Source organism: Trachurus japonicus, chromosome 9 (assembly GCF_045865225.1).
Source record: "Trachurus japonicus isolate A0001 chromosome 9, Traja_1.0".
NCBI classification, from domain to species: Eukaryota; Metazoa; Chordata; class Actinopteri; order Carangiformes; family Carangidae; genus Trachurus; species Trachurus japonicus.
The window spans coordinates 15320744-15391382 of NC_140915.1; the positions used below are offsets into that span (position 1 = coordinate 15320744).

Consider the following 70639-nt stretch of genomic DNA (forward strand, 5'->3'; position numbering starts at 1 on the left):
ATGTGCTGTTCTTTAGAGGCAACTTCTAATGCTGTACGGACTGTGAGTGAGGTGAGACCGATTTGTTATCTTGGCTGATACAAGTAAAGCTGATGCGACCTCTCTCCACAGAACATGTTTAAGATAAGCCATCCACACAAGCTTTAAATGTTAACCATAACCTGAGACTTTAAAGGGACAACGAGGAGTTTTGGAAAAGCGAAGCGTTTTCACACTACATTTATGAGCCTCAGCGCACCGTGAAATTCTTTGACCGGCGCAAGACAGACTCATGTTTTCATCCATCAAGAATTAAAGTCAGAGGTTCGAAGACGATCACATACCGTCGTAGTTCCGACCATAAACGGCGATTAGGCGGCGTTATTCTCATGACTCGCCACGAAACCGAAAGTAAGGAAAGGCTGGTCGGCTCGCCCAGCATTTCCGCCACCACTTATAATAACAAAATAACGATAGAGACAAAACGATATATTTATCGAAAATGGGCCCATTAACAAGTGTGGGTAGCGTAGATTCATCCATATTAACGTGAGACTTTTTTAGAAACTCCTCGTTGTCCCTTTAACTAAATGTATTCCCTGCAACAGTAGAATATGACAGCCCAGCTGAACAAGCTGCTGTGTTTGTGTATGAGTGAATTATAACCAAATTGCAATGTCTTCTAGTATTAGAAGACAGTTCAACATTTTGGCAAAATCCAATCCTATTGCCATAATCCCTATAGTCATAGGCGTAGTTTCATCATTACCTTAAATTATGGGTGCATGTTGTTTTGAGATCAGCGGGGCAGAGACGTGAGCTACTCAGCGAACACAATGGAGGTGGACGTTACAGGTCCCGTGTCCCTCATTAAACTCATCAAATACACAATCCAACAAGTCCACAATGCTCCCGTGGACAAGTTGTGACCTGCACCTTCACCACACTATGAGATAATCATGTATAATTATGTAACATTTCGACACACAAAGCAAATATTCAGGACTACTTTTGAAATCACTCCGCCTAGCAGCCGTGTCTGGAATGTAGTTCGGGCTACGCATTTGCCTCGAAAACAACTCCGTCTTGTAATATTACATGATTAATTCATATCGTGGTGAATGTGCAGGTCACAACTTCTCCACAAGAGCATTTTGGAGTTGTTGGATTGTGTATTTGATGAGCTTAATGAGGGACAGAGGACCTGTACCATTCACCTCCATTGTGTTCGCTGAGCAGCTCACGTCTCTGCCCCGCCGATCTCAAAACAACTTGCACCGATTATTAAAGGTAATGAACCTACTGCTATGACTATAGGGATTAGGGCAATAGGCGATTTTTCCCAAAATGTTGAACTATCCCTTTAATGAATGTGAAATTTAACATAGCAGTTATTTAGTATCAACGTTTACAATTAAAAAAAATACTTGCTAATAATAGCTGAAAGATCATATCCTAAAACCTGACACCCACCTGGAACATGTTGTCGTCACCATTATTACCGCTGGCCTTGGAGGAGCCTCCTGGCTTGGAGCTCTCTCCGCTCTTTGGCTTCTTGGCTGGTTTCTCTGGTGGTGCACTTGGCTTCTTTCTCTTTGCCTTAAAAAAAAAAAAAAAAAAACACAGACAGACATTTTTCAAATTCTAGCCTCTCACCATGTCCTCACCAAGGATGGTAAATTACACTAGACTTAACCATTCCAATTAAAACACAAACCTTGGTCTCCACTTCACTGTCGGAGTCACTTCCAGATGTGGAAGACAGTACCTCCTTTGATTTTGGCATTCTGCTGAGACAGGATTAAAGAATCACATCAGCCACCACCCCACAATATTAAATATCTTTAATGAATGATTTGTCTGTCTGCACGATAAGGAGGCTTCCTGTATGGGAAGGAGGAATAATTACAGTGACCAATAACACTGTCAAAGTGCATATGGACGTAGAAACATTGCATTAAGATTAAAGATAGACTTCTGAAAATATAATTTGGACAAAATAGAAAAGGCAGGAAGATTTTTAAAAATACATCTAATGTGTGCTTTATATCAATACAATTTGACATTATAGCCTATGCAGAATTGTAGCCGCTGGCCAATTTCAGAAGTGAGCTCTGTAATATATAAGGACATTCAGTGGGAATATGAGACTTTCAACATCAGCTCAGGGTTAGCATTCATTTCTTAATTATATTAGTCTCGTCTCATTTTTAACATATCACTGGGTGGCACTTAAAGCAGAAGTAAGTGATCCGGTCGTTTTCGCTAATGCTGCGTTCCAGGCAGGCTTTTGAAATCGTAAATTACAGCTTCAAGTCACAACTTACGACTTTGTAGCGTTTCAGGCAACCCACTCGTGTTTTTCCGACCTGTTTTACCGGTGAAAGTCACTATAACGGCCACTCGTAACTTCCGACCGGTGAACTCGTACCAGATCGAACTGGTACGACTTCGCGGTCGGAAAAATACGAGTTTCCTTGAACGCACCATAACAGTCCTCCTCCCTACGTCGCCACATTCACGGCGTTCCTTGGCTGCACACACAGCCCTGCATGCCGTTCTCTCTCCTCATTGGATAAAAACTGTAGGATACGAGAAATGTTTTCTCCTCGGCTCAGAGCAGAGCAGAGGGACTGAGAGACCCGTGTTTCAGACCAAACACTCTATGTAAGTGATTGCTGTCGGAAGATATAACTATTTAAGACTTATATTAACACAAATATATCACTTACTTCTGCTTTAACTATACTTAAACATAACGTAAACTGTTTTTTTTTTTTGTTAACTGCCAGTGGATCACAAGTCCAACAGGGTGTCGACCTCTATCAGTTTAGAAAATCCCTCCACTTGATGATGATGATGATGATGGGCTGCAATTATTACTGGGTTATTAGGAGAAATTAACACATACACATATGATAAGCCGGTGCATATTCTCATTTTTCCAGGTCATAGTATATCAAAGGAGGTTAAATCGAAAGCAACTCCAGTTGCTTTCGATTTAACCTCCTTTGATATACACATATGATGTGCTTCCATATTAGTACATGCAACATTTTCTATAGCCCATCACTCCACCTCCTCCCATGGAGCAGCAGGTTAAAACCTTTATGCAGTAGTAGGCTAGATACCATGCAGCAGGGATGGATCTTTTTATAGGAGACTGTGATGTGTCCTATGGGAGTAAAGGCCAGGGAAGCTGATAAAAAAAAGACCGATAGTTTTGAAAGCATCTCTTGGGTGTAAAAAAAAAAAAAAAATTAAAAAAAAAAAAAAAAGGCCAGGAGCGATGGTTACCTCGTAGTGGTTTTAAGAACAACAGCAGTTCCGTATCAGTGAGGTGAGGCTGCTCAGGTGTTCAGCTTCATGACGTAACAACATCCTGGTTTCCTACGTCTCTGAGGCTTTTTGAGGCGCGTCTCTTTCTTTTACTGCATTTCACCGTTTCAACTCGGACCCATCGTCCCCTCTGTCCGGTAAACCTTTAGTAACACTAGTTTGTCGCATAATCTGGTGGTGAAGTACCAGCCAAATGAAGCCTGCAGCGAGCGCACCAGCTGTCTGTCCATTACGGCCGGGGCAACGAGCTCAGGCAGCTAAACGCTATCTGGACGGAGCTAATGTGTTAGCACATGTCTGCTGCTGCTGCTGCTGCTGCTGTCTCTAACCACATAAACGACAGCTGCACAGTAAAAAAAAAATAAAATAAAAATAAAGAAAAAACGTAGACGTGCTCCTCTTATATACACAACAAACCGTCACAAACACAAGGTTTTACTTTGAGCCTTTCAAACTGTTAATAATGCTTACATGATGTGATGTAGTAGAAGTGCGGGTCTCTGGACAGGAAGCGGAAAGCTCACTAGATTTCCGGTAACTGTTTAGTGCGCTTTTTTTCCTCCCTTTTTCTTTTTTTCTTTTTTTTTTTTAAAATTCCTACTTTATTTAAACAAAAGTTCAAACAATCAACCTAACACAGCACGTCTATGATCAGAGCACATGTGCAACAAACAAAAAAAAAACCTAAATTAAATTATATTTATAGATGCATAAAAAAAGTGTGATAAATTGGATGTTTTAAATTTATATTCATATGAATTTCCTTTTCCATTATCTCCAACTTTATTTACCCTACCCTTTAATTTGACAAAATGGGCGTAATGTCTTCTATTACTGGTTGCATTTAATCACATATTGTATAAAATCACTCAAACTGATCTGCAAACCTATAATCAGATGAATGAGATTATATAACAAATTGTCAAATATCGACATCCAAAACCAAGTCATGACTCAGTCAGAGCTGAAAACATAAACATGACAACACCACTGCAAACCCACATTTACATTTTCTGTTGTGAAGAGAGGAGAGAGGAAGCTGCTCAGTCACTGATCAGTGATCTGTCGGCTCATCAAAGGTCAGAATAGGAACTGAAAATAGACGCTTGATTACACTTCATCTTCCTAAATGTAAACAAACATGGGCTGGAAAAAAAAACAGCGCAGAACATCTGATGTAAACAAACTGACCATATAAGATTAGGTGTTTTATAGATATAAAATACTCATATGTTACAAATTATAAATGGTGGTAGCCTATAACATAACACGTTGTGGCCTTTCGTATAAACAATTATGTTTCATCTATGCAAGTTTATCAAGACAACATAAATCTATTAACACAGTTCTTTAGAAGTGCTAAATGGGAGAAAAACTATTTAAATCATCTTGTTTTGTGAACTTATGCAACAGTGTCTGAGCAATGTTGGATTTCTTTTGTAGAAAAAAATGTGTATTTGGTTGTTGAATGAGTCAAATATTTCAGTTCAACAATACGACCCGATGAACCTCATTTAACTTTATTTACTCTATGCTTTAATCTCAACACTGAAACATACAGTAGACTACATACAACTGAAAAAATTAGGTAGGTATTGGAAACCACCGATCATTGACCAGCAGTGTGTTTAACATACTTGAAACTTTTATTCAACCATTCACACAACACAAATACATCAATGGTTGTGGAGTTGCAAGGAAAATGTGGGGTTATGTGTCCCTCTCTTTCCTGCAACATTTCTGGAAACAGTGAAGCTGGCACACTTCCTGTGTGACTTGTATTCCCACACAGCACTACACTTGTTGGGATACATTCATGTTTTTGTCTTTTTATGGGATTAACAAACTAATAAAGACACATAACATAATATATCATCAGACTTGTCTTTTCAACCTGAAAATGTGTAAACACTGTTCATACCCAGTTCTGATCATCACTGCGTTTTTGAAATAACACTGAAAATATGTGGCTGGGTTAAAAGAGTTTTTATTAAACAATTTTAACATTCAGAAGTAAATTATTCACATACAATGCAGACATTGAAGCTGCAAATTATACAATAACCCCCCTTTGTGAAATAATATAAAGTCCATCTTTATTTACACAGGTTAACTTGTAGCCTTGAATGCAGCAGCAGTCAGTAAATGAAAACTTGTCTATTTCCCTCCGATTCCTCTTGCAATGTTGTCGTTGGTCTCGGCTGCTTCCTTCAACACCTGCATCACCAGAGCGTTCCTCCGCCTCGTCTCCTCCATCCGTACCGGGTTGGACTCAGGCAGATTCTGATGGGCAGCACAGTAAAATTACTGAATTTAAAGCGTCAAGAAAAATGTTGACCATGAACATGTTCTGCATTTAAAATAGAAGGATACAGATATAAAAAGGGGACAGAAATGTAAGTGTTATTATGCAAAAAATAGCAAGAAAATCTAAATCTTAATCAGATTTAATACAAATTCAAGCAAAGTGGCAATGTAACTGTTTTTTTTTGTTTGTATGATTTTATGTAGAGTACTGTACATATTTAATTTCTTTCAATTTTTTTAAAGCACCTAGAGGAAAGTTGTCTGCGCCTTTCATTTTTGCTCTGATACCATAGGCCTACCCTGAACGCCCCACCATGATAAAGTGGAAACAGAACTGTAGAAGACCTAAAATATCACTTCAATTTCCCCAAAGAGACAATAAACGAAACTAACTGCACAAGGGTTGTTGGTGTCTCGAGATCGAAAATAACATTTCATTCATCAGGATCAGATCTAATGGGATGTTCAACACCTGCAAAGCTGCAAATTGCAAAAGTCTTTATATCATTTGTCATCATTTCATTACCTATTGCAGCAGTGTTGCATTTGTCTAGTCAACTGACAGATAATCTCTCTCCTTCAGTATGAACCCTTGCATCAATAACTTAACTGTCTGAAGGACTAAGACTTTCACAACAAAAAACTACTGTCCTATCCGAGGCCACACACATTACACACACACTGACAATACAGATACAGTACAAGGCTACAACCACACAAGTAGTGTGTAGTGCAGCGGTACTCAATAGGCGGCCCGCGGGCCGCATCCGGCCCGCCGAACCTTCCAATCAGACCCGCGACTGAGTTCTACTAGTTTACATATTACTGTATACTGTATTTCTCGGGCTCCGTGCGCCTGTAAGTCAATGCGCTGGGACATGGAAACACGTGCGGAGCGTTTGTGTGCCTGTGAGGCGCTGCACTGGGATACAGAAACGCCGACGAACCCAAATCACCATGAGTGAAGCGGGGGAGCGAGCTGGACTGCAGGGTTTTCCCTGCCTGTCTGCAGAGACCGTGGGTGATTTTCACCGCCGTCTTGGTTCAACTGTGTGTGCATCATGCATGGGGGGCCGTTCAGATGAAGCGTCTTTTGCGCGCGCTCAAACCCATTCAATGTAGCCGCGCGTCATGCACGTTCACAACTCAAAAGCCGTAGCCGCGCGCATTTGATGAGACGCAATTGTTTTTCCGTGCACGTCAGCGGCGCACAGCTGCACGACCTGCTTCTCCCCCGGTGTTGTGTCCCGGTTCCATCGGCCTGTGTCTCTCCTACTGTTTCCCACTGAGCTCTGCCTCGTTTGACAGGTGAAGGAAGCCCATGTGTGGAAAGACGTCGCCTCCGAGATGTAGAATGTGTGTTATAGAAGAGAAACACACATTTCAGGACCAATGACTTGTATCCTCAGAACAGAGTCAGACATGTCCTGTGATGGTCAGCCTCCTTTCATATTTAAGCTGAAAATCACAGGGCATGTCTGAGGATACAAGTCAGCAGTGTAAAGCTCCAGCATGATATGTAATGATGATATGATAATGTTAAGACATTTACAAAACACCGTTAAGTGTATAAATAAAAATTATATGCTTACAAGTAAAATAAACATATTTAAATTATTAGACGAAAAATGTGAATTTAATTTCAATCTAGGCCTATTTGAATGTTCGGCCCCCAAGGTGTCTGTTTAGAAAAATTCTGGCCCTTCGACATATGTATTTGAGTACCCCTGGTGTAGTGCATAGGTGTAGTGTAGTAAATGGATCATTCAGTTGAATCACCTTGAGCAGCTCTTTCCGTCTTTCCTCTCCCGGAGCGATCAGAGACCACAGCCCGATGCCGACACCCGACAGGACCAGGACCCCCACGGTGCCCACGATGGTCCGTAGGCCGCTCATCCTGGACAGGGTGAAGGTCCGTTTACTGGGTTTGATTCACGGTGAAACGCTCTCTCCACTCTCCAGCTGCAGTCAAATGTGCTTTGGTTTGGTAACGTCGGACAGGACTTCTTCTTCCACTGCGTTTCAGTGGCCAATCTTTTAATCTGGCGAAGCGTCATCGCCGCCTAGTGTTGAATTGTAGAGTCCGTCCACATCTTGCAGCTGAGGATAAGGTTAAAAAATACATATAATAATAATAATAATAATAATAATAATAATAATAATAATAATAATAATAATAATAATAATAATAATAATAATAATAATAATAATAATAATAATAATGATAATAATTTAAGTATGTAAGTATACGTATCTTTTAGAAAGGTTATTTCAAAATATGTAATATAAATGTTTGCCTCAACTGTGTTTAGTGTCTCCCATGCCATTAAACACAAATGTTCTTTCCTGTCTTCCCACAGTGTAGCCTATATGCTTTAAATTGGTCCTGAGTCTATTTTATTCGAAATTTTTCCAGTTTAAGGAGAGGAGACAAGACATAACGTAAACCAAACACACGGCAGGTACAGTACATAGACAGGACAAAATCACACACAAAATAAAATGGACAAAAACTCAACGATGCTGGAAGGACTAAATCTAATTCAAATATCTCCTCATAACATCCCATTGTCTACCAAGACCCCTATCAAAATCTTTCAGGAAACCGGCTGCTCTTTCCATGTTGAGGAGATCTAAGTATTCCTCAAGTCATACTTCCTTTGAAAAGCAGGCCGGCTTTCGCTCTTTCCAGTTAAAGGATCAACCTTTTGACTGTGAGGAAGCCCAGCGCCCATATAGGCGATTGATAATGGGGCAGGTTATTTTGTCAGGCTTACAGCCCAAAATGCATACCATGGGAGACAGGGTGAAGGTGACATCAAGGATCTCTGTCATAATTGCATGCATCTCCGACCATAGAGTTTGGACCGCTGGACATTCCCATAAGAGATGTAATAATGAGCCACGAAGGCCACAATTATGCCAGCACAAATCATCAACATCTTCCGACATCTTTGCAAGTCTGACAGGAGTCATATAGGCTCTGCATAAAATGTTATACTGAATCATCTTGTATCTTACACATTTAGATAAATGTATGCCTGAATTCCAAATAAAGGTCCACTGTGCAATTGACAGAGATAATTTAGTGGAGATATACAACTTATAACAATCAGATGACAAAAATGTATCCTTGGTCCTGAGTCTAAATTAAATGTCTTGCATTCAGTTGGTCATATGAAAAACATGTGCATTCATGTTGTCATCTGAGGCTGTATGGGTCAGAACAGGCCTACATTTAGATAATTTAACACTTATTGATTATGGTGATAATCCACATTATTAACATTTAGACAGGAGACATCAGGTAACAACTAAAGGGAAAAGAATCAAACAAAGCTGATTGAAATTGAAACTTATGGCCCAACAGTGCTTGGTCCTATGACATATGGGTCATATGTTATGCTCCAGTACTGGCTGACAGAAGATTTTCTGTTCGAGCTCAGGAGTTGGTCCTGTTGTGGAAGTGCCTGACAGTCATGGTGTAGGCCTACAGGGGCCAGACCAGGGCCTGCATATACTGGGCCTGCGAAAACATACACTCGCATCATAAGTTATATATTCATTTGATCAACTTTAACTGGACTGAGTGACCCTGATAACTGGTCCAAAATGCTGCAGCCTATAGTCCTTATGTCACTGCACTGCCTCCGTGTTATTTTTTAATGGTTGTTTTTTAATGCTCTTTTAGACTTGCCCTTTTTTCTCTAAACTGAGCTTTTCCCTCTTGGTCCCTCAGACCAGACTCAGTGGCAAAGGGGACCCTGCTTTTTCTGTTACTAGCCCCAAACTCGCTGCTGCTTTGTGTGAAACAGACTTTCCTAGATGTTTTTAAAACAAGTCTTAAAACACATTTTTATTCCTTGATAATATGTTTCAGACCCAAACACATTAGCTTTTATGTTCTTATTGTTGTTTACTCTTTTAATTGTTTTTATTTGGTGTGTTCTCATATTTTACTTGATTTTATTTTTATTTGATGTGCAAAGCAACTTGGTTGTTTTTAAATGTGCTCTAAAAATAAAATAGATTGGATTGGATTGGATTAACACTGACACTGTATGCCTTATTTGCCAAGTATGTGCACTGCAGACAAGGAATTTGACTCTGGTTTATCCTCACTTGCTTGTACACACACACTTATATACGAAAAGACATACAGAATGAGGACAGCAACTGAGCAATAACACAATACAACAGAAAACACATACAAGTAAAATTTAAATAAGTAGCGTGGCTGGTGGATTAAAGGTAGTCAGTTGGTAGTGCAATGTGCAAATAAACAACTCGGCAGTAGTCCAGTGAGATAAATAATATATGTTATTTACAGTAGGGTTGTACTGCAGTATGTAGCTACAGTAAGCAGTACAGTTATATACACACAAAACACATAAATTGAGACTATAAAAGCCTTGAACTTTTACACACAAGAATAGAATGGAATAGCATTTTATTAATCCTTTGCAGGAAATAATTGTATCACAGCAGCTGAAATAGAATAGGATAAAAAAATACAGATATTATAATGGGTTCTATGCACAGCTCCACTACTTCCTGAACTTAAGGCTGCTCTTTTATTTCCTGTTGGACAAACTGATTAATCCAGGTGTGTCTGAGTAGTCACAATGGTCAGATACACCTGGATTAACCATCTTGTCCAATAATGTAAGACAGGAAATAAACCCAGATAGCAAATGTTTTGGCTGTATTCTGGCATCCTTTTGGCATTTTTGGCTCTCTTTTGGCTTTGTGAAAGCCCTTTGGCTCAAATGTGGTATGGTTTTGGTTAGCCTTAATAGACAAAATTGGTGCCAGCAATATATGGCTGAGTTATGGCATATATCTGGTTAACCAAGACATTGGGCAAAGAGCGGGATAATATAGAAGGGTGGTATGGCACGTTTATGGCAAGCCAAAAGATGAGGCAAAAAGGCGGGATCAAGTATAGGGGGTGGTATGGCATGTTTATGGCAAGCCAGAAGATGATCGAGGCAAAAGCTGAGCTGCCTTAAATTCAGGAAGTAGTGGAGCTGTGCATAGAGCCCATTAGAAGAATAAAATAACTCAGGCTAGCAATAATATTAAGGGTACAGTAACAAAATCTGTATAAAATTATAAGGAGACATAAAACATAGGCCTATAATAGCTAGTGCAGGGTCAATTGTGCAATGTTGTAGGCCTACAAGTGCACGTGTGCATCTCTTTAACTTAATCAACAAACTATTCTCCTGTTCCTTAAAAAACCATGACCAAATTCCTGCATTTTCCTAATTATTCAAGTATCTGTCAGGGAGGCAGGATGAATGAGTCTTTGGGATTGGGAATAAACATCAGACCGCACCCGACCCGACGTCGATCCCACAATCTCCCCCGTTTTCTGCGCATGCGCCACCCAGACGGGCATTTCCGGGTACGACATGTAATATAAATAGGCTGCTGTAGTACTCGGGCGTCGGTAGAACACACGAAACCAATGATTCCCATATGTCCTGTTGTCTCCTTCACCTATGGTAAGTATACGGTAACTAAAGTCAAGGACATGATTTGACAGTGCAGATGGGACGGGTTTCGAGTCGCTCTGTTTTGCTTTAAACCAACACGAAGACGTCGAGGTTTAAGGGACAGAGAGACAGTCAGTCCGCTGCTCTTAGCCCGATGCTAACGGATAGCTTAGCATTATGCGTTATCCTGACTGTGTATGTGTGTGTGTGTGACTGTGTGTGTGTGTGTGTGTGTGTGTCCTCCGCAGTGCCCGGCCGGCTTGGTGAAGATGCCAAAATGGCTACGGGCAATTACTTTGGATTTACCCACGGCGCTGCAGCTCAATATAGGTAAGTGGTGGTGCGACTTTATTTATTTTTTTATTATTTTTTTTTTAATTATTATTATTCCTCGCTGTGCTTTGGGGCCGCTAGCTCCTGCTGCTGCTGCTGCTGCATGCTGCTGCCGAGCTCAGACGTCAGCTGAGCCTGTAGGTTGTGCAGGTTAACACAGGCAGCCTCCATTGTTCAGGCTGGGGAGGGGGGAGGGGGCGGCTATCTATCTATCCCTCTGCTGCTGCTGCTGCTGCTGCTGCTGCTGCGGCAGTAGGATGTCAACGGGAGAGAGTGCAGAGTGGGAATAATGGCACTGCTGCGTTAATAAGCGAGTTAGCCAGGCCGTTTATATATATATATGAAGAGTTCATTTGCAAAAGCAGATAAGTGCCATTTTGAAAAAAAAATGAGCGGATGCTTTTGAATTATTCTTTACATAGTGTTGTTTTCAATAAAGCTTTTTTTTTTTTGAGTTGCATCTGTTTTTGTACATCTCATCTCCTTGGTCAAAGCCACTCAACTTTGGTTTGACTGATATCACCTGGTGTAAATAATAATTAAAAATCTTCAAATATTTTTTAGGCGATGAGATGTACAAAAACAGATGTAACTCAAAAAAATAAAGCTTTATTGAAAACAACACTATGTAAAGAATAATTCAAAAGCATCCGCTCATTTTTTTTCCAAAATGGCACTTATCTGCTTTTGCAAATCAACTCTTCATACACATATGATAGGTAGATAGATAGATAGATAGATAGATAGATAGATAGATAGATAGATAGATAGATAGATAGATAGATAGAGTTGTCAGAAAATGCAATGACGTGTATAAATGTGAAGCTGTAGCATCTCTGCAGATTTTTCTTTTCCCCTGAAAAGAGCCTTCCAGCAAAGAATACACTTTATTTAGCTATATAGCACATTTCCTGTCAGAGACAACTCAACATGCTTCACAACATAAGATGCACAAATAAGCAAGGCAAAATATAAAAAAAAAAATAGGCCTACATATTATAAATACAGCAATATATTATTACAGAGATATAGCCTACAGTCTGCCATATACATATGTTGGTGGCCGGAGAGAGACAGAAATGTTTTAAAGGCCATACTACTATTTAATAAATCCATATGACGTGTTGTGTGCAGCAGATGAAATAACAACCATGGGTTGGAGGTGAGGTGAAATCAGCCAGCTGTCGTTTATGTGAACATATGGTTGTGGGGGGTTGGGTGGGGTGGGGTGGGGGCTTTCTCATATGCAGGAATACGAAGGAAAGTTAAACCCTGTTTACTCTATCAACATACTGGTCCAGTTACTGTGTTGACGATGCCCTGGCCTGTGACATCGTCAGCCTTATCGCTGCAACCAGTAACACACACCTGGTGTTTATAGCCAGTTCTCCTCAGGCCTGTACTATGGAGTAGCGTGTTTATTGATTTGAACTACGGATCAATCAGATCACAGGAAACACCCAGTCATCATTTGTATCTTGTCATCCTGCAAGAAACAACAGCTGAAAATGAACAGATAATTATACAAATGTACAGGTTTTACCTAGAGTTTATTCTAGTATAATATAATGTACTTTGGTTTGGATGATGTCAGTCTTTTACATAACCGTCCTTGTAGATAGATGAGTTTATTTGTCCTTTCCAAGGAAAATGGTTTTCACCATTTCGTACAGAGCGGCCTCGAGAAGTGCAACTTACTTACATTTACATACATTCCCACATTTCGTACACCACAATTACATAGAGACATAAGAACATAAAACATAAGACATAAGACCCCGCACCCCACATTTACATGTGCATTCCCCGTGGTTATGTTCTTTTCATTGTCTTATTTAGTTCAGCTATGGCAGATGGGATGAAGCTTTTGTTGAATTTTATTTTCTTCTAGCTTCGTCGGTAAGTTTATTGAGCCAGTTGATGACCACCTTCATAATGTGGGTCACACAGGACAGGCCTATTAGGTGTAGCAAAGCCTGAGGATGAAAAGAATGGTCTGTATGATGTTTTTTTTTAACTTGAACGTGAAAATAGGTGATAGTTGACTACATTAGTTGTCTTGTTGCATGGCTGTCCCATGAGCTGTGATATTGTGTTGCAGTATATGGCACTGTGCTCTCAATCTCCAAGGAGCTAGTAGGTACTTACTGGTCTGCAGTAGTTTTCTGCACAAGTGTTTGGGTTTTTTTTAGACCATTGTTATTCAGGGAAATTTCTCAAGGACTCCCTGACCACACTCTCAGTTACACACATTTCAGCTCAACCTAATTACATTTACCCTGTAAGCAAAGTAACGGGCCAAAATTTAACTGCGCTGTTTTCTTGTGTGTTTACTTTCAGCAAGGCCTGTTGGATTTGTGTGCTCTCTGTACAATTTGTACTTTTTAATGTAATAGTTTTGACCAGCATGTCTAGTATTTGGATCAAGAATGAAGATGTATTTTTCTGATATATTTATGCACTGTTGCACATTAAGCTTGTTTGCTGTGAGGTCTTTTGCTATTCACAGTGAGCATCTGGCACACATTCATTTTATATTGCTCTCCCTCCCTAGGGCACTCGTAATTGTTGTTTGCATTGTTGAACTGACTCCAGTGCAAATGGGATTGATGAATCTATAATGCACAATGCACAATGCACAATGTTGAAACATTATTACCTTGTGCTGCATGAAGGAAATGGAAACTTGAACGAACATTTGAAATGTATACATCTTACTATACTAGCACATGACTGAATTATTGCTGCTTTTCCTGAATAACTAGGAGGAGGATCTTTTAAGTCAGTGGCTAATGTTGAACTATTAACATGGTTTAAATGACCAGCAGCGTTACTCCTCCATAAATGGTATTTATTTACATGTTAGCCTTGACACGATGCCATGCTTTGGATTCACAGTCTGGCATACTGTAACACAATGTCCTGTGTTTACATGTTGTTTTAATGTTTGAAGCAATGTGTCCCTTTTATAGTTGACATAAGCCAGGAGTTTTCAGAGTCAAAATATACTTGAAAAATGTTGGCACTTGGGACCAGTTTGAATTTAATAACTCTGTCATTAAATCCAAGGTGAAGTGTTTTGTGAAAGCTTCGTATGCCTCCAGCCAGGGACTAATGTTAGGCATCCAGAGATTCTGCTCTGGTAAACAAGCCATTAAGTCAAGAAGTTTCCCAGCAACTTTATTTTCCTGAATATTAATCTTTGAAGCTCTGTGCCCCTGAGGCATAAATGTCAAACTCAAGGCCCAGATCCAGCCTATGATACAATTTTATGTGGCCTGTGAGAACATTTCAGATAGATAGATAGATAGATGGATAGATAGATAGATAGATAGATAGATAGATAGATAGATGCATGCATAAGGGAGAATTGCATAAATAAACATAGTTAACATAAATTACAGTATTCAATGACCCTTTACAGAATTAAAAAGAGTTGAGGACCACTCAAAAAAGAGTTGTGAGACACACACTACTAAGTAATTAAAAACAGATTAAAAAAAACATACAGTACACTATGGTATCATGAATTGTATTATAAACAGGAACTCATGAAAGACGATCCTCATTAAGGATGAGGTGGCAGGCTTTGGTACATTCGTTGATGCAATGCTTACTAGATAAAATGACATACAATTTATTTGTTTCCTCAAAATCATTAAAATGGACAATTTACGTAGAAAGTGTACGAAATAGTTCAGTGGGAATGTCAGCATAGATGTCAGCATAAAAAAACACGGCCCTCTGATTCAATAGAACCATTATTGCATAGAGTAAAGTAGTGTCTATCCACTGGGGTGTTCGTGTATCTACTAGTTACATATTTGTATTAGTACGGTATTGGCCCGCAGGTGGAGAGCTCTCACTACGCGCACTAAAAATCGCATAATACACAGCAACAGCTACTGTACGGTCATGACCAAGCAATAGATTGACAAGTGCCAAGCCCCAAGCCCTATCTGCTGCTCTGTTGACAACAACACAGAAGTCGTCTCACTGTTGCACGCCTCCACTCAACCTTGAGAGTTTCCACAGCTCAGGACTTAACTCCAAACATAAATGAACCTGCAGCCAATGAAAATATGCCAAGTTATCTGGCATAGGAGAGAAAACTAGACTAAAGATGTGTTTTGTTCTGTTTTTGTTTTTTTTTACACCCCTTTCTGAAATCACAGTAGAGTTTTCATGTTTGGACCGCTTCATACTTGGTGTTTTAAATTTTTAAATAGCGGGGTTTGATGAGTTTCACCAGTCTAAACGTTAAAATATTTAGTGATGTCTATCTTGAAATGACGTTCCTCTAACTGTGAATGAACAGGTTGTGAATGGCCAGTTAGAAGAATAGTTCACCCAAAATTGAAATTTCACTATTATCTACTCACCCTCATGTCGACTAAGGGCTGGGAGAAGTTTCAGAGTCCTCCGTGCCTTCTCTGAGTTACAGGGGGTCTCGGCGTAGCAGTGCATGTCCATATAACGGTTGCGAATGGATACCACTTTTCTTCGTAACAAAAAGACACACCAAAAAACATCCAAATACCTCCATGCTGCTCGTATGTAATGTCCATCTTGTATTAAAGCCCTGAAATGCGAAATTGTTCTGAAAAAAATTAAATAAGTCTATATTTCAAGCTTGTTTGGAACGGAAGCTCCTCTTTGGTCTGTCCAAATCTCGCAAGATTTGCGCCGGCATCAGTGCGAATACTGACGCTGGCGCAAATTTTTTCAGAACAATTTCACCTTTCGGGGCTTCAATACAAGACGGACATTACATACGAGCAGCATGGAGGTATTTGGATGTTTTTTGGTGTGTCTTTTTGTTACGAAGACAGTTGGTATCCATTTGCAACCGTTATATGGACATGCACTGCTACGCCGAGACCCCCTGTAACTCAGAGAAGCCACGGAGGACTCTGAAACTTCTCCCAGCCCTTAGTCGACATGAGGGGGAGGAGATAATGAGTGAAATTTCAATTTTGGGTGAACTATTCTTTTAACTCCAAACATAAATGAACCTGCAGCCAATGAAAATATGCCACGTTATCTGGCATAGGAGAGAAAACTAGACTAAATATGTGTTTTTGTTCTGTTTTTGTTTTGTTTTTTTACACCCCTTTTCTGAAATCACAGTACAGTTTTCATGTTTGGACCGCTTCATACTTGGTGTTTTAAATTTTGTTGTGTGGTTGTGAATGGCCAGTTAACCGTTGACCGGTCCTTTCTGTTTTTTCCCCACCAGTCAGCAGCCAGCTGCCGGGGTAGCATACACACATCCCACCACAGTGGCCAGTTACACAGTCCATCAAGCTCCTGTGGCGGCGCACACTGTGGCGGCGGCCTACGCTCCCACCGCAGCCACCGTAGCTGTAGCGAGGCCGGCGCCTGTTGCCGTGGCAGCTGCGACCGCTGCAGCGTACGGAGGATACCAGCCAACCCACACCGCCACCGACTATGGCTACCCGCAGCGGCAGCCGGAAGTCCCGCCGCCGCCGCCACCGGTCACCTCACAGAACTATCAGGTTAGAGAAACTGTTAAACGACTGGCTTTGCATATTTACTATCCCTCACGGTGAGGTGATGATGAGGTGTTCCTTAGGGGACCACAGGTGTCATGTAACAACTTTCAACCATTTTATAATTGGCCTGCACAAAAGAAATTGATAAGATCTTATGAATTAAAGCAGAAGTAAGTGATATATTTGTGTTAATATAAGTCTTAAATAGTTATATCTTCCGACAGCAATCACTTACATAGAGTGTTTGGACCGAAACACGGGTCTGTCAGTCACTCTGCTCTGCTCTGAGCCGAAGAGAAAACATTTATCGTATCCTACAGTTTTTATCCAATGAGGAGAGAGAACGGCATGCAGGGCTGTGTGTGCAGCCAAGGGACGCCGTGAATGTGGCGACGTAGGGACGAGGACTGTTATGGTGCGTTCAAGGAAACTCGTATTTTTCCGACCTGTGAAGTCGTACCAGTTCGATCTGGTACGAGTTCACCGGTCGGAAGTTACGAGTGGCCGTTATAGTGACTTTCACCGGTAAAACAGGTCAGAAAAACACGAGTGGGTTGCCTGAAACGCTACAAAGTCGTAAGTTGTGACTTGAAGCTGTAATTTACGATTTCAAAAGCCTGCCTGGAACGCAGCATTAGCGAAAACGACCGGACCACTTACTTCTGCTTTAAGCTTATTGAAATTTGAATTAATCTTATTGAAATTTAAATAATGTAACACAAGTAAAATATCCTCCATCTCCTTCTTCTTTTTCATTCTTTTTTTTCCCCGATTTAAACATCAAAGTGAATTATTTTTTAAATCCATTAATTGCATAGTTGTTTTTTTACTTGACTTTTTGCTTATTGGTAAATTGCAATATTATTGTAATTGTAATAACAATTTGTACATATGAAATGCCACAATTTATTTCCTATTTTAATGTGACTTGGATCCAAAAATAGTTTACATTGCTTCTCATTTAATTGATTAATTTGTAAAAAATCTTATATTTTTTTGTCCAGTTTTTATTGTCTAATCTGGCAGATGTTGTACACGAGACCTGTGGTCCTCCATATAGATTTTCTATTCAATGGTTTGATTAGTTGTTGTAGATCAGCACTACCACTGCAGCCTTCTCACACTCCTTACTCATTTCTGAAGGTGGCATGATAAATTCAACATAAGAACGTCTCCACAGCACAACAGGACCACACAGAGCTGCGACCCGAATGTATTGAAAATAGATGCTATGAGATTATTTTACTTTACAGTTGGGTCTCTGCATAGTTTTCTTGGCATTTGACATAAGGACAGTTAAAGCCAGCGATTGACCCGGCTTACCCTGTAACACTGTTACTTTTGTCTTTTGCAGGACTCGTATTCGTACGTCAGGTCCACAGCTCCAGCTGTAGCCTATGACAGTAAACAGTATTACCAACAGCCCACTGCTACAGCCGCTGTCGCTGCTGCACAGCCACAACCCAGCGTGGCAGATTCCTACTACCAGACAGGTATGCTTCGTTAGTACACACCCGTTTACAAGGAACACCAACTGCTATAATGAATGCACTCATACAACTGTCCTTTGATCAATTCTTGTTGAAACAGTTTATTCAACTGATTATAAGTCAGTGGGATGTTAAGCTATTGCATATCCACAAGCTTTTTTTTTTTCTTCTTTCATATACATCAGCTTTTTAACTGTATAGGACGAATCGCCTAGTTTACAACTACTTTGGGTAGAAAACCAGCATGAGAACAACAGTGACGGACGAGAGTTTCGCTATATATATATAAAATTTTTCATGTTACTATATCGTCGTTTAGACTAATCTGATGTTTGTAAAGTCTATAAAACCAATGATTGGACAAACATTACTATTTCTGTGTGCACATTTTTGTAATCAGTCATGGTTATCATAGATTAGCCGGGCTAACGGTTAGCCTGTTTAACTTTAATAACTCAGTGACTCAATAAACGGTCCATGAAAAAATATTTTCTCCAGCAGATATCTTAGTTACAACATGACTGAGCTAACTGGAGTAGTTTCATGTCGTGTCCGACAACGGGAGGGTTTTAACAGCTGACGTCCTGGTGTTAGCTTAGCTACCGCCGTTAGCTTAGCTACCACCGTCAGCTGTCCCTGTCAGCTGAGCCACTGATGCTTTCTAGACACCGTGATTCCCCAAAACTGAATAAACACAACACATGGCAACACAAAACACACACACACAGAAATAGTAATGTTTCTTCAATCATTTCAGATTTGTCTAAATGGTTATAGGGCGTGAAAAATATGATATAGAGCTAAACTCTCGTTCGTTACTATTGATCTCATTCAAATTACGTGCTGGTTTTCTACCCGGAAGTAGAATGTAAACAAGGCGATTCGGTCTCTTCTTTTTGTATCATATTTTTCTTAGTACATACCGTAAATAAAAAAATATCTAAAGTTAAATATGCAGGGACAAGGAGTTGATAAACCAATTTTTACTGGTAACCTGCAAATACACCTTGTAATAACCATGAGACAATTTAATCACTTTTCCCCAAATCACAGCAATATGCATGTATGTACGTTTGTTTTACTGTCTTCCAGCCCCCAAACCAGGATATAGCCAGGGGGTAACGTCATACACCCAGAGCCAGCAAACTCGACAGGTGACCGTGATAAAACCAGCTGCTCCCAGTCCGGCTTCATCCACTTTCTCCATCTACCCGGTGACCTCCACGGTCCAGCCTGTAGCTGCTGCTGCCTCTGTGGTCCCTTCCTACTCCCAAAGTCCAACCTACAGTACGAATGCTGTCACCTACTCCGGTGAGTTGGCGCCTGAAATGTCTGCTGCCTGAAATGGTGTGAGGACTTTCAAAGTAGTATTTTTTTTCAATTTAAACTCTGACAATTACAGTTTTTTTCATGATCCATCTGGTCCATCTGGACAACATAAAAACACAAGTTAAACATATAATAAAACTAAATAGATACAGGTAATGCACAGTAAAACATGCAATAAAACAGAAATGAATATATATCGAACCTAACTTAAATGCAGAGGAAAAGAGATGTGTTTTTAAAAGAATAGTTAACCCAAAATTGAAATTTCCCTCATTATCTACTCACCTTCATGTCGACTAAGGGCTGGGAGAAGTTTCAGAGTTATCCGTGGCTTCTCTGAGTTATAGGGGGTCTCGGCGTAGCAGTGCATGTCCATTTAACGGTTGCAAATGGATACCAACTGTCTTCGTAACAAAAAGACACACCAAAAAACATCCAAATACCTCCATGCTGCTCGTATGTAATGTCCGTCTTGTATTGAAGCCCCGAAATGCGAAATTGTCCCGAAAAAAATGTAATAAGTCTATTTTTCAAGCTTGTTTGTAGCGTAACCTCTTCCTGGTTCTTCCAAATTTGACGAACCAGGAAAAGGAGCTTCGAGAAGCCTCCGCTAAAAAACTAAAATATATATATCAAAGGCTTTCTGAAAATCAGTGAATCTGAGCATGATCTATGATAAATTAAGAATAAATGTTAGACCTGTGCAGACTCAATTTTGTTTGTCTATCACAACAAAATGTTCCAAATAATGATACAGACAGTCATAATTATACTAGTAGTGTTTATAAACACAACCAAGAACAATTAACCCCCATAATTCCTTTAATTACAAGATCAATATTTGGGGATTTATGGATTTAAGCTGAACAGAAGCTTAATTCCTGGTTAAGGGAATGATGCTCCATATTTTTAATATCAACTGTCCCCGCAAGAAGATGTTTGTCCCACTCAGTGGGGATGTAAAATGACCTGTGTAAGAATACAGATATAAGATAACGGGCGTGTGAGTAGTTTTTTTTTTTTTTTTAAGTATCCTTCCATTTCTTCATTCTTCATTTATCCTTTTCAGGAACTTCCTACTCGGGCTACGAAGCAGCAGTTTACTCGGCAGCCTCCAGCTACTACCAGCAGCAGCAGCAACAAAAGCAAGCTGTGGCAGCTGTGGCAGCAACGGCGGCGTGGACGGGGAACACGTTCACCAAGAAACCGCCCTTCCAGAGTAAACAGCTTCGACCCAAGCAGCCGCCCAAACCCCCCCAGATCCATTACTGCGATGTCTGTAAGATCAGCTGTGCCGGACCACAGGTGAGTTCAGAGCACACAGCATGAAGCCCAAAGCTTTTTTTCTTTTTTTTTTTATGTGAAAGGTCTGACCAGAAAAACTGTAAAGATGATCTCATTCCCCAGCTCATCCAGAGTTTTGAACCTTGTCCACAAACATCACCACCCTCTATAAAATACAGAACGAGCTACTGCTTCCTTCCATTCTTTCTGCTTTATATGCTGCTGTTCTTTTATGTGCCATATGGATAATCGTCAATCAATTCAACTTCTCTCCCTCTCTGTCTGACTCTCTCAACACTGAAGACCTACAAGGAGCATCTTGAAGGGCAAAAGCACAAGAAGAAGGAAGCGGCGCTGAAGGTTTCCCAGAGCAGCAGCAGCAGCGGTACGGGCGGAGGGGTGTTGGCCCGCAACGCTCAGAACCAACTCCGCTGTGAACTGTGTGACGTTTCCTGTACCGGCGCTGACGCTTATGCTGCTCATATCCGTGGAGCCAAGCACCAAAAGGTGAATATGGGTGTTAACAGTCAGACTGTTGTCTCTAAAACTCTGAATTTTAGATGCAGAAGTCTCCTGAGTCTTCTTTATGCGTGCTAAAAACAACTTCATGATTCTATTTATTTCTTGTAAAAAAACTAGAGATGGTCCGATCGGGTTTTTTGGGACCGATACCGATCACCGATCACCTAAAGCCTCACCGATCCGATTACTGATCAGAACCGATCGATCACATGGGACGATATTATTAATATATATATATATATATATATATTTTTTTTTTTTTTTTTTTTTTACTCTTTTTTTCCCCCATTAATTCATCCACTCATGCAAAAAATACCCTGGTAAAAGTAGAAGTACTGATTCAACTCCTTTACTCAAGTAGTAAGAAAGTACAGGCTCTGAAATGAACTTAAATGTAAAAGGGAGCTACTTTGCTCTGGGCCCCCCAGACTCTAGCTACCCATCAGGAGTCTTCATATTCCTGCTCTGTCTGCACATTGTTGGACTTTCCTTCAGTAGAGGATTTTGATGAGCAGACACTAAGTACAGCATCTTACTGGGAGTGACACTGAGTCACACACCTAAGGGAAAAAAGATTGTTTCCTATCGCTTATTTGCGCATCTATATGTCAATAAGGTTGAAACGAGTAGCAAGCCTGTTTTGACAGCGTAAGGAGCATCCAGAATCCAGTCGCGGGATTCGGTCCGTGGTCCGCCGGTGTCGAGAGCGACCGGGTTCTCTCTCACTCACGCACAAAATAGACCAGACGCCGAAACGATTGCTGCACGGCGCGAGCCGGCCGCGGAGGATCGCGGCACTTCGCGTCATGGTGTCTCACACGCACACGCACACACACACATACTGGTCGAAATCCATTGTGGCGATGGAGAACTTTAATCCCAGCAAATGCCGCTATTGGGCTTCATCTTGATGCAGCTGTCTATGCTGCCAGTCACACACACGCAGAGAGAGAGGGGGAGAGACGCTTGTTCCCTCTCGTGCATGCTTCACATGATCAATAGGCTATTGCACACATGCAATTGTGATACAGGCAGCCTTATTTTACTGTCTGCATGTGGATGCAGCAGGGAAACCCTGCTGTATGTATCCACAAGTTTCCGAACGTCATCTATGGTCAAAACCGGCTTACGTTTTTGACGTTTGGAAAAAGGTGGATAATGTGATCGGATCGGTGATTTTAACCTTTGATTGGATTTCCCGATCAATCGTTTTTTTTATCAAATCGGCCCGATCCGATCAGTTGGCGATCTATCGGCACCATCTCTAAAAAAAACATTAACATCCACCCTTTATTTCTACCTTACCTTTCTTCTCTTCTCTAGGTTGTGAAGCTTCACACCAAACTTGGTAAACCCATTCCGTCTACTGAGCCCAGTATGGTCACTCAGACATCGTCCTCCACCACGTCGGCCCCCAGCAAGACCACCACGGCCACCCTGAGCAGTTCCAGCAGCACCAGCTCCCTCTGTGTGACGGCCGCCTCCTCCGCCACCAGCTCCAGCCCCCCGTACCTGAAGCCCGTCAACATCGTCAGCAGTAGCGCTGCAGGTGCCAAGAACCCGTTAGCCAGTAACCTCTCGTCTGCCAACTCCGTCTCCGCTGGGAAGAAAGTCAGCACGCCCAAGATCAATTTTGTTGGTAGGTAAACACACGTTGACGACGACGTAGCACATGTCGGTATTTGGGGAAATGGTTTTGACCTCTGAAGATAAAGATGTACTCTGCTCTGTGGATCAGGTTTAACAGCTACAGGAGCAATTTTAACAACTGTAGTTTGACATATCAGTATATTTAGTTTACTCACTTTGAAAGTGGACAAATTCTTTGAATATTTGAGTGTTGGGAGAAAATGCAAATTGATGCTGAGTTTGCTTCAAATGTCAATTCAGTTCTTAAAATGTAGTGTGAAAACGCTTCGCTTTTCCAAAACTCCTCGTTGTCCCTTTTAAATAATTTTGTGGCTTTGTTCGGACCAAGTATCAACATGTTTTTTTTTTTCAGTGGTCAGCTTTAAGTGCATCCCTTCTCTCCTGAGTTTGTGTCACGTGCGTCTGAATTTACCACTTACGACCAGATCTCATTTTCTACACTTTTTCTCCGCCGTGTAGCTGTACAGAGCTTCAAACCATACATTCAACCTACATAACAAGAAGGATGCACCAGAAATGCCATCCGTGTTGCTGGCTTATTGTGGCTTGCACACATGTGTGTTCACACTGGCTGCGTTTCTGTTGCTACCTTAAAGTTTGTAGGCCACTGGAATGTGAACCTTTATTAGGCCCGAGCGGCGAGTAGCACTCGCCCGGCGAAGGCCTATTGAAATTGTGCTGTTTATTATTAGGGCCCGAGCGGCGACTGCAAGTCGCCCAGCGAAAGCCCTATTGAAATTGTAATGTTTATTATTAGGGCCCGAGCGGCGACTGCAAGTCGCCCAGCGAAAGCCCTATTGTAATTGCTATGTTTATTATTATTATTATATTCTCCCTAAAATCGCATTTTTGGGGGCCTCAACATGCCCCAAAACGCGTGAATTTTGGCATGCACATCAGGCCTCGCGAAAAATTTGATATTTTAAAGTCGTTGGAAATGGGCGTGGCCAAATGGCTGAATAGCGCCCCCTACAAACACGTGTCAATGGCATCGCCATCGTCTTACTTTGTCATACACACACAAAATTCGGTACACATATGTATTATACCCAGATATACAAAAAATCCTCTTGACCTCATGACCTCAACACAACAGGAAGTCGGCCATTTTGGTTTTGATTTTTCCCGCCTAAAATTAACTCCTCCCAGAGCGTTCGCCTGATCAAGTTGAAATTAGGTACACCACATCTCCAGACCTAGCTGAGCTTATCTTGTGCTCCGTGAGTCCGTAGGTCAAAGGGCGTGGCTGCCAGCGCTCAATTCACTTTGGCGTGCTCGCCATGTCCATACGAGTGGCTCTCACGCCCACATACTTCATCCAATCAACTTCAAACTTGCTGGACATGATGATGGCTCCGCCCTGAACGTCCCGATATATTAACTTCCCACGTAACTCATAGCGCCCCCCGGTGGTAACAGGAAGTGTACTAAAATTTGGAAAATGTACATACTTTGCCCCATCAACTTCATTCCACTTCTAAAACATGCAGAACCAGTTGGTGAAGCTACATTATGAACGCTGTGAAGCTACGAGTAATGGCGTCCCTGTGGGGGCGTGGCTAACATTCCTCGCTATGACAATACGTTTGCCCTTTTGATGGCTTTAATGAACTCGTATCAACATGAAAATTGGTACACAGGTCCAGGGTCACGACCGCAACGTCTCCATATGCTCGTAGGCGATCTCACTCATGTTGCCCCCTAGTGGAAACAGGAAGTGGCATATTTTACATCAACATTGTCCGATTTCCACGAAACTTCACATGTGTGATGAGGGACTGACCCTGAACACACCTGCACGCATCCCATTACTGCCCCTAGTGGACGAACCATTAACTGCTCATAACTCCCTCATGCTTTGTCCGATTCACTCCAAACTTCACATGTGTGATGAGGGACTGACCCTGAACACACCTGCACGCATCCCATTACTGCCCCCTAGTGGACGAACCATTAACTGCTCATAACTCCCTCATGCTTTGTCCGATTCACTCCAAACTTCACATGAGTGATGAGGGGCCGCCCCTGAACGCACCACACCACATACGGTGACTGCCCCCTGGTGGATGAACCATTAACTGCTCATAACTCCTTCATGCTTTGTCCGATTCACTCCAAACTTCACATGAGTGATGAGGGGCCGCCCCTGAACACACCCACCCACAACTGCTTAGCGCCACCTGGTGGATGAACGAAACATTGCAGCCCAGGCATGCCTCAGGCCCCGCGGTCGCATGGGTGAGCGAGGGCCCGTCATCGCCGCTTGCGGCTTTAATTAGGGCCCGAGCGGCGACTGCAAGTCGCCCAGCGAAAGCCCTATTGAAATCGCGCTGTTTATTATTATTATTTTTATTATTCTTACGCGAAATGAATCGCATTTTTGGGGACTTTCCCATGCTCAGAAAGTTATATAAATTTGCATGCATGTGCAGACGGCCCAAAATTTACATCTGATAGGGTTGTCGCACATGGGCGGGGCCAAATGGCGAAATAGCGCCCCCTTTAAATTTTCAAAATGCCCATAGGGAATTTTGCTAACTTTGTCCTATGCTCACAAAATTTGGTACACATATGTATTGTATCCAGATATGCAAAAAAGCCTCTTGACCTCATGACCTCAACCCAACAGGAAGTCGGCCATTTTGGTTTTGATTTTTCCCGCCTAAACTTAACTCCTCCCACAGCATTCGCCCGATCAAGTTGAAAATAGGTACGCAACATCGCCAGACCTAGCTGAGCTTATCTTGTGCTCCGTGAGTCCGTAGGTCAAAGGGCGTGGCTGCCAGGCTCAAGAACCTTTGGCGTGCTCGCCATGTCCATACGAGTGGCTCTCACGCCCACATACTTCATCCAATCAACTTCAAACTTGCTGGACATGATGATGGCTCCGCCCTGAACGTCCCGATATATTAACTTCCCACGTAACTCATAGCGCCCCCCGGTGGTAACAGGAAGTGAACTAAAATTCATTAAAAATACATAGTTGACCCCATCAACTTCATTCCACTTCTAAAACATGCAGAACCAGTTGGTGAAGCTACATTATGAAGACTGTGAAGCTACGAGTAATGGCGTCCCTGTGGGGGCGTGGCTAACATTCCTCGCTATGACAATACGTTTGCCCTTTGGATGGCTTTATTGAACTCGTATCAACATGAAAATTGGTACACAGGTCAAGGGTCACGACCTCAACGTTTCTATGTACTCATAGGCGATCTCACTCATTCGCCCCCTAGTGGAAACAGGAAGTACCATATTTTACATCAAAATTGTCCGATTTCCACGAAACTTCACATGTGTGATGAGGGACTGACCCTGAACACACCTACATGCATCCCATTACTGCCCCCTAGTGGATGAACCATTAACTGCTCATAACTCCCTCATGCTTTGTCCAATTCACTCCAAACTTCACACGAGTGATGAGGGGCCGCCCCTGAACGCACCACACCACATGCGGTGACTGCCCCCTGGTGGATGAACGAAACATTGCATTTTTGGCCTCCTTCCAGGTTTTTTCTCCATTTCTGCTCCGCGCCACGGCCCCGGCGTGCCTCAGGCCCCGCGGTGGCATGGGCGAGCGAGGGCCCGCCATCGCCGCTTGCGGCTTTAATTCTTATTATTATTCACGCGACTCTTCATGCCCCAATTTCGCCCCTTTCCCCAACTGGAAAAGTTGTCTAACTTTGCATGTCCCTCCGGCCTCATCCGAAATTCGATATTTTTGGGTCGTCGCACATGGTCGACGCAAAATGGCGAAATAGCGCCCCCTACAAACTCTCAAAATCCCCATAGGGAATTTGACTGACTTTGTCCGATGTTGATAAAATTTGGTACACATATGTATTATACCCAGATATGCAAAAAAGCCTCTTGACCTCATGACCTCAACCCAACAGGAAGTCGGCCATTTTGGTTTTGATTTTTCCCGCCTAAAATTAACTCCTCCCAGAGTGTTCGCCCAATCAAGTTCAAATTAGGTATACCACATCTCCAGACCTAGCTGAGCTTATCTTGTGCTCCGTGAGTCCGTAGGTCAAAGGGCGTGGCTGCCAGCGCTCAATTCACTTTGGCGTTCTCGCCATGTCCATACGTGTGGCTCTCACGCCCACATACTTCATCCAATCAACTTCAAACTTGCTGGACATGACGATGGCTCCGCCCTGAACGTCCCGATATATTAACTTCCCACGTAACTCATAGCGCCCCCCGGTGGTAACAGGAAGTGTACTAAAATTTGGAAAATGTACATACTTTGCCCCATCAACTTCATTCCACTTCTACAACATGCAGAACCAGTTGGTGAAGTTACATTATGAACGCTGTGAAGCTACGAGTAATGGCGTCCCTGTGGGGGCGTGGCTAACATTCCTCGCTATGACAATACGTTTGCCCTTTGGATGGCTTTATTGAACTCCTATCAACATGAAAATTGGTACACAGGTCCAGGGTCACGACCTCAACGTTTCTATGTACTCATAGGTGATCTCAGTCATTCGCCCCCTAGTGGAAACAGGAAGTGCCATTTTTTGCATCAACATTGTCCGATTTCCACGAAACTTCACATGTGTGATGAGGGGCTGACCCTGAACACACCTGCACGCATCCCATTACTGCCCCCTAGTGGACAAACTTTTAACTGCTCATAACTCCCTCATGCTTTGTCCGATTTCCACGAAACTTCACATGTGTGATGAGGGACTGACCCTGAACACACCTGCACGCATCCCATTACTGCCCCCTAGTGGACGAACCTTTATTTGCTCATAACTCCCTCATGCTTTGTCCGATTTCCACGAAACTTCACATGTGTGATGAGGGACTGACCCTGAACACACCTGCACGCATACCATTACTGCCCCCTAGTGGACGAACCTTTAACTGCTCATAACTCCCTCATGCTATGTCCGATTCACTCCAAACTTCACACGAGTGATGAGGGGCGGCCCCTGAACGCACCAGACCACATGCGGTGACTGCCCCCTGGTGGATGAACGAAACATTGCATTTTTGGCCTCCTTCCAGGTTTTTTCTCCATTTCTGCTCCGCGCCACGGCCCCCGCGTGCCTCAGGCCCCGCGGTGGCATGGGCGAGCGAGGGCCCGTCATCGCCGCTTGCGGCTTTAATTCTTATTATTATTCCGTCGCCTTCATGCCCCAATTTGGCCCCTTTCCCGACTTCGAAAATGCGTGAACTTTTGCCCGGACGTCCGGCCTGATCCGAAATTCGATATTTTGGTGGTGCCGCACATGGGCGGCGCAAAATGACCGAATAGCGCCCCCTACAAACACGTGTCAATGGCATCGCCATCGTCTTACTTTGTCGTACACACACAAAATTCGGTACACATATGTATTATACCCAGATATACAAAAAATCCTCTTGACCTCATGACCTCAACCCAACAGGAAGTCGGCCATTTTGGTTTTGATTTTTCCCGCCTAAACTTAACTCCTCCCACAGCATTCGCCCGATCAAGTTGAAATTAGGTACACCACATCTCCAGACCTAGCTGAGCTTATCTTGTGCTCCGTGAGTCCGTAGGTCAAAGGGCGTGGCTGCCAGCGCTCAACAGACTTTGGCGTGCTCGCCATGTCCATACGAGTGGCTCTCACGCCCACATACTTCATCCAATCAACTTCAAACTTGCTGGACATGATGATGGCTCCGCCCTGAACGTCCCGATATATTAACTTCCCACGTAACTCACAGCGCCCCCCGGTGGTAACAGGAAGTGAACTAAAATTTGGAAAATGTACATACTTTGCCCCATCAACTTCATTCCACTTCTAAAACATGCAGAACCAGTTGGTGAAGTTACATTATGAAGACTGTGAAGCTACGAGTAATGGCGTCCGTGTGGGGGCGTGGCTAACATTCCTCGCTATGATAATACGTTTGCCCTTTGGATGGCTTTATTGAACTCGTATTAACATGAAAATTGGTACACAGGTCCAGGGTCACGACCTCAACGTTTCCATATGCTCGTAGACAATCTCACTCATTCGCCCCCTAGTGGAAACAGGAAGTGCCATATTTTACATCAACATTGTTCGATTTCCACGAAACTTCACATGTGTGATGAGGGACTGACCCTGAACACACCTGCACGCATCCCATTACTGCCCCCTGGTGGACGAACCTTTAACTGCTCATAATTCCTTCATGCTTTGTCCGATTCACTCCAAACTTCACATGAGTGATGAGGGGCCGCCCCTGAACGCACCACACCACATGCGGTGACTGCCCCCTGGTGGATGGACGAAACATTGCATTTTTGGCCTCCTTCCAGGTTTTTTCTCCCTTTCACCTTTGCGCCACGGCCCCCGCACGCCTCAGGCCCCCGCGGTCGCATGGGTCGAGCGAGGGCCGATCATCGCCGCTTGCGGCTTTAATTTCCCTTGTTTTTGTGTTTATATCATATTTAGATTAAATGTGAGACTTATTATTAACCATGGTGAAAATTCATTACTGTATGTTGACTAATCTTATGTTTTAATGTCTGAAATACAGGTGGAAATAAATTGCAGACCACAGTGAAGATGGATGAGGCCAGAACAGACACCAAAGTTGAGACATCTAAACCTGCGACACCCTCTTCAGGTACTCAGGACCTAAAGACAGATGTGTCAGATTCTCTGTCCACGTCGGCCCTGGCAGGGTTGCAGAGTGACGTCCAGCCTGTCGGTCATGACTATGTTGAAGAGGTAAGTTCTGACAGTCCCTAAGCATGCTTATCTACGCAAGAGGAGCAGAAATGCATTTAGTTTTTGAGAATAACTTGTGAAAATTATATTTTTTATAGGTCCGAAATGATGAAGGCAAAGTCATCCGTTTCCACTGCAAGCTCTGTGAATGTAGTTTCAACGATCCAAACGCAAAGGAAATGCATCTTAAAGGCCGAAGGCATCGCCTGCAATACAAGGTTGGTAACATGAGTCGCACTGCTCCACTGTTGTGTGTTTATCACGTGTCTGTCTGAGAGCAGCAGCTGTTGCATCCTAAAACCACAAGGCTCTAATTTTAGTTTTTATGCGCTCCCTGTAGAAAAAAGTGAACCCAGATCTGCAGGTGGAGGTCAAGCCCAGCATCCGAGCCAGAAAGATCCAGGAGGAAAAGATGAGGAAGCAGATGCAGAAAGAGGAGTACTGGAGGAGGAGAGAAGAGGAGGAGCGCTGGAGGATGGAAATGCGGTATGATTACAGCCACGTCTTATCAGCAGTTATGTATAATGTACAGTGGTGGACAGTAACGGAGTAAATTTACTACTGTACTGTACCTTAAGTACATATCCAGAGGATTTGTACTTTACTTGAGTATTAGATTTCTTTGGTACTTATTACTCTTACTTGAATACATTTCCAAGACAAATATTTTACTTTTACTCGAGTTAATTTCTAGGAAGGCTGAAAAGTACTCGTTACTTTCAGGTCTGCTCTTTTTTTTTTTTTCTAAAATACTATTGAACACAAGCTGTGTTTGTCAGAGAAGGAAACCCTGACCCCTAAAAGCAGCACATCAGTGCAGCTGGTTTCAAAGAGTTAATTCTCAGAAACAAGAGTTAAAAGGTCCTTAAATTCATTTAGAAAAAAATATAGTAATTCATTGATGTGAAAAATAAGAAATTTACTCTTACTCTTATTTTTACTAAAAGTAAATTTGTGCTTTTGGATACTTAAGTACTTTTAAAAGCAAGTACTTTTTTACTCTTACTCAAGTAACATGTCGACTGAGCTACTTTTACTTGTAACGGAGTAAATTTTGACCAGTAGTATTTGTACTCTTACTCAAGTACTGGGGTCGAGTACTCTGTCCAACTCTGATAATGTACGGTGACGAACCTGGAGACGAGCTGTGGTTTTATGTTTGCAGCCGTTATGAAGAAGACATGTACTGGAGACGCATGGAGGAGGAGCAGCACCACTGGGACGACCGGCGGCGTATGCCAGACGGAGGGTATCCACAGGGACCTCCGGGACCCCCCGGGCTCTTGGGAGTCCGGCCCGGCATGCCCGGCCTGCAGCCTCAGGGCCCCATGGTAGGTCTTTGTAATGGTGCAAAATGCAGTTTGACTCAGTAGGTTGGTAGTAGGTAACTAGAGCACTGGAAAAGAGAGTAACGACACGCATTGGTTCAATGGAAGCGCCTCCTGATGGGATATGGGTATTGCAAAAGCGCCCAAGAACTGACATCTCTGCATTGTTGGTGAATGAGCAATTGTGGTGTTTTCAATAATTTAAGGACATTTATAGATCACCCACGTTAATAGCATCATTGAGGACCCTTTACAGATAAACATAACACATAGGCGAGTAAAAAAACCAAAAAAACAAAAAACAAAATAGTTTTCTACATGAATGTTTCAATCTACATTTTGTAATAAACAAATTATAAGTGTAATTTGATATGACCAAGACACCTAAAAACAAAAACACGGCCGTTTTCATCAATTTACAAGCAAGTGGGCAACACACATGTATTGGAGTGAATGAGTTTTCTGGGCGCTTTTGCAATACCCATGTCCTGCCACTCGGGGCGCAAAACCCTTACCACGGGAGTCAATGGTGGTGTCGTTACTCTCTTTTCCAGTGCTCTAGCAGTAACCATAAGATTGTATCACTTCACGTTTTTACTAGGGGAAATAGTGAGGAGTTGCGAGTCTCAGTGTTGCCCCCTAGTGACAACATGTTACTATTACTTTCTTCACAGGATGATGACGTAGATGACTTCACACATTACGGTCCCCCCCACTACACTACATTTGTAATTTGCTTTAAGATTTGATTTCGATGCTATTTATCAACAGGACTGTGTGTTTTATTCAAAGTTGTCATTTTCCCCTGAAGTGTCAGAACATCATAATCCTTATCTGTCTTTCAGCCCCCCCGCCGGCCTGACTCTTCAGACGACCGCTACGTCATGACAAAGCATGCAGCCATCTACCCCTCCGAGGACGAGCTCCAGTCTATCCAGAAGATTGTGTCGATCACAGAACGAGCCCTCAAGCTGGTCTCGGACATAATCACAGACCAGGACAAGGTCAAGGAAGAGGACAAAGAGAAGAAGGAATCCTGTAAAGACAGGTGTGATATCTAGACTCTCTCTTACATTTCTTAAAACAGCTATGGTCCTTTTCCACTGCACAGTTACAGCTCTACTCGATTTAGGTCATTTTCCATTACAACTGAGTACTTCATTGTACCTCCTCAATGGCAGCCATTTAACTTGTGTGAAAGAAAAACAATAGTCACAGTACAGATCAGTGGTCACTGCTGCCGGTAGCGGGTTTAATTCTCGTCTCGTGACTATTCCAGTGAAGACACTCTGGCCAATCAGTGGCTGGCAGTCGGTTGACATAGTTTAGTATCGACTCGACTCGCGGCTGAGGCGTTACTAAAAGTAGAGTACAAGGTACTATTCCTTGCGGAAAAGCAAAAAGTCGAGTCGAGCCAAATAGCGCTAAAGGAAAAGGGCCATTAGCCTCTCTTTGTTTTAGGGTAGAGTTACATCAAGGTCTGGATTTAGGAGTCGCTGCACCCATAGGCTCAATCCTTTGTTTTCAAGTAATATATAGAATATTATATTTCAATAAGTTGATAAAAGTTTATATGCAACTGTTAAGTGTAATTTTTGAATTTTAATTTACTTTTTTCTGTTTTTTTTCCTCCCCACCTTCTTCTACAGAGCTCTGAAAGGAGTGATGAGGGTCGGAGTCCTGGCCAAGGGCCTCCTTCTTCGCGGGGACAAAAATGTCAACCTCGTCCTGCTCTGTTCAGAGAAGCCGACCAAAAGCCTCCTCACCCGCATTGTGGAGCACCTCCCCAAACAGCTATCAGTACTAATTTTACTAATGTCACACCACAATTATTTTATTCCCCCAGTGACCATTTTAATCTGTACCTGCTTCAGGCTTACACATCCGACACCCAGAGTCCTGCACGGGTCCAATTTTGGAAACCCGCGCCCGCCCGACCCGTTGGTTTTTAAGCCCGTGTCCCGACCCGTTACCCGTGATTATTTCTGAATACAACCCGGATCCGACCCGCCCGTCAATATTAAGACCCACTGCCCGACCCGCTGCCCGTTAGATCGCCGTCATCACCGGCGATAACGGAGGTACAGCCGTACTCTTTAGAAAAAAGAAAAGAGAGAGAGAGGGGGGGGGGGCGTACTCTTTCGCGGCTATTTCCGGAACGGAGAATGATAGCGACGTAATTCTTTTTTTAATGAAAGCAGGACACTTCAGCCTTTACATTGATCCCATCAGTGTGTTTGTAGCTTACCCAGAAGCTGAGCAGTCAAGCCATGACAGGCTAAACTCCAGGGAAAGCTGTGAGCGGTCACACGAGCGGCCAAAGATCGTTTATTTACGTCAAGATGCTGCTCTGTTGTTGCCGTGAGTGATAAAAAAAAAAAGATTTGCTACGCTGGTTCATGCAGCTGCGCATGAGTTTTTCTCTGTAGGCCTACACATACACCCGCTACCCACCCGCGTTCATTTGCGTTCCGCCCATGCCCGACCCGTGAATTTTCACAAGACAGCTTATCCACCCGTTGAACACCGTTTTTGCGGGGTACCCGTCGGATACCCGCGGGGATCCGACCCGGTGCAGGACTCTGCCGACACCTCTGTTTGGTTAAGTTGTGGGTTTTTAGCCAGTTTAGTTAGATCATGGCAAATACGTGGTGGATTACAACAGTGTCATCAAAAACACAGTATGTGCTGATGGAGGGCCATAAAATGCCTCGGGTATATTTTCAATGCCATTCAAACAGTCTGCGTTCACCACTGTCTGTATGAACTACTCACCGTACCGATTAAAGTGGCCACTGATTGTAGATGATAACATATAGGACTGAACCATAGTTATTACTTTTGAGAGAAGGTTTTCAAATAGCTGTATGTGCCGTGGACTTTGAAATAATATAGGTGCGTTTGCATCTGCACTCTTTTCTTCCAGATGGTAACACCAGAAAAATACGAGGTGAAGGGATCTGTCCAGGAAGCTGCCATTATCCTGACGTCCGGTACCGAGCCCAAGATGCAAGTGACAATCACACTGACTTCACCTGTCATCAGGGAGGAAAATGGCCGGGATGGAGGTTGGGAAACCCATCACAGCCATTCCCATTGCACCTCTTTTCTTGTCTTTTTGCTCTATCTCTATGAAATCAGTTTCAGTATGTTGGTTGACACCCTGAAGAGCACCGTGCTGCTGGCACACCGCAGAGTTTCTCTGTTGGGCTTCGAATCAGATCACTCAGACAACTTGCACTTCATGTTCGATTCATTTTGGATTTTCTAAAATCAGAAATGACCGGGCAACCAAGAAGTGCAAGCTCATCAACTTTTAATAACTAAAGATGTTACTTTTTTCCCTCAGAGTTTTTTTTAACAAGACATGCGATTTAGCGTTTTTTATTTTTTTTGGGAGGGGAGATAAAGTGGGAGCCCATGTGGGACCCTTAACTTGGCTATTTTTTCTCAATTAATGCTCTTTCTAATTGTGTAAACCAGTCAACTTTCTAAAAGAGGCTCGTGCCAGCAGTATTGCTCTCACGCTTTTTGCTCTGTAACTCTTACCTCTCAAATGCTATCTTTATCCTCTTAAACAAAGCATGATCAGTGTTTGCATTGTGTTAAGTCTAGTTATTCCCAGGTGAGATTCTATTTTGTTTCCTGTGTTTCAGGGGATTCTGTTTCCATTTTACTGTTGGCCACAATCAATGGGAGACATGCATTACAGTATCTTCTCTCTAAATTTTCTTTTGAGATGAGGTGACCTAAAAAAAAGAAAAAAGAAAAGAAAAAGACAACTCCTGCAGAGGATGAGCAACAGGAGGCACTTCTGTTCCTCAAATTTAATTTGGAATTAATTGCGCAAAGATGTTTTGAATTTTGCAACATTCCCGAAACTTGAGATTTGGCCGAAGGCAGAGGAAATTGGATGTTATTTTCCCACAGGAAACAAATCTTCCTTTTGTGTACTGGTGAACAGTTCACCATGCTGAGGTCCCCTGTTCTGAAGTGCTCCCCTGAGTTGATTAACATTTTTTCACACCCACACACACACACATAGGACTCGAAAAATTGGCCTCAATAGGAGACATCTACAGTAGTCCAATTCAGCTTTTGGCAAGTTTTTTGTCATTTTGATTTTCACTGACAGAAGGATGAGGTCAGGCAATTTTCTCTTGAATGAATTGACAACAGAAAGATGAAGTTGTATTGTTTTGAAATCTGATTTATTTCAAACTATTCTTAGGGGAGTATTGTTAAGTGTTTGGGTAACGAGGCTATGACAGAGGAATGTATGGTTGGACCTGAGTACAGCCTTTGGTACAATGATTGTTGGGGTCTTATTCCAACCTTCTGATGTTAGGTATGCATGCAGTGATATCCTAACCCCTTTTGTTTGCTGGTAGTTCTCATGTTTTTTTTTTCTCTTCTTCAGCACCCATTGCTTTCTCCTTTTTATATCCGTAGTAGTATAAGTGCAGAACAAAGATTCCTAGTATTTCTCTGAACAAAAAAAAAAAAAAAAAAAGAAAAATTCCCAGCACACTGTCTCCCATCAGAGGTTTAGTAAGGCCCAACAGCTTCGGAAGGATTTTTGACCAAGGTTTTCTCACATCCCAAAAACTTTGCCACACCTACTATTGCCATGCCACTTTTTTATCAGGTCACTCACCATTAGGTCTTTGCCTTTTTTTCTTTCGCTTCATACCAGTCGTCATCAGACAGACAGACACAGAATCACAGAATCCCGCCTCTGTCCTAGTGTTTGAGTGAGGAAAATCTACTAAAATCCAAAAACTGCCATGGTGCTCACCAAGGCAGCACTATTACCTGATAAAATGGTATTGGCTTGAAAATATTTTCCAGCTTAAACCCATGAAATTTAGCCAGATTGTTGCTCTTCAAACAGAGTCTTATCTTTTTTTAATGTTGAGTCAGTAAACCCACACTACTTTTAGACAGTATAATGACTTAATATGTTGCACGCTGTCAATCTGTACCTCTCGACTTAGTTTGACAATGCGTTGGTTTGTGTAGTTCAGGCTGTTTTTTTGTTTGTTTTTTGTTTTTTTGTTTTTTTTGTTTTTATTTTAGCGTTGGTAACCTTTTATACAAAACAAGAAGCAACCAATTGTAGGTTGTCATGGAAAAGAACATTGGTATGTGTGGCATTGTGTTTGTTCTTTGCCAGCCTCGCTGACCTGGTCAAACACCCATTCCTCATCACCATTTTGACACTTCAAATCCATTTTTAGATGTAACCTCGGGTATGGTGAAAGATCCAGCGGACGTCTTGGACAGGCAAAAATGCCTTGACGCTCTGGCTGCTCTGCGCCACGCTAAGTGGTTCCAGGTTCGGAACATCATTTTACTTTCTTTTTGTAGCCTTATGAGATGCATTATTTATTTGTTTATTTGTGTTTCACACATTTGGTTTTTGTTTTTTTAACAATGACGAAAAAATATTACTATTTGAAGCAAAACGACATTCAAGGATGCCACTTATTACAACGAGGATCTGGTCAGTGTGCATCACATGTATTGATTATCAATCTAAGTTAATTTGAAGCTTTTGTAATGGAAAACATACTCTAGCAAAGAACTGGCATCCTTGTATTCTCTTTAAATTTTCCAAGTATTGCATTATGGTTACACGTGATTCCATAAGGCTGCACAATAACTTGCACACAGTTGTGCCATCAAGAAGTGCTTTCATGTTCAACATTTGTATTGTTTTTATTCTATATATTTTTGTAGAATGGGGATTGAGAGAGAAAAAGGAATATCTGAGTAGTTTCCTGTGATTCTGCTACCTGAGCAAAAGCACAGGCAAAGTAAAGCAGATTTCCTTGACTCTTTCAGTCCCTATACTCTCCTCTCAGGTGGCCTCTTGTACTTTTTAAGTACCTGTTTGTGAGATACCTGGATAAACCTGGGGTCAGGGTTTAGAAGATGGCAAGAAAAGTCCAAATTTCTTGTGCATCTTGCAAACTTTGAACTCCCTTACTAACTATGAGGTACAAGACTACTGGGAATGGCAGCTGATTTGAAAATTCATGCACACTTCAAACCATACTCAAGCTTCCATTATGCACAGTAGTGTTTGGACCTCTATGACAGAACTGATTCACTTGTTTGGTCCATCTTTTGTCACTCTTGGTCACTCCATAAACCTAACTTTTATTGCATCAAAAGGCTAGAGCTAATGGACTTCAGTCCTGTGTGATCATCATCCGAATCCTGCGAGACCTCTGTCAGCGAGTTCCTACGTGGTCGCCCTTCCCCGGATGGGTTAGTATGTTGATTGAATATGCTCATGCGATATTATTCAAAGTCCTATGAACTGTGCTAGCTTGACAGGAGAAACATTAAATCTTTGGTCTTTTATGTCCAAATGGTGGTGGTCCTAGGCTGAGACGGTTTACATTAAACTGAGGCAGTATTAGGAGTTAGGGATTTGATGGAAACCAGAACTGTAGAATGGCATGAAAGGTTTCCTGACCCTAAAACTGTTTCAGTGATGTAAACTTTTTACAACATGAAATGTGACAAAACTTCTTCGAGTCCAACAAGGGCCCAGGTCCTCAGCCAAGTTTGGACCGTATAGACTTCCACATCTGGGCAAATTGCGGCCGTTATCTTCTGGTATTGTACGATAGCCAGACGACTTTTCTGTGTGCGCCAGAATTGGGCCAAATGTGGAAGTGGCATCTGGCAATCGTGCTGCATATGGGCCAAAGAAGGCTGAGGAACTGGGTGTATACAAAGGCAGGACTTATTTTGCCATCTGGGTTGACAATGAGTTTCCTTTTGGGGAGACAATGCCATGCTGCTTGAGCTTGGATTCAGTACAAAAGTAAGTGGAACTACTGTAGTACCACTCACCTGAGGTCTGGATCCACATGACTCGCAGTTGAGCCATAAATTTGATGCCTTTTTTTTTTAGACAAAACTCACTTGAAACTCAGCTTGGACTTAAACACCAATGATTTGAAAGTACTTTATATTTACACCAAGACCAAAGATTAAAAAAAAAAAACTATATATGTGCCACAAATCAATTTCCTATTAAGTGAAATGTCAGCATCAGAAGTTAGACCAGCAGAGGTGCTGTTTCCTTCGAGAAGCGGCACGTCTGCTTTAAGGCCAGTGGAGACTAGACTGGCCCGACTAGTTTTCTTCTACCAATGGTTTTTATGTCTGTTAATAGTAACTCTTTACTATAACCTGCATTACTCTTTCTCCCTCTTGTCACACAATGTGTCGACGACCACTTACAGGAACTTCACCCTGTGGAAAGCGCCATCTCTTTTTTTATATTTTCTGTTCTGTTAGAACTAAAAGAAACAGAGCAGCAGACATGTTGCAGGTGGTGGATCAACTTCCACTTCAAATACCACAGCTTAAAAAAGCTGCAGACTTCATAGTGTCATCATGAATGACAACACGCATTATTGTATTCATCATAGTGATGTTTGTTGATAAATGTAGTGTGAGTTTAAACAGTTATTTAAGAATTGTTTTCATAACAATTATTGTAGGCGTAGTGTAAGTTTTTAGAGAGTGATTTGAGAAATGTTTTTATAACAAATATTGTTGGCCTCTAAACCACCTTCACTCTTGATTCTGTTCAGGCCATGGAGCTGCTAGTTGAGAAGGCTATCAGTAGCGCCTCTGCCCCCCTCAGCCCTGGTGATGCACTGAGGCGAGTCTTCGAATGTATTTCTTCTGGGATTTTACTCCCTGGTAAGTTATTGCACAGTCTTCCACTAGTGTTATATTATCTTGTCCTCTCCTTCAGCCAAAAGATACTATGTAATTCAGTTTGTGAAGATCCCAAACAGCTGCAGGGGTAGCGTTCCTGTCTTTTCGTAATAACACAGCTTAATGGGATGGTTCACCCAAAATTGAAATTTCACTCATCTACTCACCCTCATGTCGACTAAGGGCTGGGAGAAGTTTCAGAGTCCTCCGTGGCTTCTCTGAGTTACAGGGGGTCTCGGCGTAGCAGTGCATGTCCATATAACGGTTGCAAATGGATACCAACTGTCTTCGTAACAAAAAGACACACCAAAAAACATCCAAATACCTCCATGCTGCTAGTATGTAATGTCCGTCTTGTATTGAAGCCCCGAAATGCAAAATTGTCCCAAAAAAAATTACATAAATCTATATTTCAAGCTTGTTTTGTAGCGGAAGCTTCTCAAAGCTCGAAAAATAGACTTGTTTAATTTTTTTCGGGACAATTTCGCATTTCGGGGCTTCAATACAAGACGGACATTACATACGAGCAGCATGGAGGTATTTGGATGTTTTTTGGTGTGTCTTTTTGTTACGAAGACAGTTGGTATCCATTTGCAACCGTATTATGGACATGCACTGCTATGCCGAGACCCCCTGTAACTTAGAGAAGCCACAGAGGACTCTGAAACTTCTCCCAGCCCTTAGTCGACATGAGGCGGAGGAGATAATGAGTGCAATTTGAATTTTGGGTGAACTATCCCTTTAAAACCTAATATAATCCTGTGCCTCCACAGAAAAGGCTCATTTTCATTTTGCTGATGAGGCTATAATGTGTCAGTATGAAGGTACAGCCAGAAGACATTGGCTTAGCTTGGCACACACACTGGAAACAGGAAGAGCTAATATTGCTTTGCCCAAAGAGAAAAGAATCTGCTGAATCTCTAAAAGGCTGTGTTACATTAGAAAACAAGCGTCGTCAGAGGTGAAAGCTGCAAGTAATGGTGTATATTTTTAGACTTGTCTGAGCATTCATCGTGTTGCACTCGCTTGTGGACACGAAGTTTTACAAAAGCTGTCGTTGTGTAACTACTCAAAGAGAGCTAGACTGAAGCTCATACCCGGCATACTTTCCCACCTCTGCACAGCTGGTCAATCATGGCAGGAATGATATGTATGTCAGATATTCAGTTTTGGAAAGTTACTGAAATGGTTGGACAGCAGCTCCTGAGGGCATGCAGAACGTGTAGTATACTACTGCAGCTCAAAGGGTAAATTTACAGTAGTGTGTGTTGTCCCAGCACTTCATTAATATAACAGTTGTATCTGATCCTCTGAGGTTCTCTATTTAAAGGGACAACGAGGAGTTTTGGAAAAGCGAAGCGTTTTCACACTACATTTATGAGCCTCCGCGCGCACCGTGAAATTCTTTGACCGGCGCAAGACAGACTCATGTTTTCATTCATCAAGAATTAAAGTCAGAGGTTCGAAGACGATCACATACCATCGTAGTTCCGACCATATACGGCGATTCGGCGGCGTTATTCTCATGACTCGCCACGAAACCGAAAGTAAGGAAACGCTGGTCGGCTCATCCAGCATTTCCGCCACCACTAATAATAACAAAATAACGATAGAGACAAAACGATATATTTATCTAAAATGGGCGGATTAACAAGTGTGGGTAGCGTAGATTCATCCACATTAACGTGAGACTTTTTTATAACCAAATAGAAACTCCTCGTTGTCCCTTTAAACACATCTAATTCTGCAGATTATGTACTTCCAATGCTTATTGTTGTTGTTGTTATGGTTGATCAAAAACTGTATTAGAAACTGTAAACTCACTGAAGTGTGCAGAGAGTTCAGTACTTCATCCACTGTCACGTGTGACGTTTGCCACTGTAGGACTGTGATTTGTGAATAGTTTGTTAACACAGATTCATTAAGTCTTTGATGCAGTGGCAAGAAACGTCTTTGTGTGTTATGCACGATACAGTGTCAGCTAATGAAATGCTTTTTCCCTGAACAGGTGGGCCGGGACTGGTAGATCCTTGTGAAAAGAAGCCTGTGGACACACTCGGGTCTATGGGAGAACAGCAGAGAGAGGACATCACCTCAAGTGCCCAAGTAAAAGCTCTTGTTATTATACATCCGCTCTTAGCTAATAGACTTGAAGAAAAAGAAACCACAGCTAGATTTAACTTTTTATGATGATGATGATATTACCTTGTCTTTTTTGGCACCAACTCTTCACTGGGTGATTATATGCTGAAGGAATTTACTACCGTAGCTCTTGTTTTGATTTTTGTCTTCCCTCACAAACACACGTGCTTTCCTGTGCTTTCCTCTAAAATACCTAACGCTCTCTCTCTTGTTTCCGTGCAGTTTGCTCTGAGGCTGCTGGCGTTCCGTCAGATCCACAAAGTGTTGGGCATGGATCCTCTGCCGCAGATAAACCCTCGTTTCAACATCCGCAACAGCCGCAAACGTCGCCGTGACAACAGCGATGGGACGGACAGCTTCGAGGGCGAAGGCAAAAAAGACAAGAAAGACTATGACAGTTTCTAAGCTCCTCTGTTATTAATTTAAAGTAATCTACATAACAAAAAAAATGTACTAACGTGTTGTATGCGCCGTCTGCTGTGTATTGGCTTTTTTTTTTTTAATTTTCTTTTCTTTTTTTCATTTTAAGCTACAGATGTACCAGTGTAACTGCAGCCTCACTTGGTATAACACAAACAAAAATGTCGATTTGTGTACTGTTTTAGTTGTAGATTTCCGTTGGAAGCTGAGTTTCAGACCTCTCTGTACTAGATGAAGCAGTTTTTAACCCAACGTGCTTCTTAAAATAGAAGTGTTGAATGCCACTGCTCCCCTCTGAACTGTGTTTTTGAGTTTAAGTTGCGAGGGAAGGTAAAAAATCATAGCATCAAAACTGCAGCCAGACTTCTGTGTTGTGGAACAGGAGGAAAAGTGAAGATCAATGTCAATGCCTTCATCCATCTGTATAGTTGCTTTCAGAGGTAGACTGTTGTTGTTGTTACTATTGTGAAGCATTAATTTGGCCAACTGAATCTAAAGGTTCTACTCTTGAATATGTATTACTGTTACTTGATGCTGTGGTATTGTTATGTCCCAGTGCTACACTTAAGACAGAAGGAAACGTGGGAACACGAGGGGATCAATGAAGTCGTTTGGATTCATCCTCTGGGGAACATGAGTCTGTACAGAGCTTTTTTTCCCAATGCTTACACTTCAGCTTAAGGACCTGTGGGGCATTGCGCAAAGATTCAGAGGAACTTTAACTGTTGATAGATCTTTGTTCGTAGTGAAGTTGTCAGCCCTAAATGTAGTTTTGTCTCTTCATTTTCATATATATATGAAAGTATTTGTATATTGTTTAGATAAAAAGAGTTTTGATTTGTGGAAAACATGGCCATGTTCACATTGTGTATGTTTTGGCTTTTAAATTTTATTTTACTGGTTAATATGGATCTTTATTGGCTTGCTTGCCTTTTAACTTGGTTAGGTGCTAAATTAACGTCAATATTGGGGGTAAAAAATAAAAAAAAAGGGAAAAAAGAAAAGAATTAAAAATCATAACTGGCAATGGAGGGGACAGAGATGTAACTGCCCTTCAGCATAGGTCCTGTTGTGAATGACTGCCGTGCTCTGCGTTCTGCTTCGCAATTCCATTAGCAGAATAAATACATTTCCAGATTGAAGAATTGTTAAGTGTATCCTTGTTCTACAGTGCAAACACAATATTTGAGCCAAACATTGCTTTACAGATGAGAATTTTGAATGTTACTAGACATTATCAAACAAAATCCCTGACTACAAATGACTGGATCCCTACTACTAGGAACCAAAAATAATCACAAGTGTTTGTTACTTGCTGGTGCTGTGACGCCAGCCTTGTCATGACAGGATTGTTTCAATGTACATATACATACAGCTCTAGGAAAAAATAAGAGACCACTTTCACAAATGTTTCTTAAAAGCATCTCTACATGTATGACAGTCATTCTTTTCTTTTCCTTTTAAAATACCAACACAAACACAATTCATTCTACTTAATGAGACACTGAAGAGGTTGATTATAAAAACCACTGCTGGGATTAAACATTGACATTATCCCACAAAAACTGATTTATAAACTCTTCCTGAGTTAAAATGTTCTTGCTGTGTTTAGGAATAAATATGAAAATGTTTTCTTTGCATTATTATTATTCAAGGTCTGAAAAGACTTGACATTTTTTGTTATTTTGACTAGTTGTCATTTTCAGCCAATAAAAGATCTAAATGACAATATTTTTATTTCAATTTTGGGAGAAATGTTGTCGGTAGTTGATAGAATAAAACAATTTTTTTAAATTTAATTTTACTCAAACACATACCTATAAATAGTAAAACCAGAGAAACTGATCATTTTGGGAGTGCTCTCTTAATTTTTTCCAGAGCTGTATATTTGGGGTGTTTGGCTTGCCTTCTGGCCCCAAAAATGTTAGAATTGACAAAAAAAAGAAGTAATTTGCAGGCTTCCGTGGTTGAAATCCATGTGGTTCCCTTGGTTGTCTGACAATGATGTAATTTCCATAATACCACCCCTACCTGTACCAGTAGAAGGGGTGGGGTGGTGCAAGCAGTGGTTCATTTGCATTTAAAGGGACAGACACGAACGAGGATGAGACGTGCCACTTTTGTTGATGATTTTATTTACACATATGAAAAATATATGTACATATTATACAAGCGTGTCCCCTTTCTGTCAAAGGAGGCATGATGGCAAAAGCTGGTCCGGGGGGAAACGATCAGAGTCTGACGGAAGTGGAGAATGGGAGAGCAGGGGAGAAGAGTGGAGGACCGGTGAGGTGGACGCCTCCATCAGAGCTGTCTCCACTGGTGTCCTACACGTCTTCTTGGCTTCCTGTGTGACCTCTGGTTCAGACGCTGCCTCTTCAACCTGACACAGAAATATTGTCTCACCCTCAGCAGGAGCCTTTCTTCTCACCCTTTTTCTCTTTTTGCCCTACACAAAAATAGACACATGACATGAGAGTTTTATCCAACATAGTCGACACACTACAAACTCACTGACTGTGTTTGCATCTGCATGTGAGCACAGTGCACATACATAGTTTTCCCTATAGGACCATTCTGGATGACGGAGGATGTGGAGCAGCTTCTCGTTGTCTGCTTTCCTGTAGTATTCATTCTTCTGCTCCTTTGACATAGACTTCCACTGTGGACACACAACAACAAACTGTCAGTAGGTACATAGTGACACACAACTACATGCAGCTGCAGAACGACTATAGTTCACAGACACAAGCATGGAAACATATGAAGAGACTCTGCAATGCAAACTCCACCACAGTGTGTTTGTGTCATAAAATGCTGGAGATACTAGACTGGTTCTCTGGTCACATGACGAGTTCATGTTGTTTTCTTTAAAATGACTATGAGGATTTTGTCTTCAGCACTGATTAATGCAGGAAATCTTTGACCACACTGTAATGAAGTGTGTGTGTGATTAGTAGGGGTGGGAGAAAAAACCGATTCACATAAATATCGCAATATCCTTTTTGACGATTTTTAAATCGATTTTTTTTTTCAAAAATCGATTTTGGGGACTTTTTTTTTTTTTTTTTTTTTTTTTTGAAATATTGTGCAATGTGCATTTGTTAGCCTTTTTTACATACAGAGAGTACAGGTTTTGCAAAGGGTTTAAGTTCACTTTATAATGGAGTATGTTAATTTATAGGCTTCTACAGTATTTGTGTGCAGATAAATGTTAAAAATGCAGACTAAAAATTGAGAGAATCTGCAATATCGAAGAATCGCAATTTGAATCGAATCGCCATCCCAAAAAATCGTAGAAGGATCGAATCGGGAGAAAAGCATATCGTCCCAGCCCTAGTGATTAGACACTCACCTTCTGTCCAAGGGCGGTGTTCACCGATGCAGCGTCCTTGATGTTCAATTCTGCAGCAACATTTGAACTTTGCTCCCTCCTGAAAATCATGAAGGCGTTGAGCGGCTTCTTGACGTGCGGTCGCCCGTCGTCCTCTTGCCTCTCAGGTTTCTGCGTTCTATGGGAAACAGTGAAAACAGAAGTGGACGAGGATCTGGGTGGACAAGTTAGTTAGAGACAGGAGAGAGTTGATGAGCTCTGTCACAGATCTGGAGTCAGTCAGTGTGACGACGTACTGTGGCTTGGAGGAGGTCACTGGAGGAGCAGCAGGGGGGACAAGTGGGACTCCTGGAAGTCCGTACACCTTCACTCCGTTCCTACGTGAACAACACCAGACAAACAGAAGAGAAAAGGTGTGTTTGCAGATGAAGACAGAGGCTCACTGATGTGTGCATTTGTGTGTGTGTTTGCTGTTTCTTACAGTTCTCCGACAGGAACCATCTTCTCCATGGTGGTTTCAGAGAGCCTCGGTCCCTGCACTGGAGGAGCAGCAGGAGGAACAGCTGGGACTCCAGGAGGACGGTACACCACTTCTCCATTCCTACATGAACGACACCAGACACACACATTAGATCAGAGAGAAAGTGTGTTTGCAGATGAAGACAGAGGCTCACTGATGTGGCTGTCTTTCAACAAACTTCAGCCACTGAGGAGCTTAAAGCTCTTTTGTGACGCGTCCAAAAACTCCATGGGTCCACGATCAGTTTAAAGTGTTTATTGTGACAAAAATCAAAAAGAGCCAACAAGCAGTTATATCAAAAGGGAAAATAATACGTGCCCTTTCAATAAATAATAATAATGATACTGGTGAGATGGTAAAGTGAAAATGACGGTGAATTGACGGTCAACAAAAAATATATGAGCTTAGTTCTCTCTCTCTCTTTGTGTTCAAAACTCCCGCCACCACACACACACACTAAGTAAAGAAAACACCCCCTCAATGTGGGAACGCAAATGACATCAAACCTAAAGCAAAATGGCAGGCAAAAATATATTTTAGCTTCTACACTCACTGATGTGCACACGAACGCGCGTGTGTAAGCGTGTGTGTGTATGTGTGTGTGTGTGTGTGTGTGTTTGTGTTATGTATCTGATACTTACAGTACTCCAACGGGAAGCATGGTTTCAGGAAGCCTCATCACTGACATGTTGGGATACTGGAAAAGCAAACACATCATCATCATCATCATCATACACAATACAGCAGTGTGCTAATGCTCCTGCAGTGGGTCATTTTCAATATATTACTACACATGCAACTTAAGAAAACTCCCATCAAATGTCTAAAGATATATTTCTAAGCTACATGGAGCTTTTTGACTCACTGACTCATTCAAGTTGTTTTGTGGACTCAAACCCTCTGTACAAACATTCACAATAATTAAAGAGACTATTTATTTATTTATTTATTTATTTATAGTTAAGAGATGATCTTTTAGTTAGAGACTGCCGTCAGACTGTGAAGCCTGCCTCACAATGACTCACAGCACAGAGAGAATCTAATTTACGTGTAGTTCAATTTAACCTGACACCCTGGCCTGTTCTAAAAATGTGTCATTTTCTCATTGGGGTTTTGAACTGAAACAGCATAAAGTCAGGTTTGACAGTGACTGGTCCTTCAGGTGTCACGGTGATCTGTCTGCTCCAACAGTGAAGAAGCTTCACAGTGTGTTTGTGGTGAACCAGGGTCTTACCTGGGCTGTAGCAGCACTGGTTGAAGCTGCAACTCCTGGGACGATGTGCTGAGGCAGCTGATTTGGCAGAAACTGTAAGGTGAGAGGAGGTTATGAATTATGATTATCTGGCAGTCAGTAAGGATATTGATAAACAGCCTCTGTTAGTCTGAGATTAAAATAAAACTTCTGCTCTCCTTCTGTTTCCTGAAGCTTCCTCCATTAGTAACTAACTCATCTTTTTGATACAAGTATTGATACAGTTCTTATGAATCTATCGTCTCTAACCTACACTTGGTGTCTTACCTGTTTCTGTCTGTACACTTGAGTTCGCTGTATCACACTCGACTCACTCTGTGTTTCCAGAGGGATGATGGGAGCAACATGAACATTGTGGCCAGAGCTGTGTGGAGCTGCTGCATCAGGGGTTTCAGAGAGCCTCGGTCCCTGCACTGGAGGAGCAGCAGGAGGAACAGGTGGGACCCTGGGAAGTCCAAACACCACTTCTCCATTCCTACATGAACAACACCAGACACACACATTCAATTAGAGAAAAAGTGTGTTTGCAGATGAAGACACAGGCTCACTGAGTTCGTGTGTGCAAAATTCGTTTGCAAATATGTTTCTGTTACTTACAGTTCTCCAACGGGAAGCATGGTCTCCCTCATGGTTTCTGGAAGCCTCATCACTGACATGTTGTGATACTGGAAACACAAACATCACAGCACAGGTGATTAGACAAACTGTATCATCACCATCATACAGAATACAGCAGTGTGCTAATGCTCCTGCAGTGGGTCATTTTCAATACATTACTATAAGCAACTTCATAAAACTCCCATCAAATGTCTAAAGATGTATTTCTGAGCTACATCCACCTACAAACTGGATTTTTTTTTATTTTATTAAAGTTGTTTTGTGGACTCAAACTCCAAAGATTCACAACAATTCCAGAGACCATTAATACTGAATAAGAGATGATCTTTTAGTTAAGAGACTGCTGTCAGACTGTGAAGCCTGCCTCACAATGACTCAAATCACACAGAGAGAATCTAATTAACGTGTACACTGCAAAAACTCAAAATCTTACCAAGAATATTTGTCTTATTTCTAGTCAAAACAAATCTCATTATACTTACTGTAAAAATAAGACTCATCACATTAAAAAGTAGCTTGTTTTTAGACACTTTTTACTTCTTTCAAGCATATTTTCACTTGAAATAATCTGATAGTGGAGCAAGTTTTTCTTTCTTATTACAAGCACATAAAACCTGCTTTCACTGGCAGATTTTTCTACTTATTTCAAGTGAAAATTTGTTTGAAACAAGTGAAAATTATCTAAAAACAAGTTGATTTTTTAGGTGATGAGTCTTATTTTGAGTGGAAAGAGATTCGTTTTGACCAGAAATGAGACATTTTTGACAAGAAATAAGACAGATATTCTTGGAAAGATTTTGAGTTTTTGCAGTGCAGTTCAATTTAGCCTGACACCCTCTTCTAAAATGGGTCATTTTCTCATTGGGGTTTTGAACTGAAATGGTGTAAAGTCAGGTTTGACAGTGACTGGTCCTCTGTTTGCTGATGCTTCCTCCATTATTAACTAACTAACCTTTTGACACAGGTATTGGTAAAGTTCTTATGAATCTATTGTCTCTAACCTACACTTGGTGTCTTACCTGTTTCTGTCTGTACACTTGAGTTCGCTGTATCACAGTCGTCCTACTCTGTGTTTCCAGAGGGATGATGGGAGCAACATGAACATTGTGGCCAGAGCTGTGTGGAGCTGCTGCATCAGGGGTTTCAGAGAGCCTCGGTCCCTGCACTGGAGGAGCAGCAGGAGGAACAGGTGGGACCCTGGGAAGTCCAAACACCACTTCTCCATTCCTATCAACACCAGACACACACATTCAATTAGAGAGAAAGTGTGTTTGCAGATGAAGACAGAGGCTCACTGATGTGCACGTGTCGTGTGTGTGTGTGTTCTTGTACATGCTACGTTGTGAGGACCGGAACAAGTTTTTAACCAACAGACTGAGGACATTTTTGGGAAGTGAGGACATTTTGGCCGGTCCTCACTTTTTCAAAGGGCTATTTGAGGGTTAAGACTTGGGTTAAGACGTATAATTAGGTTTAAATTAGGTTTAGAGTAATGGTTAAGTTTAGGCATTTGTTTTGGATGGTTAAGGTTAGGGTAAGGGGCTAGGGAATACATTGGGCCCTATTTTCCTGGCGCAACTCAGGGGGGCGCAGCGAGGCGAGCCCTGGCGCAGCTGGCGCACTGGTATTTTCCTCCAGTGCAACAAGGTGCGCAGCGGATTCGGTAAATTGGCAGACTGCTGTGCGCTGAGATGGGAGTGGTCGCGCAGCAGGGGGAGGTGTCGACAGATTCACAGTGGCGCAGTTACAATTTGTTGCAGATAGGCCGCGCGGAGAGTGCGCCGAAAGCTCGCCAGCTCCAACCTGGTCTAATCTCAGCGCAAGGCGAAGCGCAGCCAGCGCAGTTCCAGACACATTTAAATGCAATTCATAATAATAATAATAATAATAATAATCATCACAATAACCCCTATTTATTGTATCTGAATCAGCACATACACCTATATCTATATAGATTGTCCCGTCACACTGATGACAGATCAAAGGCTTGCGTAATGGAAACTCAGCCTGACTCAATTAACACAGATGAAACCAGGGAGGGACTGAGACAGCCGTGGATGTCCCAAGAGCAGGTGTTGACACTACACACTGTGCCGTTGCAGATGATCAGCTATTTATTTATTTATTTACTTATTGATTTATTAGGGGCCAGCGCCGCATTGTCACGCGACCATAAAACTGAAAACAAATAAACTATCATCTCTCACAGCAAACCACAATCAGCCTCGGCATCATAGTGAGCAGATATTCACATCTCCCATCTCAGGTAAATTCTAAAGAAAAAAGAAAAAGAGAGACGCTCCGTGATGCCTCCGTTACGCACAGCTGTTTGTTTATGTTGTGATCTGTGCACACGGGTTTAAATATAGGTTACTAAATATGAGTGTCTTTATTAATGGAAAAGGGGTGTGTGTGTTTTGTTTTTTTTTGTTTTTTTACTGGGCAACAGCTCTCAATCTGTCAGAGCAAACATCATAACCTCCTCCCTCCCAGACTACTTTTGCATCATCAGCCCGTGAGGTCTGTTCGCGACCGGACACTGCCAGCTTGGACCGGACCAGAACATCAGTTTCCTCCCGTCTAACTTGCTGTGAGAGATGATAGTTTATTTGTTTTCAGTTTTATTTGTTATGGTCGCGTGACGATGCAGCTCAATAAATCAATAAGTAAATACATAAATATAGCAGATAATCGTGTAGTGTCAACACAGCAGTAATCCATCCTCATCTTTCATCTGTGCAGCCTTTGATCTGTCATCAGTGTGACGGGACAATCGATATAGATGTGCTGAATGTGTATGCTGTATAGGTGCTGATTCAAATCTTCTCTTCCACGGTGAAAGGCGAGGAGAGGAGCTCATTTGATTGGTGAAGATCTGACTCGGCTGTGTCAAACCCACTCCACGCCTTCTCTCCTCCCTCTATGCCATTTGCGCCGGTGGGAGGGAAGTAGGCGGGATGCGCCCTGCTGCGTTTCGAAGGAAAATTGCTCCAGGCCACTCCCCGTTGGCGAAGCGAACGCGGAGCGCAGGCCTTATCTTTTGCGAGGGCTGCCGGATGCTGGTGCCGTTTCGGACCCACGACGCAGCGGACCCGGAGTCGGTGGACGCTCACACGGTGATTATAATTAGGTTTAAATTAGGTTTAGAGTAATGGTTATGTTTAGGCATTTGTTTTGGATGGTTAAGGTTAGGGTAAGTAGAGCCCAATGACATGTCCTCACAAAGATAGAATTACAAGGATGTGTGTGTGTGCACTTGCATGTTTGCAGTTATAGTATATCTGCTACTTACAGTTCTCCAACGGGAAGCATGGTCTCCCTCTTGGTTTCAGGGAGCCTCATCACTTGTATGTTGTGATACTGGAAACACAAGCACAAACATACAGGTGATTAGACAAACTGCATCATCATCATCTACATCCTACTACATGTACAAGATGTATACCGTATGCTACATCCACCTGCAAACTGGAGCTTTTTGTGGACTCAAAACCTCTGAACAAACATTCACAATAATTCCAGAGACTATTTAATTCAAACCTCAGCAGTGGCTGTTACCGTTAATACTGTATAAGAGATGATCTTTTACTTAAGAGACTGCTGCTGTCAGATTGTGAAGCCTGCCTCACAATGACTCACAACACACAGAGAGAATCTAATTAACGTGCAGTTCAATTTAACCTGACACCCTCTTCTAAAATGTGTCATTTTCTCATTGTGGTTTTGAACTGAAACAGCATAAAGTCAGGTTTGACAGTGACTGGTCCTTCAGGTGTCACGGTGATCTGTCTGAGATTAAAATAAAACATCAGCTCTGGCTTCCTCCATTAGTGACTAACTCATCTTTTTGATACAAGTATTGATACAGGTTCTTATGAATCTACTGTCTCTAACCTGGTGTCTTACCTGTTTCTGGCTGTACACTTGAGCTCGCTGTATCACAGTCAGCTGACTCCGTGTTTTCAGCATGACAAAAGAAGCAGCCTGAACATTGAGACCAGAGCTGTGTGGAGCTGGAAAGAATCTAAGATTTTCTCCGTCTACTGATGGAGGTTGGATGGAGCTGTATGGAGCTGCTCCATCAGGGGTAAATCCAAAATACTGTCTGTGTACTGACTGAGGTTGGGGGGAGAACCACATCTCAGCAGGGAGAGTGGGAGCAGGCAGCAGGGGGGGAGGGTAGGGTGTATCTCCCATCACCATGTCATCTACCATGGCCTTCACTCGATCAATAACCTCATTCCAATTCATCTTCTGGATGACTTGATCGAATTCTGCATTCAGATCCATGACGTTGATGTGATGTCGTCACTGTTGTTCTCTTATCTGATAATGAACCTGTAACATTATCAGGAAGCTGCTTTTCAGACGTTTTATAGGGAAGGACATGAAGTTGTAACAGTACCAAGTAACCTACAATATACTCCATCACTACATTTCAGAGGGAAATAATGTTTATTTTCCTTCAGTACATCCACCTCACAGCTTAATTTACCACTGACTTTGCAGATAAATACTTTTTTAAAGCTTATTTAACAGATGACCATTGCAGCTTTTAAATATGATGCAGTTTTTAATCTATCAAACAATGATAATTGGTTTCACCTCAACAATATTACAATTTACCTGTTGATGAATGATCATTATTAATCCCATAATATAATATATAATGATATCAGAGCTATTTTGCGCATGAAACTTTCAAAATGTACTCTAAAATGTACTTTATTTCATGGTTTTTATTTCCACCAAAGTAAAATACCTGATAGGGATATGGGTATAACTAGATTATCCGTCAGCTAATATGAGTTTACTCAACATTTTCTCAAGTTGGTGAATACTCTTATATTGACAACTAATGTGTCTGTTTGAATAACTTAGTTAAGTCAAGTTAAGGTTTGACACACACAAAAACCTACCAAAAAATTCAAAAACTCTTTCTTTGCAAACAATGGATTCTGACTCTGCTAAAATCCTTGTAAATTACTGTCAGTACTTACGTGCTGCGTTCATGGATGCTGTTTATCTGAAACTCTGAAACTTTCTCTCTCTCTGGAACTCTGGGCCGTCAACAGGTGAATGGAACCAGAATCTCTCATTGTGTGTCGGGTTCCATAGTATGACATCATCGCTGATTGAACGGCTGTGTGGTTGGCCAGTGCACACCGCACACAAAAAATATATTCCACGTTTTTATTATTATTATTATTTGTTAAAGGTACAATATGTAAGAAATCTAAAGCAACTGGCCATAAAATCCTCCTAATATGTCACAGAGACTCAGAAATAATGTTCATATAACATGATGAACTCACCAACAACAGTAGTACAGCCAGAGTATTCGCATTAAAAATATTTTTTTGCAGACTGCAAATCATGTTTATGTTTTGAATTTACGTGTTGGCATGTTGCGCCACCTAGCCCTCTCTCCTAGTCATGCAGCGTCGGTGGCATTTCAGCCTCCGGTCTGCTTCCACTGAGCTGCCGCTACGGCTGGGAGAAAAAAACAGATCACTGTGTTTTGAATTTGACTGCAGTAACCGTTTTTGGCCACATTCTTACATATGGCACCTTTAACATGATCACATTTGCATAAATTTGCATATATTCCACTGTTTGGGCTGCACACGACACGTATATAAACTTTGCACAAAAGGTAAGGAAATTTGTGTTTGGTTAGATTATGGGCTCTACTTTGGTAGACTGGCGCAGGTGCAGCGGATCAGGCCTGCGCTCCGCGTTCGCTTCGCCAACGGGGAGTGGCCAGGAGCAGTTTGCAATTTTCCTTCGAAACGCAGCGGGGCGCATCCCGCCTACTTCCCTCCCACCGGCGCAAATGGCATAGAGGGAGGAGAGAAGGCGTGGAGTGGGTTTGACACAGCCGAGTCAGATCTTCACCAATCAAATAAGCTCCTCTCCTCGCCTTTCACCGTGGAAGAGAAGATTTGAATCAGCACCTATACAGCATACACATTCAGCACATCTATATCGATTGTCCCGTCACACTGATGACAAATCAAAGGCTGCACGGATGAAAGATGAGGATGGATTACTGCTGTGTTGACACTACACGATTATCTGCTATATTTATGTATTTACTTATTGATTTATTGAGCCGCATCGTCACGCGACCATAACAAATAAAACTGAAAACAAATAAACTATCATCTCTCACAGCAAGTGAGACGGGAGGAAACTGATGTTCTGGTCCGGTCCAAGCTGGCAGTGTCCGGTCGCGAACAGACCTCACGGGCTGATGATGCAAAAGTAGTCTGGGAGGGAGGAGGTTATGAGGTTTGCTCTGACATACAGTATTGAGAGCTGTTGCCCAGTAAAAAAAAAAAAAAAAAAAAAACACACACACCCCCTTTTCCATTAATAAAGACACTCATATTTAGTAACCTATATTTAAACCCGTGTGCACAGATCACAACATAAACAAACAGCTGTGCGTAACGGAGGCATCACGGAGCGTCTCTCTTTTTCTTTTTTCTTTAGAATTTACCTGAGATGGGAGATGTGAATATCTGCTCACTATGATGCCGAGGCTGATTGTGATTTGCTGTGAGAGATGATAGTTTATTTGTTTTCAGTTTTATTTGTTATGGTCGCGTGACCATGCGGCGCTGGCCCCTAATAAATCAATAAGTAAATAAATAAATAAATAGCTGATCATCTGCAACAGCACAGTGTGTAGTGTCAACACCTGCTCTTGAGACATCCACGGCTGTCCCAGTCCCTCCCTGGTTTCATCTGTGTTAATTCAGTCAGGCTGAGTTTCCATTACGCAAGCCTTTGGTCTGCCATCAGTGTGACGGGACAATCTATATAGATATAGGTGTATGTGCTGATTCAGATACAATAAATAGGGGTTATTGTGATGATGATGATGATTATTATTATTATTATTATTAATTGCATTTAAATGTGCCTGGAACTGTGGAAATCTGCCTGTGAGGTCTTGGTGACGTGGGCGCACTGCGTGCTGGGCAGTCAAAATACCACTGCGCTGGCTGCGCTTCGCCTTGCGCTGAGATTAGACCAGGTTGGAGCTGGTGAGCTTTCGGCGCACTCTCCGCGCAACAAATTGTCACTGCGCCACTGTGAATCTGTCGACACCTCCCCCTGCTGCGCGACCACTCCCATCTCAGCGCACAGCAGTCTGCCAATTTACCGAATCCGCTGCGCACCTTGTTGCACTGGAGGAAAATGCCACTGCGCCAGCTGCGCCAGGGCTCGCCTCGCTGCGCCCCCATGAGTTGCGCCAGCAAAATAGGGCCCTATTTCTTTGTTGTAACAATGCTTCTTGGAAATAAATCTTAAAGTGTTTAAAAGCCTGTTTATTACCCTTTTAAATGATGCCACACTTGTAAGGAACATGCATTTGTCGGGTGAGCAACAGAGCTAAGTATCTGGGTTGCGCCCATGAAAAATGTGCCAAATCTTCTCAGTCAAACAGCTTATTCTGCTGTTGCTATTGACTCTTTTTTTTGAGCTTCTGGTGTGGGGTGGCATCTCCCTCACTGGAAAAACAGGGCTTGTCATCATTTGAGGTAATCTCAATGCAGAGAGATATCGAGATGAGTTTCTGCAACCAGTGGCAATCCCAAATCTCCACAGCTGGGACCGAACTCCATCCTCCAAGATGACAACGCTCGCCCCCCACAGAGCGAGGTTTATCAGAGACTACCTCCACAATTTGGGAGTGGAGAGGATGGGATGGCCTGCCAGCAGTCCTGACCTCAACCCCATTGAACACTTGTAGGATCTGCTTTGGCATGCTGTTCGTACTAGAGTTTTAGAGTGTTTTTTATTGTAATATGTCAACAAAATTGATGTGAAAGACATTTTCACCTGCTATACCCAATGTTTAGACCTGGTGTTGTATGTACTGGTATGCAAATTAGCCATACGTAATTAGATTATGCAATGTTTGCTCATGTTTACAAAGAATTTAAAATAACTTGCAATACATTTTTTGTTTGTCTTAAAGGTATATTGTGTAGGAATTACTCCCATCTAGCGTTGCAGTTGTATATCGCAGGCAACGGCCAAATCAATGTGTTTCGTACAGTTATTCCATGTTCTTATGTACGTATTGTCATCATTTTTTATTGCGTGGAAGTGTGGGGCAATACCTATGCAGGTAACATCACTCCTCTGTTTCTTCTGCAGAAAAGAGCAGTACGAGTTATTCACAAGGGAGGCAACAGAAAACCCTCAAATAGATTTTTTTTTTTTATTTCTGCAGGTTTATTTAAAGTGGCTGATCTAATAGATCTTCAGACCTTAATGTATGTAATGTATAAAGCAAAGAATAGATCATTACCAGAACATTTAAAGAACATGTTCAAGCTGGAGGAAGAGGATAACAGATTGAAGCTTGATTTTAAACATACCGTTGCAGGGCTAAGCTTAAAACAAATGTGAAAAAAGTAAAAAGTAAAAGCGCCTTGGGGATTTTGAAAGGCGCTATTTTTATTAGAAGAGAGAGAAGAGAGAAGTGATTTGATAGAGGTAGAATGGCGCCATCTGCTGGACAACTCATATATTCCCATTTTCAGTGTCATTTTAATATTTCTAACACTTTCATTGTCTAAACTCTTCTGTCCCATTTAAGAACATGTTTTTATTACATATAATCACATTCAGAAATGTCATGATGAGATCTGGGGTTTTGTTCATTACACTGTCCAACACTGTAAAAAAAAAAAATATATATTTTCAATTTTCAACTCCACCAATAAAAAGCAGCAATAATAGTAACTCTATAATATTACTTAGGATATAATATTGACTTCCATTAAAGGCTGACTTAAATACTTTTTTTAAAAAAATGTAGTTTTTTAACTGATAGAATATTAATTCAATAATATGTCTGCTCATTACGCATAACACAGTAGGCCTAAGTAAATCTGACACGAACAGATACACTTATGGATTCATCTATACAACCATGTAGAGTGAGGTGGGTCAGTTTATTGTGGTTCAGTGCATCAGTGTGTCTCACTTTACCCTTACAATGAGTAAGATAGCTGAGGTAACATGTAATACAGTCAAATGACAAATATATCGTTTAAAAACTGTTCAAGCAGGTATATTAAAATATTCAATTTTTATACACATTTAGGACAAATACGTACTTTATACCAGCACCACTGAATTATGAGCCCTGACGGAGAGCTTGTTGCATCTATTGATCTTCAGATATTATTATCAGCATCTGCACGACTGTTGAATTATTTATATTTTGATGTGAATCCAACTGAGTTAACAGCTGAGTATTAAAGCATCGACAGGGAACAAAGAAATTTAGTTAACAGCTGCAGTAAAACAGAGGAGACTTGACTTTAGAGAGAAAACTGAAGTTTTAATCACTGATTGATCCAAATTCAACAATATATTGTGTAAACATTGGTTACATGATTGTTGTCAACTGCGCTTAATCATGTAAAATAAAGTAAAACTAGAAATAAATGATTTTCATGTAAACACCAGTTTGGGGACAATAAGGCACTAGTTTCCATGACACCAATAAATGAATATAAAAAACTTTTCACATAATTAATTTCTAGCAGTAAAGAAAGAATAAAATCAGTATGTGACTCAATAATCAATAATAGTGAAACATAAATCTTACAAACTAAAACAGATGATGATAGTCATATCACAGCAAAGAGACAGTCAGATAAATATTTCAGTGACCCTCAGCATCAAATCAAATGTGATTTTAAGACAAAATGAAAGGTGAGCAGGTGTAGAAGCAGGTTGGCTGTAAAGTGTGATGATGAGTTTAGAGTTTAATAAACCTCAAACCATCATGATAGAAAAACTAACGTCCCTTAACGTTACAGACTGATCTTGATATCAGAGGTTTTAGCATCACCAGACGGTCCAATACTGAAATAAGGGAAGAGTTTCTCAGTGAAAGTGTCTCTGTGAGTGTAGATGTGAGTCATGTCTTCAGGGTCGTAGAAGGACACCTCCCCTCCGTCATAGTCCAGCTGGACTCTGATCCTCTGGAGACTCTTCTTTGTCACAGTCTTACTAACAACATTGGTGTATTTTCCACTGCGATGCGTCGTACACCAGAATCCATATTCTGGTGAAGCAAATATCTTTTCCTTCCTGTCAATTGACTCTTTAGCCAAACCCACATTCCAGTCAGGATGATCTCCCACCTCCACCTCCCAGCTGTGTTTCCCTGAGCTGAAGCCCTCAGAGCACAGAATTTGGGCATACATCGTGTTTCTCTCTGGATTGTCAGGAAGCTGCTGCCTTGTGTCTCCATATCTCACACTGGTCAGATCATCAGACAGATGGAGACAGGGATGTGCAGTATTTGGGTCCAGGATGACAGGAGTGAAGTGGACCTTCTCCTTGATCTTCTCCCAGACTCTGAAGGACAGGTTGCCCAGGTGTTTGGCCTCATCTATCAGAGCTCCTGAGAGCAGCTGTGGATCTGACAGTGAGCACTGGGCTCTGGCTCTGGTCTGAGTGGCTTTATGACTGCTGAGGAACGCCACCTTGTGTTTCTGCAGCTCTTCTTCAACAGCACAGATACTGTCTGACAGAGAGGAGATCCGCTCCTCAATCATCTTCATCTCTCTGCTCATAGTCTTCCTCTTCTGCTCCTCTTCCTCCCTCAGAGCTGCCAGTCTGGACTCCTCTTCCTCTTTCAGGAGCTGGTGGAGCTTGTTGAACTCTGCTCTGATCTGCCTCTCTGTGGACAACAGCTGCTTCTTGGAGTGTTGAATCATTTCATTGTAGGTTTTCTCCACTTGTTTGCATTTGTTCTTCTTGTCCTTCAGAGACTCTAGATCAGATTTCAGCTGCTGCTTCAGGTCACTGACTGCTTCTTCTATAGGAACAACTTTATGTCCATGGTGGAGAGGAAACTCACAGACAGGACACACAGCTTTCTGCTCGTCCTCACAGAACCAATAAGGGACGTCTGGATGTTCATCACACACAACCTCCTCCTTCTCTTTTTCCTCGTCTTCTTCCTCCTCCTTCTCTTTTTCCTCCTCCTCTTCCTCCTCCTTCTGTTTTTCTTCCTCAGGTGAACCACTGTTCTGCTTCCCAACAAAGGAGTCGGCCAGTTCTTTGAGTGAAAAGTTTATGGGTGGAAAAGATGAAAAAGATTTCCTTTTACAAATGGGACAGTTTTTGTTCTTAGCTTGTTCCCAGAATTGTTGCAGGCAGCTTGAACAGAAGCTGTGGTTGCAGCTCAGAGACACAGGATCTCTGAAAGTCTCTGAACACACGTGGCAACTCAGGTAACTTTCGAAGAGAGCAGCTTTCTCAGCCATTTCCTTTGATTTCCAGATGTATTGAAGTCAATAACAAGACTCACCAAAGTTCAGTCCCTTCGACTTTCTCTGTACAATCCACTGAGTCTGTGTTGTTCGGTAAAGATCCAAACCTGTAATGTGACGTCTCGTCTCTGCTCAGCTGTTTTCAGTTTCATTTACTCTGTTATGGGCGGAGAAATGGTTGAAACGAAACTGTTTTTAGTTTATTTGTCCACTAGGTGGTGCTGAGAAACTGCACTAAAAATGACCAAATTAAGTGTTAGTTAGTAAATATTAGGAACTAAGGATGATTAACTGAATATTAAAACTTTAATATGATCAGTTGACAGTAACTAAAAACATTTACTTAAACCTTAGCGTCAAGTTGTATGCCATGTAATTCACTACGTTTTAAAGAATAATCTACATTTTATTACTAAACATTTTATTAAATTTAATTTGTGAGTATGATATGAAGCATAAGATTGTTCATCAAACATATATGATGTCTGTCATGTCAACACTATCATGTTATAATATAAAGAATATTCCCATTTTCAATGTCATTTTTCTAACACTTTCATTGTCTAAACTCTTCTGTCCCATTAAAAACATGTTTTTATTACATATAATCACATTCAGAAATGTCATGATGAGATTTGGGGTTTTGTTCATTACACTGTCCAACACTGTAAAGAATATATAATATTTTCAACTTTCAAACTACGCCAATAAGAAGCAGCAATAATAGTAACTCTATAATATTACTTAGGATGTAATATGTCATATTTTGCAATGTTCAAATAAAGACTTTTGACTTCCACCAAAGACTGACTTAAATACTTTTTTTCAATGTAGTTTTTTTTAACTGATAGAATATTAATTCAATAAAATGTCTGCTCATTATGCATAACACAGTAGGCCTAAATAAAGCTGACATGAACAGATACACTTCTGGATTTATATACAATCATGTAGAGTGAGGTGGGGCAGTTTATTGTGGTTCAGTCTCACTTTATTCTTACAATAAGTAAGATAGCTGAGGTAACGTACAGTCAAATGACAAGTATAGTTTAAAAACTGTTCAAGCAGGTATATTAAAATATTCAATTTTTATACACATTTAAGACAAATACATATTTTTATATACCAGCATCACTGAATTATGAGCCTGACAGAGAGCTTGTTGTATCCATTGATCTTCAGATATTATTATCAGCATATGCACAACTGTTGAATTATTTATATTTTGATGTGAATCCAACTGAGTTAACAGCTGAGTATTAAAACATTGACAGGGAACAAAGAAATGTTGTTAACAGCTGCAGTAAAACAGAGGAGACTTGACATAGAGAAAAATGAAGTTTTAATCATTCATTGATCCAAATTCAACAATATATCATGTAAACATCGGTTACATGATTGTTATATGTATTGTCAACTGCGCTCAATCATGTAAAATAAAGCAAAACTAGAAATAAATTATTTTCATATAGAAACACCAGTTTGGGGACAATAAGGCACTAAGTTTCCATGACACCAAGAAATGAATATAAAAAACACTTCACATTATTAATTTCTAGTATAGACAGAATAAAATCAGTAGCCTATGTGACCCAATAATCAATAATAGTGAAACATGTATCTTACAAACTAAAACAGATGATGATAGAAGTTAAAGAAAAAATACAAAAAGCTACATGATAGAGTAATTACAGTGAATATTACATTGTTGGTAAATAAAAACAAAATCATCTGATCATCACCTGATCTCATTCGGTTGTTGAGTTGATTCAGTTTTGTACATTAACACAGTTCTGGATGATTCAGAGCCCAAAATCAGTGAGATGAATATTTCAGTGACCCTCAACATCAAATAAAATGTTGTTCAAAGACAAAATGACAGGTGAGCAGGTGTAGAAGCAGGTTGACTGTAAAGTGTGATGATGAGTTTAGAGTTTAATAAACCTCAAACCATCATGATAGAAAAACTAACGTCCCTGAACGTCACAGACTGATCTCAGTGGGACACATTTTGATATCAGAGGTTTTAGCATCACCAGACTTTCCAACACTGAAATAAGGGAAGAGTTTCTCAGTGAAAGTGTCTCTGTGAGTGTAGATGTGAGTCATGTCTTCAGGGTCGTAGAAGGACACCTCCCCCCTGTCGTAGTCCAGCTGGACTCTGATCCTCTGGAGACTCTTCTTCTCTGTCACAGTCTTACCACCATTGGTGTATTTTCCACTGCGATGCGTCATACACCAGAATCCATATTTTGGTGAAACAAATATCTCTCCCTTCCTGTCAACTGACTCTTTAGCCAAACCCACATCCCAGTCAGGATGATCTCCCACCTCCACCTCCCAGCTGTGTTTCCCTGAGCTGAAGCCCTCAGAGCCCAGAATGATGTTATACTTAGTGAATCTCTCTGGATTGTCAGGAAGCTGCTGCTCTGTGTCTCCATTTCTCACACAGGTCAGATCATCAGACAGATTGAGACAGGAAGGTGCAGTGTTTGGGTCCAGGATGACAGGAGTGAAGTGGACCTTCTCCTTGATCTTCTCCCAGACTCTGAAGGACAGGTTGCCCAGGTGTTTGGCCTCATCTATCAGAGCTCCTGAGAGCAGCTGTGGATCTGACAGTGAGCACTGGGCTCTGGCTCTGGTCTGAGTGGCTTTATGACTGCTGAGGAACGCCACCTTGTGTTTCTGCAGCTCTTCTTCAACAGCACAGATACTGTCTGACAGAGAGGAGATCTGCTCCTCAATCATCTTCATCTCTCTGCTCATAGTCTTCCCCTTCTGCTCCTCTTCCTCCCTCAGAGCTGCCAGTCTGGACTCCTCTTCCTCTTTCAGGAGCTGGTGGAGCTTGTTGAACTCTGCTCTGATCTGCCTCTCTGTGGACAACAGCTGCTTCTTGGAGTGTTGAATCATTTCATTGTATGTTTTCTCCACTTGTTTGTATTTGTTCTTCTTGTCCTGCAGAGACTTTAAGTCAGATTTCAACTGCTCCTTCAGGTCACTGACTGCTTCTTCTACAGGAACCACCTTGTGACTCTGGTGGACAGAAAACTCACAGACAGAACAAAAAGCTCTTTCTTCATCCTTACAGAACAATTTAGTTTCGTCTTGATGTTTACTACAAACCACTGTTTGTTTTTCATGTTGCTTTTCAGTCTCCGATGATCCAGATTTCTGTCTCCCAGCAAAGGAATCAGCCAGATCCTTCAGAGTAAAACTCACCCCTGGAAAATCCTTTGAAGATTTCCTTTTACAAATGGGACAGTTTTTGTTTTTAGCTTGTTCCCAGAATTGTTGCAGGCAGCTTGAACAGAAGCTGTGGCTGCAGCTCAGAGACACAGGATCTCTGAAAGTCTCTGAACACACGTGGCAACTCAGGAAACGCTCCAAGAGAGCTCTCTCAGCCATTTCACACACAACAGCAGCAACAAGACTCACCGAGTTAGTCCTCAACTCTCCTCTTACAGTCCTCTAAACGTGTGTTTTCCAGTAGAGATCTCACACCCTGTAATGGCGTCTCAGCTCCGATCGGCACTGTCAAATTTACTTTCATTTTCATTGACCTCTGTCAATGATTATGGCTTGGCTTGAACACACTGTCATGTTGTTCGGTCACCAGCAGGTGGCGATATGGACTCATTAACTGGAGTTTAACATTTTACTTGATTAATTTCCTTGTTTATCACTTGTTTTCAAGACAAAACCACTGACACCTCATGTTTAATTTTTAATTCAAGAATACAGATGATTTTTAATGAGACAAATAAGAAGGTTTGTGGTGGTTTAAATGTGAACATTTTAACAGCCTGACTAACCCTGAACCAGTTTGACAAGGTTTTTTTTTCTTCTGTCACTGTAACAGGAAACATGTTCAGCTTGTTTATCTGAAGTGTTTTTACATTATTGTTTTATTTACTCAACATAATGTGTATTATTTTTTTATTCACATGTGATGGTATGTTGTTTTTGAAACTTTTGAAGAGGAAAGCGCACACCTGTGTTGATGAGGTGCTCACAAACAAAAAATAAACAAAGGAAAAAAAGGGAATGTGGCACACTCTGTAGCCTCGGATGCAAAAATATTTATTCAAGCTTAAAAAACAACGTTTTGACCAACAAAGAGGTCTTTGTCATGTTGTTTTTGAAAAACACACAATGACAAAAATAAAATAAAAAAAACTGCAGAAAATTGGTGAATGTAACACTGTGGCTGAATAAGACTCTTGATATTTACTACAAATCATCTCCACCTTCTTCTTTCCCAGTTCTGTCTCTGATGATCCAGATCCTTCAGAGCAAAGTTCACCAGTGGAGTATCCTTTGAATATTTCATTTCACAAATGGTACAGTTTTTGTTTTCATCTGTTTCCAACAACAGCTAGACTCAACCAGTTTAATGTGTCCTCAACTTTCTGCTGACCGTCCTCTAAACGTGTCTTTTCCAGTAGAGATCTGTCACCTTGTACTGACATCTCAGCTCTGACTGACAAAGTTAAAATCTACTTTCATTCCCCTTTACTGTTTCTCATAGTTAAATTATCAGCAGTAGAAAACACTGGTATCTTGTTTTGTTACCAGCAGGTGGAGCTGTCGGCTCATCAACTGGAGTTTACTAGTTTATCCAACTCACATTATTTCCTTGTCTATCAGATGGTTTCTAGACACAACTGATGACATCCCATGTTCAGTTCATGTGTGAACATTTTAACAGCCTGACTGACACTAAACCAGCATGTGTGTGATTGTAGCTACTTCATAATATTTAAAACTAGGGAGTCACAGTTGCACTGACAACACTGAGCTGGCTTCTCTTAGTAGGCTGTCTTTCACTCTTTCTCCCCCCAGTCCCTCTGTTTTCAACCTTTTTCAATCATTTCTCTGCAGCTGGCTCTTTCTAGTTTCCCCTCTGTCTCTTTTTGTCAGTTTGGGTTTCTTCTGTATAATAATATTGATCCTCTGATTCTTCGGAATGTGTTATGGTGTTATCAATAAAACGACAATTTAAATAGAAATTTCTGTCTGTCTGTGTGTACACACGAGTAGGACTGCAGCACAGCTTTAAGAGTTTATTGAATGGAATAACTAAGAACAAATTAACTCGTGCTTTAACCAGACTTTTTGTTCACTGCACATGAAACAACATGATGAAAAAAACACAATGCAGGAGATTCACACTGATGAAACGGAAATAATGATAAAATATAGAAAGTAATTACTGAATGTGTCTGACACTTCATGGAAATGATCATTTCATTGTAAACTCTAAAGGAAATCACAAGATAAGCTTTAACATTAAATTCAGACTATATTACACCACTTGTCTCCAGGCTGTAAATCAACAGGGCAAGAATATTCATGGAATTAATCAAATTGAATCAAAATGAACTCATGTTTAACCCATCACCCATCATAATCAAAAAGAAAACGCAATATAAAGGTAAAGAAAAAACCCAAGGAAGTTGACTCACATGGATGAAACGCAAATGATGACATTGAATTAGAAAATGTCAGCTATAACAGAAATACATTTAATTGTAAACATGGTAAATTGAACAAAAAATCTGAAACTCATGTTTTTATACTATAACAAAAGACTCAAAACTGATAATGAACAAACTGTCACAAAAGTGAAACAAACAAATCATCAGAAGAGTAAACTACTATACAATGTTGTTTGACACAGATCAAGATGCTGATAACCAGGATAATGAACAGATTTGATTTGTAAAGTTTTTCTAAAGATGATGTTTTCACATTTTCTCAAATATTAATTTTGATTTTAAGAAGTGACACAACCTACAGCTCAGTCTGTTTTCTAAAAACTGAGAAGAAAAAACACAAAATTATAACTAAATGATGTAGAAACAAGTTTGGGTGAGTCTCCCTGGAAACACCAAATAAAGATTTGAAAAAAATGCTTGATGAAAGAAAAAAGTCAAAGAACTTTAATAACAGTATTTCTTAATAATGAACTGTGATTTAAAGACAAAATGACAGGTGAGCAGGTGTAGAAGCAGGTTGGCTGTAAAGTGTGATGATGAGTTTAGAGTTGAATGAACCTCAAACCATCATGATAGAAAAACTAACGTCCCTGAACATCACAGACTGATCTCAGAGGGACAGATTTTGATATCAGTGGTTTCAGCATCACCAGACTGTCCAACACTGAAATATGGGAAGAGTTTCTCAGTGAAAGTGTCTCTGTAAGTGCAGACGTGAGTCATGTCTTCAGGGTCGTAGAAGGACACCTCCCCCCCGTCATAGTCCAGCTGGACTCTGATCCTCTGGAGACTCTTCTTCACTGTCATAGTCTCACCAGCACCATTGGTGTATTCTCCATCACCAAACAATAAACACCAGACTCCATCTACTGGTGATGGAGATACCTCTCCCTTCCTTTCAACTGACTCTTTAACCAAACCCACATTCCAGTCAGGATGATCTCCCACCTCCACCTCCCAACTGTGTTTCCCTGAGCTGAAGCCCTCAGAGCCCAGGACATCTGCATAGTAAGTGCATCTCTCTGGATTGTCAGGAAGCTGCTGCTCTGTGTCTCCATTTCTCACACTGGTCAGATCATCAGACAGGTAGAGATACGGATGTGCAGTGTTTGGATCCAGGATGACAGGAGTGAAGTGGACCTTCTCCTTGATCTTCTCCCAGACTCTGAAGGACAGGTTGCCCAGGTGTTTGGCCTCATCTATCAGAGCTCCTGAGAGCAGCTGTGGATCTGACAGTGAGCACTGGGCTCTGGCTCTGGTCTGAGTGGCTTTATGACTGCTGAGGAACGCCACCTTGTGTTTCTGCAGCTCTTCTTCAACAGCACAGATACTGTCTGACAGAGAGGAGATCTGCTCCTCAATCATCTTCATCTCTCTGCTCATAGTCTTCCCCTTCTGCTCCTCTTCCTCCCTCAGAGCTGCCAGTCTGGACTCCTCTTCCTCTCTCAGGAGCTGGTGGAGCTTGTTGAACTCTGCTCTGATCTGCCTCTCTGTGGACAACAGCTGCTTCTTGGAGTGTTCAATCATTTCATTGTAGGTTTTTTCCACTTCCTCGCATTTGTTCTTCTTGTCCTGCAGAGACTCTAAGTCAGATTTCAGCTGCTGCTTCAGGTCACTGACTGCTTCTTCTATAGGAACAACTTTATGTCCATGGTGGAGAGGAAACTCACAGACAGGACACACAGCTTTCTGCTCGTCCTCACAGAACCAATAAGGGACGTCTGGATGTTCATCACACACCACCTCCTCCTTCTCTTTTTCCTCGTCTTCTTCCTCCTCTTCCTCTTCCTTCTGTTTTTCCTCCTCCTCTTCCTCCTCCTTCTGTTTTTCTTCCTCAGGTGAACCACTGTTCTGCTTCCCAACAAATGAGTCGGCCAGTTCTTTGAGCGAATAGTTTATAGATGGATAATCCTTTGAAGATTTCCTTTTACAAATGGGACAGTTTTTGTTCTTAGCTTGTTCCCAGAATTGTCTCAGGCAGCTTGAACAGAAGCTGTGGTTGCAGCTCAGAGACACAGGATCTCTGAAAGTCTCTGAACACACATGGCAACTCAGGTAACTTTCGAAGAGAGCAGCTTTCTCAGCCATTTCCTTTGATTTCCAGATGTATTGAAGTCAATAACAAGACTCACCCAAGTTCAGTCCCTTTGACTTTCTCTGTACAATCCACTGAGTGTGTGTTGTTCGGTAAAGAATCAAACCTGTAATGTGACGTCTCGTCTCTGCTCAACTGTTTTCAGTTTCATTTACTCTATTATGGGTGGAGAAATGGTTGAAACGAAACTGTTTTTAGTTTATTTGTCCACTAGGTGGTGCTGAGAAACTGCACTAAAAATGATCAAATTAAAGCAGATATCAGTGGAATGTTTTTGTTAATATAAGTCCTAAATAGTCCTATTTTCCGTCAGCAATCACTTACATGAAGTATTTCAGCCTAAACACGAGTCTCTCCGTCACTCTGCTCTGCTGTAACCCGAGGAGAAAATTTTCCTTGTGGGATACAAGTGTTATCCAATGAGGGGAGAGAACGGCATGAAGGGCTGTGTGTGCAGCCAAGGGATGCGCGTGAATGTGGTGACGTAGCACGAGGACCAATTGATGCCTGACAAGGGCGGGGGCTGCTAACTCATGGTGCGTTCAAGGAAACTCGTACTTTGTGTTTTTCCTTCCTGTGAAGTCATACCAGTTCGATCTGGTACGAGTTCACGGGTCGGAAGTTACGAGTGGCCGTTATAGGGAACTTTCACAGACAACAGGACGGTAAAAACACGAGCTACGGGTTACCTGGAACGCTACCAAGTCGTAGTTGTGACTTGAAGCTGTAACTTACGGTTTCAAAAGCCTGCCTTGAACACAGCATTAGCCGAAACGGCCGTGCCGCTGTTATCTGCTTTAAGTGTTAGTTAGTAAATATTAGGAACTAAGGATGATTAACTGAATATTAAAACTTTAATATGATCAGTTGACAGTAACTAAAAACATTTACTTAAACCTTAGCGTCAAGTTGTATGCCATGTAATTCACTACGTTTTAAAGAATAATCTACATTTTATTACTAAACATTTTATTAAATTTAATTTGTGAGTATGATATGAAGCATAAGATTGTTCATCAAACATATATGATCTCTGTCATGTCAACACTGTCATGTTATAATATAAAGAATATTCCCATTTTCAATGTCATTTTTCTAACACTTTCATTGTCTAAACTCGTCTGTCCCATTTAAAAACATGTTTTTATTACATATAATCACATTCAGAAATGTCATGACGGGATTTGGGGTTTTGTTCATTACACTGTTCAACACTGTAAAGAATATATCATATTTTCAACTTTCAAACTACGCCAGTAAGAAGCAGCAATAATAGTAACTCTATAATATTACTTAGGATATAATATGTCATATTTTGCAATGTTCAAATAAAGACTTTTGACTTCCACCAAAGACTGACTTAAATACTTTTATTTTAATGTAGTTTTTTTTAAACTGATAGAATATTAATTCAATAATATGTCTGCTCATTATGCATAGCACACAGTATATAAATCTGACATGAACAGATACACTTATGGATTTATCTATACAATCATGTAGAGTGAGGTGGGGCAGTTTATTGTGGTTCAATGCATCAGTTTGTCTCACGTTATTCTTACAATAAGTAAGATAGCTGAGGTAACATGTAATACAGTCAAATGACAAGTAGTTTAAAAACTGTTCAAGCAGGTATATTAAAATGTTCAATTTTTATACACATTTAAGACAAATACGTACTTTTATATACAGTACCAGCATCACTGAATTATGAGCCTGACAGAGAGCTTGTTGTATCCATTGATCTTCAGATATTATTATCAGCATCTGCACGACTGTTGAATTATTTATATTTTGATGTGAATCCAACTGAGTTAACAGCTGAGTATTAAAACATCGACAGGGAACAAAGAAGTTTAGTTAACAGCTGCAGTAAAACAGAGGAGACTTGACTTTAGAGAGAAATATGAAGTTTTAATCATTCATTGATCCAAATTCAACAATATATCATGTAAACATTGGTTACATGATTGTTTTATATGTATTGTCAACTGCGCTGAATCATGTAAAATAAAGCAAATCAAGAGCTAAATCATTTTCAGGATAAATAACAGTGTGGGGACAATAATGCACTAATTTTCCATGACAACAACAAACAAATATAAAAAACTAATAATCAATAACAGTGAAACATAAATCTTACAAACTAAAACAGATTGTAGAAGTTAAAGAAAAAATACAATTATGAACAAAGTAGCTATATGATAGAGTAATTACAGTGAGTGAATATTACACTGTTCAATCATCTGATCATCACCTGATCTCATTCGGTTGTTGAGTTGTTTCAGTTTTGTACATTAACACAGTTCTGGATGATTCAGAGTCCAAAATCAGTGAGCTAAATATTTCAGTGACCCTCAACATCAAATCAATTGTGTTTTAAAGACAAAATGAAAGGTGAGCAGGTGTAGAAGCAGGTTGGCTGTAAAGTGTGATGATGAGTTTAGAGTTGAATAAACCTCAAACCATCATGATAGAAAAACTAACATCTTGGGGGCGGTGTGTAGCTCAGTTGGTAGAGCACCCGCCCCATGTATTGAAGCTATAGTCCTCACTGCAGGCGACCCCGGTTCGAATCCCGCGGTCCTATCCTGCATGTCATTCCCAGTGTTGGGTAGTAACGCGTTATTAGTAACGCCGTTACGTAACGCCGTTACTTTTTTCAGTAACTAATAACGTAACGCGTTGTTTTTTTAAATCAGTAACTCCGTTACCGTTACCAGACGCTGCGTTACTCCGTTCCTTTTGGTGAGGTTTTACAGCGGCACACACTTCCCATTACATTTTAGCGATCAATAAAGTTTCATTGAATTGATAGAAAGACAGAGCACACTGCAACACGGTGAAAAACAAAGCGCTTGGTGGCCGCCCTCTAGCGTCCCACACGTAATCTAACACGCTCCATGAAGACTGAGGACTGGACAGGTCAGAGCACGGCATGACGGCGAGCTAAGGTAACGTAGCTAACGTAGCATCCGAGACCGAAGCTGTGTCCCAGTTCAGGCTGCAGCCCCTCAACTGGGACACAGCTCGAGAGTCACAGCGAGACACAACAAGCACCCACTCCACCGAGCAGCAGCGGTTAGAGTCCGACAGACGGACGCCTGAAACGGTAAACACAGCTGATCACTCTGGGTCAACACAGCTGATCGATCGAAAGAAATTACGGCTGGAGTGAATTTAGTACTTTCCGTCATTAAACAGGTTCTTGAACGTAACTCGGTCAAAGTAGTATCCTCAAGATGTTTGCAGTTCTGTCATGCTGCTGTAGGCTACTGACATCATGCAGCATGATGATGATGATGATGATGGTAAAATTTTAAAGATAAAAACCGTTTTTTCATCAGCATCAGTACAGAACTGAAATGAGGTTAGAGGGGAATTCAATCAACCTTTATTTAATGGGAGCATTGGGGAAAAAAAACGAAAAAGTAACGAAAAAGTTACTTTCTCAGTAACGCATTACTTTTTGGTTGAAGTAACTGAGTTACTAACGGAGTTACTTTTTTAATGAAGTAACTAGTAACTGTAACTAGTTACTGTTTTTCAGTAACTAGCACAACACTGGTCATTCCCCACCTCTCTGCCTCCCATTTCCGTTCTCTCTCGACTCTCCTATCCAATAAAGGTGAAAAAAAGCCCCAAAAATATGTACTTAAAAAAAAAAAAAAAAAACTAACATCACAGACTGATCTCAGTGACAGATTTTGATATCAGAGGTTTTAGCTTCACCAGATTGTCCGATACTGACAAATGGGAAGAGTTTCTTAGTGAAAGTGTCTCTGTGAGTGTAGATGTGAGTCATGTCTTCAGGGTCGTAGAAGGACACCTCCCCCCTGTCATAGTCCAGCTGGACTCTGATCCTCTGGAGACTCTTCACTGTCACAGTCTTACCAACACCATTGGTGTATTTTCCACTGCGATGACATAAACACCAGCATCCATGTTCTGGTGAAGCAAATCGTTCTCCCTTCCTGTCAACTGACTCTTTAGCCAAACCCACAGTCCAGACAGGATGATCTCCCACCTCCACCTCCCAGCTGTGTTTCCCTGAGCTGAAGCCCTCAGAGCCCAGAATGATGTTATACTTAGTGCATCTCTCTGGATTGTCAGGAAGCTGCTGCTTTGTGTCTCCACGTCTCACACTGGTCAGATCATCAGACAGAGACGGGGACTTGCAGTGTTTACATTTAAAATAATCTACATTTTATTACACAAAATTTAATTTGTGAGTAGGCCTATGATATGAAGTATAAGAGTGTTCATCAAACATATATGATCTCTGTCATGTCAACACTGTCATGTTATAATATAAAGAATATTCCCATTTCCAATGTCATTTTATTATTTCTAACACTTTCATTGTCTAAACTCTTCTGTCCCATTTAAAAACATGTTTTTTATTACA

At 41.4% G+C, this 70639-nt stretch overlaps 8 protein-coding genes across 14 annotated transcripts in view; 1 reads left to right on the forward strand and 7 right to left on the reverse strand.

Annotated features, from left to right (window-relative positions):
- LOC146981169 (activated RNA polymerase II transcriptional coactivator p15-like) overlaps positions 1-3873 on the reverse strand; it is a 4674-nt gene extending 801 nt beyond the window's left edge. Inside the window, exons 1-3 of one of the 4 annotated variants that reach the window (XM_085786144.1) lie at positions 3790-3873; positions 1697-1766; positions 1453-1578 (exon numbers count right to left, since the gene is read on the reverse strand). In XM_085786144.1, coding sequence (XP_085642270.1) covers positions 1453-1578; positions 1697-1765 — 195 coding nt within the window. In that variant the 5' untranslated portion in view covers position 1766; positions 3790-3873. Of the gene's footprint in view, positions 1-1452; positions 1579-1696; positions 1770-3789 lie in introns of all 4 variants that reach the window. The other 3 variants (XM_085786145.1, XM_085786146.1, XM_085786147.1) reach the window with 3 other exon arrangements.
- A 1414-nt stretch (positions 3874-5287) lies between these two features.
- uqcc3 (ubiquinol-cytochrome c reductase complex assembly factor 3) lies at positions 5288-7608 on the reverse strand. The gene is made up of 2 exons (XM_085788136.1): positions 7405-7608; positions 5288-5601 (listed from the first exon to the last, which is right to left on the reverse strand). Exons 1-2 carry the CDS (start codon positions 7519-7521, stop codon positions 5476-5478), a joined length of 243 nt encoding a protein of 80 aa, XP_085644262.1. The 5' UTR covers positions 7522-7608; the 3' UTR covers positions 5288-5475.
- Positions 7609-11033: 3425 nt separating this feature from the next.
- On the forward strand, positions 11034-42566 carry zfr (zinc finger RNA binding protein). Of its 4 annotated transcripts, XM_085786148.1 has the most exons (21): positions 11034-11135; positions 11375-11456; positions 16699-16978; positions 18330-18468; positions 19558-19776; positions 20864-21099; positions 21382-21585; positions 22924-23239; positions 29764-29957; positions 30056-30175; positions 30298-30443; positions 31123-31288; positions 31960-32013; positions 32131-32333; positions 32935-33085; positions 34212-34353; positions 36526-36623; positions 37466-37561; positions 38905-39016; positions 41043-41140; positions 41399-42566. In XM_085786148.1, the coding sequence occupies exons 1-21, from the start codon at positions 11099-11101 to the stop codon at positions 41579-41581; spliced, it is 3276 nt and encodes a 1091-aa protein (XP_085642274.1). In that variant the 5' UTR covers positions 11034-11098; the 3' UTR covers positions 41582-42566. The 4 variants fall into 4 exon arrangements, 2 of the variants coding, with proteins under 2 accessions (XP_085642274.1, XP_085642275.1); XR_015036569.1 differs by lacking the exon at positions 36526-36623; XM_085786149.1 differs by lacking the exon at positions 31960-32013.
- Positions 42567-43784: 1218 nt separating this feature from the next.
- LOC146981172 (uncharacterized) lies at positions 43785-51652 on the reverse strand. Its single transcript, XM_085788244.1, has 11 exons — positions 51227-51652; positions 47300-47367; positions 46970-47177; positions 46685-46756; positions 46092-46147; positions 45412-45531; positions 45227-45307; positions 44952-45108; positions 44151-44258; positions 44003-44045; positions 43785-43966 (listed from the first exon to the last, which is right to left on the reverse strand). Exons 1-11 carry the CDS (start codon positions 51608-51610, stop codon positions 43785-43787), a joined length of 1479 nt encoding a protein of 492 aa, XP_085644370.1. The 5' UTR covers positions 51611-51652.
- Positions 51653-57168: 5516 nt separating this feature from the next.
- LOC146981173 (nuclear factor 7, brain-like) lies at positions 57169-58766 on the reverse strand. Its single transcript, XM_085788246.1, has one exon. The coding sequence runs from the start codon at positions 58630-58632 to the stop codon at positions 57169-57171; it is 1464 nt and encodes a 487-aa protein (XP_085644372.1). The 5' UTR covers positions 58633-58766.
- A 1272-nt stretch (positions 58767-60038) lies between these two features.
- LOC146981174 (nuclear factor 7, brain-like) lies at positions 60039-62209 on the reverse strand. Its single transcript, XM_085786238.1, has one exon. The coding sequence runs from the start codon at positions 62041-62043 to the stop codon at positions 60622-60624; it is 1422 nt and encodes a 473-aa protein (XP_085642364.1). The 5' UTR covers positions 62044-62209; the 3' UTR covers positions 60039-60621.
- Positions 62210-64607: 2398 nt separating this feature from the next.
- Positions 64608-66274, reverse strand: LOC146981175 (nuclear factor 7, brain-like). The gene has a single exon (XM_085786225.1). It carries the CDS (start codon positions 66222-66224, stop codon positions 64734-64736), a length of 1491 nt encoding a protein of 496 aa, XP_085642351.1. The 5' UTR covers positions 66225-66274; the 3' UTR covers positions 64608-64733.
- A 2251-nt stretch (positions 66275-68525) lies between these two features.
- Positions 68526-70639, reverse strand: part of LOC146981176 (nuclear factor 7, brain-like) — a 454853-nt gene continuing 452739 nt past the window's right edge. The window contains exon 3 of the mRNA XM_085786227.1: positions 68526-68690. The gene's annotated coding sequence lies outside the window, so the exon portion shown is untranslated. The remainder of the gene's footprint in view (positions 68691-70639) is intronic.

Bases quoted from the DNA above. Each gene is read 5' to 3' on its own strand.
- uqcc3 (XM_085788136.1), bottom strand. From the start codon at position 7,521: ATGAGCGGCCTACGGACCATCGTGGGCACCGTGGGGGTCCTGGTCCTG. The intron at 5,602-7,404 runs GTGATTCAACTG...GCTGCCCATCAG, and splicing joins GACGGAAAGAGCTGCTCAAG to AATCTGCCTGAGTCCAACCC.
- zfr (XM_085786148.1), top strand. From the start codon at position 11,099: ATGATTCCCATATGTCCTGTTGTCTCCTTCACCTATG. The intron at 21,100-21,381 runs GTGAGTTCAGAG...TCAACACTGAAG, and splicing joins TCAGCTGTGCCGGACCACAG to ACCTACAAGGAGCATCTTGA. The intron at 33,086-34,211 runs GTACTAATTTTA...CTTTTCTTCCAG, and splicing joins ACCTCCCCAAACAGCTATCA to ATGGTAACACCAGAAAAATA.
- LOC146981172 (XM_085788244.1), bottom strand. From the start codon at position 51,610: ATGGATCTGAATGCAGAATTCGATCAAGTCATCCAGAAGATGAATTGG. The intron at 47,178-47,299 runs GTAAGTAACAGA...TTGTTCATGTAG, and splicing joins ATGCTTCCCGTTGGAGAACT to GAATGGAGAAGTGGTGTTTG. The intron at 44,046-44,150 runs GTATGTGCACTG...ATTTTTGTGTAG, and splicing joins GGTCCTATAGGGAAAACTAT to GGCAAAAAGAGAAAAAGGGT.
- LOC146981173 (XM_085788246.1), bottom strand. From the start codon at position 58,632: ATGGCTGAGAAAGCTGCTCTCTTCGAAAGTTACCTGAGTTGCCACGTG.
- LOC146981174 (XM_085786238.1), bottom strand. From the start codon at position 62,043: ATGGCTGAGAGAGCTCTCTTGGAGCGTTTCCTGAGTTGCCACGTGTGT.
- LOC146981175 (XM_085786225.1), bottom strand. From the start codon at position 66,224: ATGGCTGAGAAAGCTGCTCTCTTCGAAAGTTACCTGAGTTGCCATGTG.